Source organism: Phocoena sinus, chromosome 4 (genome assembly GCF_008692025.1).
Source record: "Phocoena sinus isolate mPhoSin1 chromosome 4, mPhoSin1.pri, whole genome shotgun sequence".
Taxonomy (NCBI): domain Eukaryota; kingdom Metazoa; phylum Chordata; class Mammalia; order Artiodactyla; family Phocoenidae; genus Phocoena; species Phocoena sinus.
In genome coordinates this window covers 139313388-139385476 of record NC_045766.1, presented here as the reverse complement: position 1 = coordinate 139385476, position 72089 = coordinate 139313388, and positions in this window count along the sequence as shown.

The following is a 72089-nucleotide window of genomic DNA, read 5'->3' as shown; positions in this document are numbered from 1 at the left end:
AAGCAGTGCTGAGGAAAATAAATGCCAATTCTCTACTCCTGTCATTTGTCTGTTCCTTCCAGAGTCTTAGTGAAGAGTGAATATTTCAAAATGAACACAGTAAGATACAGGCATTCTTCTTTCAGAACAACCATCTAAGGGGCAAAACATCATGAGTTGGTCACATAAGAACTCACTCGCTTTTGGTGTTTTCTGCTACCCACCGTTGTCCCTAAATGTATATTCTGGTACCTGCCTTTGTCCCCGGATGGATGCACAGCAGTATGCCTGGATGTGGTCCATGCCGTTTGCCCGGGGCACAGGGGACTGTGATGCGGTTCTCACTAGGAGGGAGGGAGCGTGGGAGGGGCGGAGCCATGGGACCGGTGAACTGTCATGACACCAGCTGTGTTCCCTCCCCCTGTTCTGATAACAGGAATAAGGACTCTGAGTACTCCCTGAGACTCTTGCAGGGGTATTTGTTAGAAATGCAAAGTCTGAAGCCGATTCCAGACCTCCTGGATCAGGTGCTCTGAGTGGGGCCCTGGGCATCTGCATTTTGAACTATCTCCTTAAGTGACTGTGTTGAGAACCACAGAGGTCATGTGTGGGATCCTTTCTGTGCTGAAGACTCCAAGTCTCTGTACGGTTTGTTGGCTCTGAGATGAGGGTAGAGGCAGATGACACCCTGTCTCACTGTTTGTGTTGGCCTCGGTCTACTTGACTTCTGCCTGGGATGCTGAGGCCCCGGTCCTGTTCCTCAACCACGCAGTGAGCAATAGTGCTGGCAGACACAGGGGTCGGGGAGCATGTACACGTGAAGTTAGATTCAGGGTGAGAGGTGCTGGGGTGTCGGGGGACCTCGGGGGAGAGGATGCATCTCACCAAGGCCTGTCATTTTCCGGCGCTGTTATACCCAGTTTGACGAGCTGGGAGGCTGAGAGTTTCGGAGTGAAGTGGAGACCCTATGAGTCAGGACCGCAAGGCCCAGATGAGCATCTGTGTGTTCCCTTCCTCAGTGGTGTGGCCTCGGGTGAGATCTGTGGGCTTCTGTCCCTTCCTCTATAAATGGAGGATAATAATGCCTGATTATTTCGCCCTGTGGGGTGACTTGAGGCTCCAGTGAAACAGGACAGGAATGTGAAAGTGTCTTGACAACAGTACAGTTTATCAGAAGCTCTTTTCTCCACTTCCTGACCTGGGTCCTCTTTCCCTCCAACTCATTCCCTTGCCCCTAATTAGGTCCTTTATTTCCATTAATGATGGATAATGCATTTGGAAAAGGTGGATGAGAATCTAAGTGTTTTTTTTCCTATCAAACTCTACCTGCAGGAAGAATTTCGTGGCCAGGGGCCTTGTGGGGATCTATGAAGACCACATCAGGCACCCCAAACCACCCCCCAAAACAGAACTCTCTGTGCTTATTCTTTTTTTTTTTAAAGAAGATGTTGGGGGTAGGAGTTTATTAATTAATTAATTAATTTTTGCTGTGTTGCATCTTCGTTTCTGTGCGAGGGCTTTCTCCAGTTGTGGCAAGCGGGGGCCACTCTTCATCGCGGTGCGCGGGCCTCTCACTATGGCGCCTTCTCTTGTTGCGGAGCACAGGCTCCAGACGCGCAGGCTCAGTAGTCGTGGCTAATGGGCCTAGTTGCTCCGCGGCATGTGGGATCCTCCCAGACCAGGGATGGAACCCGTGTCCCCTGCATTAGCAGGCAGATTCTCAACCACTGCGCCACCAGGGAAGCCCTCTGTGCTTATTCTTGCAGAGAAAATTAGCCAAGAGCATCACTACATTTCTTTCTAGTTTTGCATAGCTATGATTTAGGAGACCATTTTTAAGTCTCCCAGTCTGACTGCTTGCTTTGCAGACCTCAAGCTCCAGCACCAGACACAAAGGCAACAGCCTTTTGGAGACTGTTTCACCAGCTCCCACAACTATATCCAGTTAAATCTCTTATTGAATCTATCACTTCCTAAGTGCTTCTGTTTCTCTGATCAAACTGATATAAGCATGATCCTATTTGCAAGACTAGATGGGGACCCACTGAGCGTTTTATGTAACAGGCAGCTCCAGGTGTACACTCTTCAGATACCCCTCGGGTTGAAGTCATTCCATTCTCTGATGATTCCATCTGATTTGTGTAGACAAGGCAGCCCATTAAGGTTCCAGGTAATTTCCTTCTCTCAATTCTTTGTTGCTTGATCGAATTCTGGATTCTTTCCATATTTCCCTGTCTTCATAGATTTTGAAATGATACCTGAGCAGTGACCACTGTCTATCCCAGACACTGGCCCACAACTCTGGTTTCCTGATGTCACCAAGCCTTTGGAAGAGCAGGGCTTGGCTTTGTTTGCAGGTGACCCTTTCTCGGGGGAATCTCCGAGGTCCCACTTCTTCGAGCATCCACCTCCCTTTCCACGAGGCAGGTGAAGCCTCCATCCTGGAGCCTCTCTGAAGAAGCTGGTTAGGAGCTCGGCCCTGCCCCCGGTTGTTGGAGTTCCCCTCTCCCAGAATCTCTTTGTTGTGGCACCAGTGCCCTTCCAGGATGTTCCCCTGAGCCCACTTTAAGATCTTCTGTCTCTCCATCATGGCCCACACCTGGTCCATGGGAAACAGCCCGGAGTCCCGTGCGCCCATCGATGGGAGTGACCTCATGCTCCCTGCATCCCGTCCCCCTCTCCCTGCCCTGCTGCTGCCACAAACCCACAGCCCACAGCTTCTCATCTTTGGGTTCTTTGCACAGATGTCAGACATCAGTCCACCAGGCCTCCCAGAGTTCAGGGCACATGGAGCCCCAGCTCCAATGCATCCTACAGAAGTTTGAAAGGAAGAGAAAAGGCGCACTTCCATGTACCACCCCTACAGGGGTGTTTTGTACTTTTCTCCAGGGAAATGCTTGTCACAAAACCTGCATCTCCCAAGCCTGACCTCTTTATAGCCTTGATGTGGGTGAGTTCTCCAATTAGATCTTGACTATTTAAAATATTTACATTGAAGTCGATTTTGCCATTCACTTGTAACCCCTGGGTGCCTTGGGGAAAGCATCCCATGTAGTATCAGGTCCACAGCTTGGCAATACTTTGTAACGTCTCCCAGGGAGACTGTGCCCTGACCACAGTGTTAAGTGTGGGCTCTGGGCCCCGGGGAAGCTCCTCAGGGGACAAAACAGTATCGGGATCTTAATCTGATGACACAGCCAGTGGCTGCGATTTCAGGCTAGTCAAGCTGCCTTTCAATCATAAATTGTCTTCTTTCGTGTATCTGCCTGAGTAGGGTTGGAGGGGGTGAAGCAGCGCTACTCAGCCACCTGATGGTTATGCTTCTCCTTGCGACGAATTCGTATCATGCCATGCTTTCGTCTGACAAACCTCTGGAAAGACGTGGAAACTTACGGGCCGCAGCTCAGTCAGCGCTGCGCTCACAGCAAGATGCTCCTTTTTCTCTCCCGCCCCCGGCTGTGCAGCATCCGGCTTTGCACCCTTGTTGCATATCCTCCTCCATCTGTCTCTCTCGGGTTGCACTTCCTTCTCCTCTGCCTCAGGCAGTCCCTGTTCATCAACAGTTCTCTTGTCTCTGTCACTAGGTTATCAATGACTCAGTGACGTAAAGTCACTTTGTCAGACTCAGGGAGATTCTAGGGCTGTTCAGAGCTCAGGCTGGGGCTTATCAACACGTGTTGAGGAGAATCCAGGTGGATGTTTCCAGCGCCTCTGAGCATGAGGAATATTCCTGAAAGGGCAGAAACAGCAGAGAGCTTAGCTTTAACTGACCTTTAATTCGTAAGCGGGTGTCTTCTTCCCGCCTTCTTCACCAAGGGAAGTCGCCATCCTGGAGCCTCTCTGAGGAAGCTGGTTAGCAAGATGCCCAAAAGTTTCCCAAGGCTGGGGGTCTGGGATAGGTGGGAAGGCAGGCTGGGTTAGTGGAAACAACTATAAGTCTGTGTTGTTCCAGGCGGGTCCTAAGCACCTTCCATGAATTCCCGGTTCCACTTTCCCGAGAAATCTATGAGGTAGATACCCTCATTGGCAACCCACTGCATAGATGGCGGTCTGTCGATGTTAGGTATCGATATCTTTCTCAAGGTCACACAGCTCATAAGTGGTGGAGCTGACATTTGAACCAGGAAGTCCCACTCCTGAGTCCACCCTGCAGTTTGCCATATTGTATTTCAATGGCTTTGCCGGCTGGGAGGCAGCAGTGCAAACCCTGGCTCTGCTACTGACTAGCTCTGTGATTTGGGACCAACGACTTGATATATATGAGTCTCAGTTTCTAAACTGAACAGGAGTACGAGACTCCATTGGCTGTGCAGGTGAAAAGAGAGAAAAGGACCGGCTGGTATAAGAGGGCCCTCTCTATCCTCTCCGCTCCGCCCTGCCTGCCGCACACACAGATGATGTCTAGTTTATCCTGGTAAAGGATAAAGTAATAGATGCACCAGGATGGCGATGGGGGCGAGGGTCTAGGTTGTGGGTGCATCAGCATGATGTAGGGCTGAAGCTTCCAGAAAAGGAAACTCATCTGAAGAGACTCATCGTGCGTGTAGTTAAAAGTGGGGAGTCCAGGGGTGAACAAATGCCTGTCTTTGACAGGTGTGCCCGGGGGGCAGCGGTGGGGGGGGTTCCCCGTGGCCTTTCACACCCACGACATCGTGTTCATCTTTCAATCATGTGCTCTCCTTTTCACTGACTTCTGTACAATTTCCCCTTAAAAGTGGCATTTTATTGATTTTTCTTTTCTAAAAAGTAATTTATGTTCCTGGGGGGAAATTTTAGAAAGCAGAGGGAAACAAAGGTAAAAGCCCTAAGTCACATGCATGTTAACCTTTCATTCACCAGGACTGTTGTCCCCACCTCTCATCCTTACCCTGCTCGAATGAATTCCTTCTCTGCACTTAAGCCATTGATCCTTTTAAAATGCAACAAGGTCCTACTGTAGAGCACAGGGGACTATATTCAATACCCCGTGACAAACTATAATGGAAAAGAATATGAAAAAGAATGTATATAGATGTATAACTGAGTCACTTTGCTGTACAGCAGTAATTATCACAACATTGTAAATCAACCTTACTTCAATAAAATTAAAAAATAATAAAATGCAAATCTGATCCCATCACTCTCCCACTAAAAGCCATCCATCGTGCCCCTTCTCCCACAGGATGAAGTTCAAAGTCATGACCCTGCCTCCCGGCCTTGACAACCTCCCCTTGGACCCACGTGTCTCTGAACTTATTTCTCTGACCTTTGTGCCCTTCTCGATGTGCCTGGAAAACCACCCTCTCCCTTGCGCACCACCGCAGGGCAAGCCTCGTCATCCTCCAGGTCTCAGTGTGAACGCCACTTCCGTGATCCCCATTGGATGATGTTGGGGGCCTCAACTCCCCTAGCCCTCTTCCCTCAGTGTAATACAATTCATGCCCATTCTGCATTCTGCCCACCACTTCACTGCGGGGAATGTGTCTGGTCTGATTTTAAGAGAGGTCGCTGGCCGCTCTTACAGCAAGATGGACTCAGAGCCTCTCCTCTCTTTGACCTCTAAGTGTTGAAATGCACAGGACCACATCTGAGGCCTCTTTTTTTCCCCATCAACACTCTTTTCCCAGGTAATACAATCCCTTTTCATAGCTTTAATGCCATTGGAGGGACCAACCACCATGGTTTGCTTGGGACTGAGGGGTTTCACTGAACGTGGGACTTTGAGTGCTGAAAACCAGGGAAGTCCCAGGCAAACTGGGATGAGCTGGTCACTCTAAGTCCCACCCAATGCTGGAAACTCCACAGATTTATACCTGCAGCCCTAGTCTCTCCCCTGAGCTCCAGACATGAGACTCTAATACCTAATTCCATTCTGATGTGTTGTCAGAATCTCTAAGCTGACGTGGCCTAGACAAGGCTCACTGTGGTCTAGACTCTGCCCCACTTCCCATCATGCCTCATCCCACCCTCACCCTAACTCTCTAGTCTCCACCCATCCTCAAACATGCCAAAGCCTTCCCACCCCAGGACATTTGCACCTGACGTCTCTCCTACTGGGATCACCCCTCCCCTCCTCTCCTCTGCTACCCGCTGCTCTTCCCTCCTGTTACTCCCTAATAGTTACTCCCTCAGAGAGCCCTTTCCAGATCTAAAGCAGCCCCCTTCCCTACTATTTTCTCCATCATATCACCTGCCTTATATCTCTCATGACACCACAACCAGAAATTATCTTATTCATAGCATTGCTCACTTGTTTACTGCCATTCTCTCTCCCTCCTCCTTTCTGCCCTCACTCAGATGTAAGCCCACGAAGGTAGGGATTTTGTCCTGTTCTTCTATAACAGTGCCCGGCACACAGTAGGCTCAAAAATTTTGATGAATGAAAGAATCAATCAATATATTGGAATAAGAATGTGCTGGAGAGGCAGAGTGGAACAATTTTCCTAAAAAGAGTACATTATTCACAGACAAAATGTTATCACTTTGCTACCATTTTATTTAATTATGTGTCCTCCCTCTCCATGTCTTGATAGGACAGTTGATGGTGGAGCAGAGCGTTTCCTACCTGAGTACTGATGCACAGAGCAAATTGGGAGAGAATTTGTCATTAGCCCTGGAAGATATCATTTAACATTTTACTTGATGACTTGGGCTAGAGATTCATTGATTTTTTTTGAAGACAATTTTTTAGAGCACTTTTGGGTTCATAGCAAAATTGAGGGGAAAGTTCCCGTACGCCCCCTGCACCCACATGTCATGGCCTCCCCCACTGTCAACATGCCCCACCAGAGGGGGACATCTGTCATAACCGATAAACCTGCAGTGACACGCCATCATCACCCCAATCCATAGTTTACATTAGGGTTCACTCTTGGTGTTTCACATCCCATGGACATGGATCCATCATGAGGGTGTCATGCAGAGTGTTTTCACTGCCCTCAGACCCCTTGAGCTCTGCCTAGTCACCACTCCCTCACCCGTAGCAACAATGATCTTTTTACTGTCTCCATAGTTTTGCCTTTGGAGAATGTCATATAGTTGGAATCACAGTCTATAGCAATTTCAGACTGGCTTCTTTCACTTAGTAATATGCATTTAAGGTTCTCCCATGTATTCTCATGGCTTGATAACTCATTCTTTTTAGCGATGACTAATATTCCATGGTCTGCACGTACCACAGTTTATTTATCCACTCACCTGCTAAGTATTCCATTCTCACCAGCAATGATTGAGAGTTCCTGTTGTTCCACATCATTGTCAGCACTTGGTGTTGTCAGTGTTCCAGATTTTGGCCATTGTAATGGGTGTTGTAGGTTCGTTAATTTTTAAAATAAGAAAAACGTAAAATACAAAGAGCAAAATATTTTTTATAATGTTTCCAGACACGGATATCATTGTTAAAGTTCAACAATGATTCTTCAGGATTTTGGTTTTGCTGCTAATAGAGGCAAACCTCATTGTATCGTGCCTCGTTTTATTGTGCTTTGCAGACAGTTGTGTTTTTTACAGATTGAAGGTTTGTGGCAGCATTTGTCTGTTGTCACCATTTTTCCAACAGCATTTGCTCACTTTGTGTCTCTGTGTCACATTTTGGTGGTTCTTGGAATATTTCAAACTTTTTCATTATTATGATATCTGTTACACGATCTTTGATCAATGATATTTGATGTTCCCATTGTAATTGTTTTGGGGCCACATGAACTTTGCCTGTATAAGATGGCAAACAATCAGTAAATGTTATATGTGTTCTGATTGCTTCACTGACAGGCTGTTCCCCATCTCTCTCCCTTTTCCTTGGCCCTCCTATTTCCTGAGACACAACAATACTGAAACTAAGCCAATTAATCACCCTACAATGGCCCCTAAGTGTTCAAGAGAAAGGAAGAGTCAATGGATGCGGCAACTTCATTGTGTCTTCCTGTTCGTAATTGGCTCAGCTACCCCTACCTTCTCAGCCACCGCCCTGATCGGTCAGCAGCCACTAGCATCGAGGTGCTCTTGGGCCTCCACCAGCAAAAAGATTATAACTCCTGAAGGCTCAGATGATGGGTAGCATCTTCTAGCCATAAAGTAGTTTTAAATTAAGGTATGTACATTGCTTTTTTAGACATAACACATTGCACACTTAATAGGCTGCAGGATAGTGTAAGCATGACTTTTCTATGCACTGGGAAAGCAGATATGCTTTATTGCAGTGGTCTGGAACCAAACCCACAATATCTCCGAGGTACACCTGTAGATGTATTCTGATTTTTACAAGACTGATGTAATTGTGCGTGTTTGGTTTGGTAGTTGCTTTAATTTTTACTTGATAATATGCCATGATCATGTTTATACACCACTTTTGATGGCTGCATGAGATCCCATTATATACACAAGTCTTACTTTGTTTAACCAATTCCCTATTATTGGAAAATTAGATTGTTTCCAAAGTTTTACTGTTATAAACAAGGTGGAGACAAGCATGCCAGTGAATACATCTCTGCCTAGATGTTTTGTTATTCCCTCTTAATAAACTCCTTGAAGTGAAATTAGAGGGCTGCAAAAGTTTTAAAATTTTGATATTTGTAACCAAATAGCTCTATGGAAAGGTTTTATATATATATGTATATATATATATATATATATATATATATATATATATAAAGGTTATATTTTAATATATATGTAATCTATATATATATAACCTCTATATAAAGGTTATATTTCCTAGCATAGGAGAATATGTTCAAACTTCACCAATATTAAGTTAGTGAGTTTCTTTTTTTAATCTTTGCCAATTTGAATTATACTTTCCCGTTGTTTAATTTTCACTCTGTTGAGGATGGGGAACATGGCTTTTGGTATTACCTTTTGGAAGACAGAGCAGGAGGTTTTTCTCTACACTCTCCTAGGTGTCAAGAGGTAGGAAGCATCCTGGGGGCTGGTGATGTGGAGACAAGGGGTGGGTGGGATAGGGTGGGGTCTGAGGGACAGCCAGTGTTGAAGGTGGTCACCTAAGAAAAGTCAGGGCTGATGCTCCTCAATTTCCAGTTGGTGGGAGAGAGATGTGCGCGGAGTTCCCCGGAGTCTGAGAGAAACGTTTCTCTCATCCTGATTTTTAGCATCGTCCCTCCCTCACACCTAGCACAGCACCTGGCACAGGATACTCTGCTCTTGTGGCTAAGGCTTTGGGGGAGGACAGTTCTTCTGAATCTTTGAGGACTTACCATGGGTGCATGGCTCTCAAGGTCCACCCCTGGGGTCAGATTCGATGGCGATCCACAGGGACCAGTTCAACCAGAGCTTTGCAGAAAGGGTCTGGATGTTTACTGGCAGCATCGCCAGCTTCAGAAGGTGGACCTCCTGCTGCCGCTTTCCACAGGGGATGAGCCAGGTGGGCTGAGGCTGACAGTGGTGGGGGAGGCCACCTGCAGGAGGGCAAACGGCTGTGCTCCCATTAGGGTGTGGGCACGGGGAAAGGGCTCTCTCCACCTGCAGGTAGGAGTGAACACAGATCTCCTCTGTCCTTATTCGATTCTTGTCACCGAGTGGCTTGTCGGAGATGCGGCAGTTAAACCTAAAAGCAGAGCTCTGTGAATGTGCTGACTGCCATTCTGCAAGGTCCCAGGGTTCTCCGAGGCTCCTGTGCGGCCCTCTGTAGGACACCCCATGCTGTTCAAAGCGCCTTTGAAAGAGGACCAGAATCTACAAGGGTCTAGTTTTTTTTTTTAAAAAGGGAAAGAAAGAACAATTTTCTAGACATTTTTCTTTGGCATTTTCACAAGACTCCGATGTTTTGTCTAATTTGAATGGTTCGTTGTTCTTTTTGGTTTGAAATTATGGGAGGTGCATGAAAATGCAACTTGTCGGACTCTCTCAAAACCGGACTTTCCAAATGTTTAATGCTTAACTTGGCCAGGTGGTTTGCACACCCAGAATCTATTTCCAGAACTGTGGAGAGATTCATCCCTTCTTCCCTATTTGTCTGGGTGTGGACACCTGGCGGGAGGTGGTGGATCACGTTCACCCCCAGAGCAAACCTTCTAAGTGAGCCGGTCACAAGCACCTGCCCAGAGGAGCGTTTGAGTCACTTTTTTTTTATTGTTCATCCTCACTGATTCCTGGAAACACACGTGATGGATATTGGGTGCTGCAAACAGAAGCAGGTGGGCAAACAGCTTTTCTAGAAAGGTGTTTTTATTCAGGTGCGCTGAATGAGTCTCTTGGCAGGCTATAGTACATTCGATCTGGAGACGTCAAAAGTTTGCTTTACTTAGATGTTCTTGTACCAGCAGAGTGTTGAACTAGATGTGTTTCTTGAACCAGGCAGAGCACAGAAGGAGCTTCCTTTCATGCTCATTGACAACGGTTCAGTGCGCACAAATTCTAATCTTCCTAGATTTTAGACACCTCATCTCCTCATAAGGAAGTGGGGAAATGAGGAGGGGGGGGCAGCCCACTCCACAGTCACTTTTCTATATGATTAATACTTTCATTCAATTATTTATTCACCAAACATTTATTTAACACCATCTGTGCACAGGGCCCGGGCTTATTGTTAAGGAGAAGAAGAGGAACAGGGAAAAATCAAATGGAAGTGCAGAGGCAACAGGTTGGGCTCTTTTGAAGGTCAGGAAGGCTTCCAGAGGAGGTGACTTAAAAAAATTTTATTTTATTGAAGTAAAGTTGATTTACAATGTTGTGTTAGTTTCAGGTGTACAGCAAAGTGATTCCATTATACATCTATACGTGTATTCTTTTTTAGATTCTTTTCCATTATAGGTTATTACAGGATATTGAATATAGTTCCCTGTGCTCTACAGTAGGACTTTGTTGTTTATTTTATATATAGTAGTGCGTTTTTGTTAATCCCAAACTCCTAATATATCCCTCCCCGTCACCTTCCCCCCCCTGGTAACCATAAGTTTGTTTTCTATGTCTGTGAGTCTGTTTCTGTTTTGTAAATAAGTTCATTTGTATCATTTTTTTTTAGATTCCACACATAAGTGATATCATGATATTTGTCTTTCTCTGACTTACTTCACTTAGCATGACCATCTCTAGGTCCATCTGTGTTGCTGCAAAAGGAAGTGACTTTTGAATAGGGTCTTGAAGAGGCGTTGAGGTATAGCAGTATCTCATGTAGGGCCAAGGGATGCTTATTGCAAAAGTATCACACTCAGCTTTTTTAAAAGGTCATTCCTGACTGAGAATCTTTTCAACATGTGCGGTTGATGTTCTCCTTAGCGGAGAAAAGAGGATGACACAAGAAAACACACGGCACACACTTCCCACACCCTATTTAGATCCAGGAAACATTAAAAGGACATGTTGATTCTAACACTATTGTGAGTATCCACTTTTTACTTTCATCCATCGCCAGTTGTTATTCTCTTTTCCTTTAAAGATAAAGCAGGTGACATTGCTAATTAATATATTTTTTTGGTAGGATATGTACTTTTATTTTTTTCCTCTTGAAATGTTTTTTCACTTTGAATTTTTAAAGGATGAACATTGAGCCGTGATGGTAACAGAAGTAATCTGTTACTGGCATCCAAAGACCTTGATGAGCTAGCCAAGTAATGTATCTTGATAAAGTTCATGAAATTAATATGTATAGTTGCACTTTAAGCAGGGATTTTAAAACATTCTAGAGATGTCATGTTCCCTCTGGTGGTGAAGTGTGGAGAGAAATAGTGGGGGTCAGGCAATTCCAGGTCTAAATGGGAAGCCTCTGGGGGTTTTGAGCAGAGGAGAGACTTGCTTCTATTTACATTTTGGGAAGCATGGGGAGGCAGAGACCTGTACAGAGGCTCCTCCAGTGGTGCAGGAAGGGCTCAGATTCAGGATGTTTCTTAAAGGTGAGGATAACAGGATTCTCTGATGAACTGGGTCTGGAGCATGAGAGGAAGAGAAGAATCAGGGACAAGGTCTAGGTTTCTGTACCGGGCAACTGGGAAAAGGTGCCATTTATGGCCATGAAGAGGATCCAGGGGTCATAGGACACGTGTGGGAGGAGTTGATCGGTAGCACGGTTTGGGCTGGTAGGTGGGAAACGTAGCTCTTAGACTGGGCTTCCTGGAAGCACAGCCTGAGCTGGGGATTCTTCTGCAAGTGATTTATAGAGGAGGAGCTCTCCACAGAAAGTGATGCAGGATACAGCAGGAGAATCAGCTGGGCAAAGCCATTGTGGCAGTCTTGTCTCGTCTCAGCCTGATCCCACAGGGGACTCTGGGGCGTGAATGGCACTGCGGAGTTGTCCCTCCTGGAGGTACAGAGCCTGGGCTTCTGTATCCCTGTAACAGCCAGTCATTGGCTAGGGTGCCCGTTCATCCCTTCTAGGGTATAATCCCCCCAACATTTCTGGGTGAGGGATTTTTCATCATCCCGAGCATCTTTTATCAGCCAAGGCAACACTCCAGAAAGGGTGCAGCTGTGTGCTATTAGCAGCCAACAGCCCCCGGGGTAGGGACACATGGGCCTGGTGAAGGTCTAGGACATCACCTAGCAGACCACCAAGTAGAAGTGTGGAAGGGGCAGCTGGAGCTCAGAAAGGAACTTGGGGTGGGGATATAAAGTTAGGGGATCGGCGGTGTATGTTGTGCCAATTAAAGCCATGAAACCAGCTGAGATCAAGTCAGGAGGTAATATGGATAAAGGTGAGCAGAGCCTCAAGAACTGGCACCTTGAGCACCTCGACTTTCAGGGCTTAGAAGAGGAGGCAGAGGAGGAAGAGGCCGGTGAGGTAGGAGGACAGCCTGGGCAGTAAGCTTCCCAGAATACACTGGAAACAGGGTGACCAAGTAAGAGGAGGACCAGGAAAGGAGCACATGTTTGGGCAAAACGGAGGTTCCTGGTGACCTCGATGAGAACAATCAGATGGGCAATGGGAAGCAAAGCCAGGTCAGAGTGGGCTCCACAGAGAAGGCTTCTGAAATGGCGGAGAAGATTGTGTGACCTGGAGATTGTTTGCTCTCGCTGGGATGAACCGTGCAAGGGGGGAGGGGTGAATGGCAGTGACGATGGGATGGAGCAGAGGGGCAAGGGCTAGCTCATCAAGGTCTTTGGATGCCAGGCCAAAAAACTGGGATTTTAAGCAATGGGAAGAAAAACACTGGGGATTTTAAGGAGAGAACGAATGTGGTGAGATTTGTATCTTGTTCTGGAAATATTTTATGCCTTTGTATGTAGGTTTGCACGCCTACACTGTACACGCTTTGTTAAACTATGGGAAATCATCACAAAGGTGTGTCTCTGTAGCTGTGGTTCCATTGTATTTTCCTGCAGTTTAAAAGAGATTTCACCTTTTAAAGTCTCCAGCCAGTCTGCATGCTCACTTTCAATTTGCTTCAACTTTTTTTTTTTTTGAGCTAACGATGCTAGAAAATGATGCATCAATGAGAAAAATTGGAAAATTATTAAAAATTTATCCTAAGAGTTTTAAAATTTTCATCAGCATTTTCTTCCTGACGCACCCAAGGAAATTTTTCTTTGCAAAATAGGCTAAGCATTGTTGTCAGATAGCCCTGAGAGTTTGACATGTACAATTTTACCCAGAGTTAAGCCAGCTAAGTTCAAAACAAGAACCATAGTTTCCTGGAAACATCTGGCTCTCTAACCACCGTCTGGCATGATCTTGGTTACTCTTAACTGTTATTTTGTGCCATTTTATCAACCTTTATTTATTTTACATTATTCATTCATCTTGAAAAGGAGTCCTTAATGCTTATCAGAACACCCATCTTTCTAGTCTCCTTCCTTTTAAAAACAGTACAGCTAACTCTTACTTTTGTTCTAAGAAAGAAAAAAATATTTAATACTTAAGCTCTCAGGCCACGCGGACTTGTTAGAGAAGAGATTTCTTCTGTATACACGTATTGCCTGAGGGAGCATTAGAGTTTTTTTGTTAACCAAATCTTATTGACTTTCTGACTGCTGGTGGGAATATAAATTTGTGCAACAGCTTAGGAAAGTTACTTGGTGGAACCTACTAAATCTGACAATCCACAAACCCTATAACCTAGCAGTTCCATTCCTAGGTGTGTGCCACACAGGAATACATACACATGTTCACAAAAAGACAAGTACATGAATATTCATAGTGGTAGTAGTCATAATAGCTCCAAACAGGAACCTATCCAAATGCTCTTCAGTTGTAGAATGGATACATTGGTTGTGGTATATTCACACAGCGGAATACTACACAGCAATAAGGATGAGTAAAATACAACCATATGCAGCAATATTATTGAATCTCTTAAACATGATATTGAGCAAAGTCTATACTATAAGAGTCCATTTATATAAGGTTCAAAAACAGGCAAAATTAATCTATGGAGTTAGAAGTCAGGTTAATGGTTACCTCTGGGGAGAGTTAGTGGCTGGAAGGGCCACCAGGGGGAGGTTCTTAGATGATGGTCATGTTCAGCTTCTTGATCTGAGTGCTGGCTCCTCAGGTGCGTTAACTCTATGAAAATCCTTCAAATGTACGTTTTTGATTTGTTCACTTTTCTGTACTTATGTTATACAGTAATTAAAGGTCAAAAAACAATTCAGAAAGCTAACAAGGAAATTTAAAAAATAGAACTAATTCTAAACATCTTAATAAAAGTAAATGAGATAAATTTAGCTATAAAAGGAAAACCGTTAAAAAAAAACTGGAGGGCTTCCCTGGTGGCGCTGTGGTTGAGAGTCCGCCTGCCGATGCAGGGGACATGGGTTCATGCCCCGGTCCAGGAGGATCCCACGTGCTGCGGAGCGGCTGGGCCCGTGAGCCATGGCTGCTGGGCCTGCGCGTCCAGAGCCTGTGCTCCGCAACGGGAGAGGCCACAACAGTGAGAGGCCAGCGTACTGGAAAAAAAAAAAAAACAAAAAAAACTGGAACAGATAATTGTGCCTGTATGTTAGACAAAGCTGGACTTTCTTACTGGCTTCATACCAATGCAAAGGGTATTAGACTTCACAACCCCAGCTGTATTTCTCATCCCTGATTTAGGCCCAAAGCATAGGGCACCTGGACCCCCCTTTTCCTTTTCGAGGATGCTTCTTTAAGAGATGTATCAGAGAAATGGTTCACATCAGTTATCACCTTTCAACACTGATCAGCTTGTCTCCTGCAAGATGTCTTCCCAGACTTGTCAGTCTTCACCGGTTGCCATCTGTTTCTTGACTCTCAGCACACCAGGTCCACTACTCACACTGGGTCGCTAATCAAGGCCTGTCTCCTTGCATCCTTGCTCTGTACCTGCCCATTCCACTTGGCTTCGGGGGCTCTGTCCGTGCAGCTCCTGCATAAGAGGACAAACTCCTGGAGGACCAGAGTCATTGCTCCTTCATCTGTGTGCCCATTGGTCCCACAACCAAGTTCTTGATGGATGCTTGGTAAATGGTTTTGGTAGGATTCCCTGGTGGGTGGTTGAATGATATTCCCTGGGTGGTGGTGTTGTGGATGACACTGTTGAACACACCCTAGCTCTTAGAAGCATCTTTCTAAAACAGAATCTATGCAACCGGAATGCACGTTACTCTGATGAGTTCTATGCATAAACATGGTAGTTTACTTTTGGGGTCGGTTTCCTAGTATTTTCGAAAATTGTGTCATTTGATTACCTGGGAGAACTTCCCACCCTGGAGAACTGTGATTGCTGCTCGAACACTCTCAGCTTCCCCTTGATTGCAGTCGGAGGGACTGGATTTGAGCAGGGATTTATGTCCTTGACTACCTTACCTACAGGGGAGGAGAAACATGTCAGATCCTTTTTCTTTTTAACCATCAAACTCTCAATTACTCATGACAAGAGTGACATGTTCTCAACTTCCACCCAAATTAGACCATCTCATGTTTTCTCCTTTCTTATTTTGAGCTTCATTTTCCTCCTAGAATCCAGTTTTTCAGAACATTAGCTTTTATAAACCCACAATAAGCTACACACTCAGCATATTAACCCCATTGTTATTGAGCTCTCTGAAGACTGAACAAGATTGAATCATTTTCTGATTTAGAAAAGATTTTCTTTCTTTTTTTCCCATAGTGCTACATAATTTGACAGGCTTCCTCATGAATGTCAGAGGGTGCAGAGTTCACATTTGGCATGATTATGCTTCATCCAGAAGAAAGAACTTTCCAGATGGTTTGGAAGGCTGAGGGGCAATATTTGGGAGATTAGGAAAACTTCCCAGCATATAATTGATTGGAAATGCCTGTCCAGTCCTTTTTTTTTTTTTTTAAACAATATCCTTTTTTACTTTCACCTTTGTTCCCTTCTGTTTTATTTGAAGCTTCTCTTCATGGGGTCTAAACCCCAGTCTTTTGGAAGCAATTTTTAGTGCTGGGGGGCAGTATTTCTAAGACTGTATATTAGATAGAACCATAAAATTGCCAGTTTTTTGGTAGGTCAAAATTCATCACATATCAGCAATTTCATTTGGCTTAATCTAAACATTGGTTCTTGTTCTTGTATTCATCCATAAGTCAAGTAGCTGTTCAACACTTATCACGCGTGTGTCTGACACAGTGCTAGGTTGTGAAGATACAACAGGGAATAAGACAGAGGCCTTGCCTTCCAAGACCCTGATGGGGAGCAGCTGTACGAACAGGTAATAACAGCAGAGAAGTCATGGTGGGGCACTTAAGCCAGTGTTGGGGCCACCCTTAGGGAAAGCAGTGACCCTGCAGAAGGAGTAGAAGTTGGCCAACTGAAGGAGGAGCAGGAATTGTAAGAATAACACTTCTGTTCTGGAATGTTCCAAGGCCTGGGGTGGTTTATGGGGAACAGAACATACTTGGCTGTGGTGGAAATAGTGTAAAGGGGGCGTTGGGGAGTTCTGAGGCTATGAAGATGGGTGGTGGTGTGTAAACCTTGATACGGCTTTGGAAATGATTCCAGGGTAACAGCGAGGAGAGTTTTAAACTGAAGCATAGTTTATGTCACTCTGTATCCATGTTGAGGGCTAGAAGGAGGAGCAAGAGTTGTGCCGGGGAGGACCACTGGGATAAAGGCCAGGGTGTGCTTTTCCTTTGTTCTGTTGATTGTTTGTTTGTTCTTGGGGGAGTCACTTTATTTAATTTTGGTGTGGAGCAGAAAAAAGACGGAGAAAATCTGATCATGTTCATGAGACAGCTCAGGAAGGGAGTTGTTCCAGGGCAGGTGTGGGTGAAAAAGGCAGAAGAAATGGCCTCAGAGCTTCAAGCGACCCAGCCCACTGCCTATGTAGTGGGCCAGCCAGGGCTGGCAGAAGGGAGGACCTCAGATAGCACAGCTTCTTCGAGTAGCTGTGAGGGGCAGCTGTGGGACAGCTTGTCCAGCCACCAGCCATGGCAAGGATGGCAAGCCATTGCCTTGAGCTTGGAAGCCACACAAAAATACCAAGACACAGCCAGCGCCCCAAGGCAGAATCCTTCTTAACTATGTAAAGGAGCCATAAAAGTACACAAAAATGCAAATGGAAAAGAATTACATGTAGGTGTAGCAGAATACCTTTTCCTGAAAAATTGTCCCAGTCTTTTGGAGGGAGGAAGAACAGGACATAGGCAGAGAGACCTGCTTAAGCACTTAACCTGAGTGTTGCTTTCGTTTATAATTTAATATTAAAATTTGAGTCTCTAAAGCACATAAATTTATCTGATCCTGTACAGTGCTTTGGCTACCTCCCCAAGCCCCTTGTTATTTTTCCAAGCTGGTCTAAATTTTCCAGGTTGTTGGAAGTGCTGGTTATCCTGTGGCCTTCAAGAGCATCTTACATTAAAGCCAGTCACACTGAGTTCTGGTTTTTCCATCAACTAAACCTTTTCGCCAAATTGCCCACGGCTGAAACTATTTTCTGATAGATAAATATTTTCAAAGTTCCACTGTCAAACCCAGTTTAGAAATGTCAAGTCTGTAATGACTGTACCCACTGGTGTCTCTTCCTTCTTACGGCACTTTTTTTTCCAGAGCAACAAATCTGGGGGACAAACGTAGAGATCCACATAGTAAAATGATATTAGCGAAGAAAGAAACAATGGCTTCTTTGTGATAATTTATGGTTATTCAGAGGAGAAGTATATTCATACCCTTATTTTTAGAATCATACCCACTTTTGTGCTCAAACCCAGTTCTTGTGGCCATGACTGTTATGACTTATTACGAACAACACAGAGCAGTAAGAGACATTGTTCAAATTCTGCAGAGGAGAGATGTGTAGTCTAGAAAGTTTGAGGACATCACTTCCAAAAATTGAAAGATATTCATCCTGTTTGGCAAAGTTTAAAGAAGGGATAAGGACAGACTTTCTATCAGAAACTGTAAGCCAGATTATTTCAGGTCTGGCATAAAGCTGAGAACAAATGAAAAGCAACGTGTTCTCTTTGTGGGATGTATCACATGATATTTTCCTGTTTCTTTATAGGTTTATTCACCTGACCCCTGCCCCAGGATGATAGCTCCTTGGGGAGCAGCTGCTTGCTCACCACTGTAATCCCAGGTCCTGGTGAATGGAAATTTTGGTGAACAGGTGTTAAATAAGTGAGCAAACACATGAATGAATGAAGAGTGAAAGTGGTCCAGGAAAGTGCTTTTTTCACATAACTGTTCAGGAATGAGCTTTTGTGTCCCCCTTAATGCCTCCCCTCCACCCATTTACGTGTTAAAGCTCCAATTCCCAGTGTGGCTGTATTTGGCATTGGGGCCTTGAAGAAAGTAATTAAGGTTAAATGAGGTCAAAGTGTGGGCTCTGATGCAATAAGATTAGTGTCCTTATAAGACGAGATGCCAGAGAGCTCTGTCCCTGTCTCTCTGTGAGGAGAGGCCATATAAGGACATAGTGAGAAGGTGGCCATCTGCAAGGCAGGAAGAGAGCCCTCACCAGGAACCCAACCCCACCAGAATCTTGATCTAAGACTTTGGCGTCTGCAGAACTGTGAGAAAATACATTTCCATTGTTTAAGCCTCCCTGTCTATGGTGTGTTGCAGGCAGAGCAGACCGTATATCTCCTGGAATTCAGTTGGAATGTGGACTCTAGAATCAGCTCTCTTTGGCCTCTAACAGCTGGCTGGTTAGCAGTCCCTGGTGAGAACTCTTCAGTTCATTTTATCCATAAACCATGAGAAACTTCTCTCTTAATAGCAAAGCTGATGCTCCAGGCAGAGGGCTCTGGTCTCAGGGCTGGAGTAACAGGGGTCACACCCTTCCCTTAGATGAGATCAAACTTAGGACCAGGGCACTTGGCGGAAAACTGCCAAGTAACTCAGGAAAACTAAAGTTTCCTTTTAGTTCTTGGAATCAGAACAATACCATTTCACACAGCCCTCTTAGGGGGTAGCACCCCAAGTTCACATCCTGAGCAGTTTAACGTCCTGGGAACAGCAACGTTGAATGTTATTCATCTTTTAAAAATTAATCTAAGGGGGTCAGAGGCGAGGATGGGGCTGCATCGTGAAGATGATGGGAACAATGATTACAGTCTCAGAATGGAAATATCTTATCCCCTGGTGAACTCATACTTGTTTTACCAGTCCGTACACTTTCCTTTTTAGCAAGTCCCTCTTGGTCTCCTTCTCTGATGGAAAGGCTCTGTGACCCGTGCTGACCTTCCAGGACCATTCTCGTTTGTGGGGTGCTGTTGGCGGAGATGGCCCTGGCTGCCTGGAGGCCAGGAGGTGTTGGATTCTCACAGGTCATGTCATTTTCCTGCTACCCCTTGGTTTTACTCCTGTCTCTGTGGTCTGGCTCCTCATGGTGGCCTCACACCATGGAGCTCTGCAGAAACTCAGTGCTTCAAAGGCGGCTCTGAGCTCAGCTTATGCCCCACCTTGGGAAAGGGGCAGAGCAGGGACAGGCAGCCCTAGGTGTCTGCCTGATGCTGTGCCCACTGGGTGTGGGGAGAAGAAAGCAGCATTTCATGGCCAGGTCCGGAGGACCTGGGCTGCTCTTGAACCCGTGACCTTGTGAAAAAAGTTGCTATTCAGTTACAAAGTCATCCAGGGAACTCCAGCGAGCAAACAGATGACGTGGGAAGCTGTCAGCAAGCAATCCCAAGGTTTGCCTAGGACTCGTGGCCTGGAGAGGCCCTGATGGAGCTGAGCACACCTAACCTGGACAGTTGCCAAACTTGGTTCCTATGCAAAGAGAGCTGTCATCCCACATCACGGCATCCGCTGCAATCTGCTGGCTTGGGCATCCCAAATGAGATCTTCAGCCCACAGCCCTTCCCCTCAAAGATCTTACAGTCTGAGATGGAGCTGAAGCGATGACCTGTCTTAGGTCTGAGTCGACACGTCAGGTCTGAGCAGAGTAAGGCAGTGTCTCATCCTCGCCACTGGGCTTTGTACTTGGGGAAAATATCCCATGGATATGGCTTCATTTTTCAAATATGGGCAGCGTGTGAGTCTGATGAAAACATAATTAGCACCATGATTTAAGATGAACGGGACAAGGCAAATTTTAACATCCAAACCAAAGTTTCTAATGCTATTTGAAAATTCCTTGTTATGGGACACATCACAAGTACAATCTGTAACTTATCTCCCGTAACAAGGGTTTCGTGACGCCTTACGCTTCCTCTGAAAGGCAGTCGCCCTCTCGTGTGTATTTACCAGAGGTGCACTTGCTGATTAATTAGCTGCTAGAATGAAAAATAACATCACCAGTCTCTGCGTTTATAGCCTGCAAATCCGAGCCTCTATTCTGCACCTAAGAGATTTCCATAACTGTTCTCCTTCACACAGAGGATTGGGTTTGCCTTCAGCACGGAGTAGAGGGGAACCTGTAGTTCAGGAAATGGGTTTTACAATAAAGAGATATCATCACGCTGTGGGTTTTCAATCCCCAGTCCGGCAACGTTCAGGGAAGGTTCACTAGGTACTACCCAGAGATCTGCTAAGCTGGCAAATCAGTAAGATAATATCGAGCCTAAAACAGCTAAAAGGGGATGCCCAGGGCTGCTGCTGGAAAAGGGCAGGTGGTGGAGGGAGGGTACGGAGGCTGTTTCACAGGAAGTGTCATGGTATTTGTGTTTTGGCTCCATAGCAGAGCTGTTCTCAGCTCCTCTCAAAGTGAAAAATGACCCTGCCTACAACCAGAGGTTTCAACTCTCACCACCACCCCTTGGCCAGAGCAAGGAAAAATCCTGATCCTAAAGGACAGTCTGGTCAAGGGAAGCCAAGACTTGGAAGACGATGGTGGAGGCTCCCCCTGAGCTGTCATCTCTCAAAATGCATTTGAAGCAACACCTTTCCAGAAATCAGTTGAAAAGGATGCAAGGCTGTGTTGGGACAAGCAGGTTAGTATGGACCAAAAGGCATAAATCAGGACCTGAAAGGAAGAAACAGACATAAGGTGAAGATGACTGTGTTTCACCAGGAGCAAAAAAGGATGGGGTCAGCCCATGAAGACCCCCCAGCCAAGTCTGACTACCATGGTTTTGAATGGCCTGTGAGCTCAGAAGGGCTTGATATTGTTAAATGATTGGAAGAGAACCAGATGAGGAATCTGACATGTGCAGAGCGTATACGAGTCAAATGTTAGTGTTTATTTTAAAAAGTTTTTTTTTTCTTTTCATTTTTTTTATTTTGGGAGATTTGAGATAATTTTTTTTTAACATCTTTGTTGGGGTATAATTGCTTTACAATGGTGTGTTAGTTTCTGCTCTATAACAAAGTGAATCAGTTATACATGTACATATGTTCCCATATCTCTTCCCTCTTGTGTCTCCCTCCCTCCCACCCTCCCTATCCCACCACTCCAGACGGTCACAAAGCACCGAGCTGATCTCCCTGTGCTATGAGGCTGCTTCCCACTAGCTATCTACCTTACATTTTGCTGTGTATATATGTCCATGCCTCTCTCTCGCTGAAACCAAGTCCCGCTCCTTCTTTTGCACACAGCTGCCCTCATGGGACAGCAGCAGAGTGGAGGAACTGGGAGGAGAGAGAATGACTCCCGACGCCTGGAGTGTCTGCTGCCTGATCTCCTTGAAATAACTTTCAAGGAGAAGTTTGCTGACTCCTCATCCGGAGCATCACCAAAGAGACCGGGAACAATCCCAGCCCACTGTATGGCTTTTACAGGATGTCATGTATGTTAAATCAGAAACAGTCCTCAGAGTATGGTCGGTGATCTTCCTGGAGTCTAGTGTTAGAGCATCTGAGGTGTTGTCAGAAGTGTAAGGGGGAAGAACAAATCTGACTCCACATTGGATCCGCTTCTTCTACTTTAACCTCTGTATTCTATAGCTCTTGCTCGGAGTCAAGAATGTTGCCTAGAGCCTGAAATATACAGGACAGCCCATTCCCAAGGCTCTGACCTTTAAAGGTGTAAAATTTTCCCATTCCTATAGAGATAAAATGTTGCAGAGCAGGGAGAATAACATTTGTCTTGTTGGAGGTTTACAGGGGCATCCCGACCTGACCTGCATGGACAGCTGCAAGAACGAAGGACTATGACACCAAGAAGTCTGCAACAAGCAGCCACACCCCTCCCTCACCTTGCCTTTAAAAATGCTTTGCTGGGGCTTCCCTGGTGGCGCAGTGGTTGAGAGTCCGCCTGCCGATGCAGGGGACGCGGGTTCGTGCCCCGGTCTGGGAGGATCCCACATGCCGCGGAGCGGCTGGGCCCGTGAGCCATGGCCGCTGAGCCTGCGCGTCCGGAGCCTGTCCTCCGCAACGGGAGAGGCCACAGCGGTGAGAGGCCCGCGTAACGCATTAAAAAAAAAAAAAAAAATGCTTTGCTGGGGCTTCCCTGGTGGCGCAGCGGTTGAGAGTCCGCCTGCCGATGCAGGGGGCGCAGGTTCGAGCCCCGGTCCGGGAAGATCCCACATGCCGCGGAGCGGCTGGGCCCGTGAGCCATGGCCGCTGAGCCTGCGCGTCCAGAGCCTGTGCTCCACAACGGGAGAGGCCACAACAGTGAGAGGCCCACGTACCACAAAAAAAAAAAAAAAAAAAAAACGGGCAGAAGACCTAAATAGACATTTCTCCAAAGAAGACATACAGATGGCCAAGAAGCACATGAAAAGCTGCTCAGCATCACTAATTATCAGAGAAATGCAAATCAAGACTACCATGAGGTATCACCTCACACCAGTTAGAATGGGCATCATCAGAAAATCTACAAACAACAAATGCTGGAGAGGGTGTGGAGACAAGGGAACCCTCTTGCACTGTTGGTGGGAATGTAAATTGATAGAGCCACTGAGGAGAACGGTATGGAGGTTCCTTAAAAAAATAAGAAAAGAATTACCATATGATCCAGCAATCCCACTACTGGGCATATACCCAGAGAAAACCATAATTCAAAAGACACATGCACCCCAATGTTCATTGCAGCAGCACTATTTACAATAGCCAGGTCATGGAAGCAATCTAAATGCTCATTGACAGAAGAATGGATAAAGAAGTTGTGGTACATATATACAATGGAATATTACTCAGCCATAAAAAAGAACAAAATTGAGTCATTTGTTGAGACGTGGATGAATCTAGAGACTGTCATACAGAGTGAAGTAAGTCAGAAAGAGAAAAACAAATATTGTATATTAACGCACATATGTAGAACCTAAAAAATTGGTACAGATGAACCAGTTTACAGGGCAGAAGTTGAGACACAGATGTAGAGAACAAATGTATGGACACCAAGGGGGGAAAACTGCGGTGGAGTGGGGATGGTGGTGTGCTGAATTGGGTAATTGGGATTGACATGTATACACTGATGTGTATAAAATTGATGACTAATAAGAACCTGCAGTATAAACAAACACACAAAAAACAACTAATACTAAACTTTCTTTGGGTTATTTGTATGGAAATATGTTAATATAAATGTTTCAGAGATTACATGAAATTTCTAAAAATCTTATATGTTCTGGTATAATGTTATAAGTCATAATTCTAGTTATTACTTTAAAATGTATATCACAGAAGTAACTAAATTTCCTTGTCAATTGCATTATTATGAACTTTCATCAAATCTTTAACCATGGTCATTTTTAAGTCTTTTGTCATTTACAGACAGTTCTGGGTGTACTCTGGTGCTTTCGCAAAAATGTTCCTATAAAAGGGTTTCATCTTCAAGGAATTCATGGAAAAGACTCTGACAAGTACAGGTTTCTGGTAACTGACTATAGTGCTGAACTGAATGAATAAGCATTTTCAGAACTCTAAGGGAAGACTGATGAACTCATAAAAGTGCCAACAAAAGATCAAGATGAAAAAAAATTAATTACATGGGACTGAGTGAACTGATGAGGATGATTATAATTTTTGTGACTTTCTGTTTGAATAAAAACAAAAAAATCCCACAAGGACTCAGAGGCAAAAAATATACAAATCAATTTTCACTGCAAAGTAAAGGAGCTGTTACAGTGGAGGATTCCTGGACTGAATGTCAATATTATGACACAGTGTGAGGGTGTTTCGTGTTCCGTAATTGCAATCTTTGTTGCTTTTGTTGTGGTCATCCATTTACAATGCTTGGTGTTAGTTTATTTATCTCTTGTAAAAATAAAATACAGTGTGTGTGTGTGTGAAAAAAAAAAGCTTTGCTGAAACCCTTCAGGGAGTTCGGGGTTTAGGGGGGCATGAGCCAGCCATTCCCCTTGCATGACCTTTCTCTGCTCCAAATTCCAATGTTTCAGTATTGTTTGGCCTCGCTGTGCATCGGGCACGTGAACCTGCATCCGGTTTAACAGGAGGAGACCTGGTCTCTGAATTATGGTGTCTGCAGTGGGCAGGATGGGTTAGCAGCACCCCTTCCAGAATTCACGTTGGTTTTCCTCGCTCTACATCTACTTGGGGGATAAATGTTGAAGCAGAGAACCTAGAGGGGTTAGATAGATATTTAATGACTAAGAAACCCTGGTATGTGTTGAAATTACAATGTAACAGAGACATTTAGCTCTTACTTGGACTTTCTATCTGTAGTGGGCTGAATTGTGGTCCCTCCCTCTCCCTACCCCGAATTCATATGTTGAAATCCTGACCCCAGTACCTGAGAATCTGACTTTATTAGGAGATAGGGCTTTACAGAGGTAATTAAGTTAAAATGAGGTCATTCGGGTGGATCCTGATCCAATAGGACTGGTGTCCTTCTAAGAAGAGAGATTAGGACACAGACACATGCAGAAGTGAGATGGTATGAAGACACGGAGAGAAGATGGCATCTACAAGCCGACGCCTTGATCTTGGACTTCTGACCTTCTGAGCTGTGAGAAAATAAGTTTCTGTTGTTTTAAAACCCCCTGTCTCTGGTACTTTGCTATGGCAGCCCTAGCAAACGAATACACCACCTCATTCAATGTTAGAGTGAAATTCTCCTTTTAATATGTAAACGTTTCTTCATAAATCATTTCACATTTCTTGTCTAATTATTCACAGATTTTGTATAAATGATGATACATATCTGAAGTGAGGGAAATAGCACTGATAAAGGGCAGAGAGATTTTCAAAAGTCATCCTGGCTGAAGGCTGGAATATTTTGAGTAATTTGCTATGGACACTGTGAAAGTTGGGCAGCTGTTTTGCTTTAAACATTAGTTTCTTCCATAAGGAGTGGAAAATTACTCTGAGAAGTGATGCTAAAAAGTTGATTCTCATTCTTTGTGCCAAGTTTTCCAGAAGAAGTTAACAAAAAGATTGTCTTTATCTGGAGGGACTTTCTGAACTTCTGCCTCCTCAGCGTCTCAATTCTGCCCATTTTTGTCTCCACTCCCACCTCATCCTATTGGGTACTTGTTAAGCAAATAATATACACGCCCAGGGTTGGATTTATTATTTTTATGCAGATTGTTAAAAATAGTGCAACTGTGGGCAGAGGAATGACCACAGGAAGTGATTCACTTCCTCTGGTCGGTTTCTCTGACACCTACCAAGACCAGAGAAATACAAATAATGGAAGGATTCATGTTGGAAAGTCGTGGCATCATCTCTTGATTCTTCTCTCTGCCAGAGACTAGCCCAATCTAGGATGTGCTTCTACTTGCCACCCAGGCTGTATGTCTTTGAAGTCTGGGATCACGCTTAACGTCTACCCCGGGGACCTGATTCTTCACTCTGGCATGTATCTGGCACAGTTGATAAAACTGGACCTTAACTGCAGCAGAGACACTTTCCCTTCTGCGTTTGGGGAGATGATGGAGGCTCACGTTGGTGGTGTGGGTTCCCATCGGTGGTCCTTGGTGTGCTTCAATCCAGTTTCAGCAAACCTTTCACAATGGTTCACACCATTTTACCTGGTCTTGATCCTAGACTCCATTTGCTTCTCTTAGACAATGGTATGACCAGACGAGTATAATTCCGACAATCTTGAGCCTTGCCTGGTATCTACAGATTGTGTTTTCTCCAACATGATCTCATTAGTGTGCATCAATTCTGGAAGGTCATTGGTGCCCTTCACTCGATTTACTATCTGGGCAAGGGAACAGGGTTCAAAGACCCCACAGGTTGACAGTGAACCTTCCTTGTGGACCACTCAGCCTGGGAAATGGGGAAATATGATTTTACCCAGCATGTTAAACATAGGTGAGCTACAGTTGGGGAGACTACTGCAGGGTGGGTCTGGGCTCCTGGAAGCCTTCAATTCTCCTTTCTTATTCTTATTCTCAGTAACGGGTGTCACACATTATTGTTCTATTAAATCTTTAAGCCTTGAGTAAAGAATAGTTTTTTGAAAGACGTAAATATAGATTTTTAAAAATCACCCAATGAAGATTATGGAATAAGGTGGATTAAAAATAAAGAAAGAATAGTTACCAAAAAATCCATCAAGGGCCATTAGGAGAAAAAAAAATTCAAGTCATTTGAGATGTTTGAAAAATAATTTTTAAAAGTTAAAAAATTAAAAGCATTATTTTTAATCTAATATACAAAAACCAGTGTTTTCATTCCACATTCTCATTAGTAAAGAGCTTAGGGGGGTTTCCCTGGTGGCACAGTGGTTGAGAGTCTGCCTGCTAATGCAGGGGACACAGGTTCGAGCCCTGGTCCAGGAAGATCCCACATGCCGCGGAGCAACTGGGCCCGTGAGCCACAACTACTGAGCCTGCGTGTCTGAAGCCTGTGCTCTGCAACAAGACAGGCCGCGATAGTCAGAGGCCCGCGTACCGTGATGAAGAGTGGCCCCCGCTTGCCGCAACTAGAGAAAGCCCTCGTACAGAAACGAAGACCCAACAGAGCAACAATAAATATAAATAAATTAATAAACTCCTACCCCCAACATCTAAAAAAAAAAAAGTTTGGGAAAGGAAGATAAAAGGGAAAACAGAAAGAGATATGGGTGGGTGGGAGAGATACAGATTGGAGGAAAGTGGAATGAAGAGGAATGTACAGACAGGCTGGATGGCTGTTCAAAAAAACGGCAGCAGGGGGCTTCCCTGGTGGCGCACTGGTTGAGAGTCTGCCTGCCGATGCAGGGGGCGCAGGCTCGAGCCCCGGTCCAGGAAGATCCCACATGCCGCGGAGCGGCTGGGCCCGTGAGCCATGGCCGCTGAGCCTGCGCGTCCGGAGCCTGTGCTCCGCAACGGGAGAGGCCACAACAGTGAGAGGCCCACGTACCGCAAAAAACAAAACAAAACAAAACAAAAACAGGGCAGCAAGACCCACAGATGAAGTCAGAGAGCATAGTATGAGGGACAGGGTGGAGCTACAAGTCCAGGGACATTCTGAAGAGCTTGTAGATTATTCTTACTGCAGGCTGGTCCCTGGCCCTGCGGGCCTTCCCTTGCCCCATCCTATATGTACGACTGCCATTTGAAAAGCAGACTGGCTAGTCACCCAACATTTGGAAGTTTTCAATGGCTCTTCCACAAGCAAGCCAAAGTGGCATTTGAAATGGATGGTTTCAGACAGCTTGGGAAGGATGCCCTCCAGTGGGTCAGAGCAATAACCCCCAAGGTTTGGAGTAAGAGGGACAGAAGGACAGAGAGCCCTTCAGTGTGCAGGTCCTCCAAGACAGCCCACCAGAGGTTCCTTAAGCTGGGGTGTACGACCCCCCAGACATCATATCTCCACCTGTAAGGGCTCAGGTACTGAGTGTTTTCCTGGGAGAGGGCGCTTGTCCTCCTGCGGGATCACTGAGTTAGACTGCACCCAGGGAGAGCGGGGCTGCCCAACAATGAGATAAAACCCCTTCCAGCAGGAAGAGAAAGCAGGAAATCATGAAGGTAGATGCACTGCAATCCCCATGGTCATTTCCAACTCTGTAACAACCTCTGGTTCTGTGATTGAACAAAAAAGACTGGAGCTCTTGATAGGTGTCATTAAAAAATTTTTTTTAATTATAAAATTCAAACATGTAAAAAATAAATCAGCAGTTCCAAAGTGTATAAAGAGCAGAGGAGACTACCATCTTTAATACCATTCCTGGGTGATAATCATTGTTCAACACTTGGGATATATCCATTCATTCTTCCACACTGAAAATATGCAGAGTTGGGCTTCCCTGGTGGTGCAGTGGTTGACAATCTGCCTGCCAATGTAAGGGACACAGGTTCAATCCCTGGTCCGGGAAGATCTCACATGCCGTGGAACAACTAAGCCCGTGAGCCACAACTACTGAGCCTGCACTCTAGAGCCCATGAGCCACAACTACTGAAGCCCGTGTGCCTAGAGCCTGTGATCTGCAACAAGAGAAACCACTGCAATGAAAAGCCTGTGCACCGCAACGAAGAGTAGCCTCTGCTCGCTACACCTAGAGAAAAGCCCGCATACAACAACGAAGACCCAACGCACCAAAAATAAATAAATTTATTAAATATATATATATATATATGCAGAGTTAAACATATGAAACATACCACACATAAACACGGATAACGTCTTTTGTATGCAACTCACTAATTTTATTTGCCATCTCATGGCAAATAGTGGATACACTGCCATGTCAGTACATAACATCTATTTCATTCTTTTTTTTTTTTAATTTGGGCTTATGTGTACTGGAATCAAAACAGTACAAGAGAAAAAACATGATTGGTCCTAAGACTTCAGCACTGTTAAGATTTACTGAGGCACTGTTGAAGGTCCAGAGAGAGAACTGCAGGGTTATCTCTGGCTAAACCCACCAGCTTCTCCCTGGTCAGGTGGAGCTTTTCAGTAAATGCCCAAAAGCAGCTGTCATGGGAGCTATTTCTCAGGGATGCCAGGGGGCATGTTCTCCCAGGCGGGATGTCAGCTCAGCCGAGTTGCCCTTCTGTACCTCCCGTGCTGTGATGCTCTTTCCTCTCCCCGACCCCAGCCTGAGTGATCCAATCTCTGACGCTCTTGGATGTGAAAAATCTGCTTGTGGGAAAGGCCTGAAATGCCAGCTCACTCTCTCTGTGTCTGCCTGTAAGTGACAACTGTGGAAACCCAAGTTCTGGCCCTTGGAAATCACACCTTGGGATGGAACACGGGGTGTCAATTTCCACCATCATCACAAAGGCTGCTGTTGGGGAGCTCTTAGTACAGTCAAGCATTTTACTTATCACCTCTGATTTTCAGAAACCCTAGGAGGGAGGTATCACTACCTCCATTTTATAGAAAAGGAGAATAAAGCCCAGAGAGCTTAAGGAGCTTGTCCCACGTTGCACAGCTTCATGGTAGAAGCAGAATTCCTTTTGGGGTCTCCCTGTGCCCTTCACACTGCACCCTGCCAACCTGGGGAAGGAGGCATTGGCTTCTGTAGTCACGCCGTGTGGCCCTAAGGCAGCTGCCTGGCCAGAGTCAAGCCTGCCAGTGTCGCTTAGAAAGTGGAGCCCCCAGCTGCAGTAGGAGGCTGAAGGCCTTGGGTTCTCCTGGAGACTTCAGGGGGCCATGACCTCCAAAACCATCCTGGACGGCAACCTCCATATCACTGACCCACCTTCCTAGCCCGCTGGACCTCTGGTCTCATAACAGAAACATTTCAGCATTGGTGTCTTAAACACTTGGGATCTAAGTTTGGCATCTAAGCCAGGGTTTTGGTAAAATGAATATGTCACTCCTGGGTGTCAAAATCTTCTGATAACCTGGCTTGTTTATTGCAGGTCTTACTACAGGTGTCTTTCATTGTAAACGATTTCAAACTTTCTTTGAAGGTCAAGGGTGTTCCAAAAAAATTGTAGAGGGTTGTAGGAAAATTGGATAGAATTCAGAAAAGAACAAAAGTAATGACGCTGAGGATGGAAAACAGGCCTCTTAGGACAGGGGATTAAGGTAATTATTCGTTTCCTGGAGGGAAGTTGAGGGTGGCTATCATTCTTAGGATCTTGGCTGGATTCTGACCACTGACCAGCGATTCCTAACTCCACAGACAAATAGGAATTTGTCCCCGAAGGGGGCATTCTGGCCAGATGTGGTTACTGCTCACTGGTCCAGGCTCTCCCAGAGCCCTTTGGTATCTGCTTCTCGTTTGGTTCTTGGAATTGCCTTGTGAGGGAGGGCAAGGATGCTTATGGCTTTGCCACTTACTCTCTTACCAGAAACTGGCTGAATCTCACGAAATTTCTGTGCCTCTGATTCGTCACCAGCAACATGAAGATATTAATTGTATCTATCTGATGATTAACTGAATTCACCTAGGCAGATGTTCAGAAGAGTGGTGGTCACGTTGCAAAGACAATGTAAGAGCTATTACTGTTGCTGAAATCAGAAGCAGAGGACCAGGGGAGTTCAGAGGCTTGCCCACGGCTTGGACTAGACTTAATTTTTTAAATTAATCAATTTGCTATTTATTAATGGACCATGAGTTATGTCAGCAAAAATGAAGTGTGCACAGTTGGATGAATTTTGATCAGTGCAGCACTCGTGTGGTTATCACCCCCCGGTGTGTTTCCAGTGGTTACACAGTGCGTGGTCAATGGCAGAGGTTGCCCCAGTTTACTCAACAAACCTTACTGCAGGGCACACAGAATCTAATGTTAGAAGGGGCTCGTCATCTTTGGTGTTTTGCCGCTGCCACCACCAGCATCACCCCTGGGTCCTGGTGGGGTAGCAGAGTCAGCCCTGAATCAGAGTCAGGGAAGTGTTTCTAGACGTTTCCTCCTTCTGATCCAGACTCACCGACTCTGCCAGCGCCGCTGTGGCAACATCCCCTTCGGTGCCCCACTGGCCCTGCTCACCGAAGTCCCCAGGGAGCCTTCCACGAGGTGACCCAGAGCACCTGGCACCTTGAACACTGTCCACGAGGCTCCACCCTTCCTGGGTCCCTGCTGTTCTCCAAACCTGCCACGTGTGACCCCTCCTCAAATATCTCTCTTCCATCCTCCCTCCCTTCCCTCAGCTCTGTGCGACAGTCGCTTTATCCAAGGGCTTCCCTCATCTCTGTCCCTCCACGGCCTCTCTGACCCCTCACCTGCCTGGTCTTACTTCAACGTTCATCACCTGGCACCTGTTTCTCACTTGGTGGTCTATCTCCCCCTCCACCCAACGTCAAATGCACACTCCACAAGAGCCAGAATTTGTTTTCTCCATTGCCGGTTACCAGCGGCGAAATGTGTGGGGTGTATGAATTAGGGATTTGGGATTAACATCCACACGACTATATATAAAATAGAGAACCAACAAGGACCTACTGTAGAGCACAGGGAACTCTAGTCAATATCTTGTATTAACCTATGATGGAAAAGAAGTTATGTATAACTGAATCACCTTGCTATACACCTGAAACATTGTATATCAACTATACTTCAATTGAAGAAAAAGAAAAAAGGCTGCCTGAGGCTGAAAGTGAGGGTGTCCTCTTGGGCCTGCGGGGGGAGGCTGTGGGCGTGTGACTCTCTGCCCCTCCTCCTCTGCTGCGGGGCAGCGGGGTGTCAGAGTGGGGCTATTGCTCGAGGGATTTTTATTTATTTATTTATTTTTGGCTGAGTTGGGTCTTTGTTGCTGCGCGCGGGCTTACTCTAGTTGCGGCGAGCGGGGCTACTCTTGGTTGCGGTGAGCGGGCTTCTCATTGTAGTGGCTTCTCTTGTTGCGGAGCACAGGCTCTAGAGCACAGGCTCAGTAGTTGTGGCGCACGGGCTTTGTTGCTCCGTGGCATGCGGGATCTTCCTGGACCAGGACTTGAACCCGTGTCCCCTGCATTGGCAGGCGGATTCTTAACCACTGCACCACCAGGGAAGACCTGCTCGAGGGATTTTTAGAAGAGTTCTCCCTAAGGCTCTGGTTAGTAGCCTGGTGTTGATGAACTTGGATGATGAAACAAAATGATCCGCATTTTCACCACGGCCTCATTGATATTTAGCATTTTCTTGACTTATACATGAGCTAAGCTCTCCCCGTGGTCATTGGCAGGACTTGTGATTTTGTCACTGATCCCATTCACACATTTTCAGGGCACATTATAGCTGTTGCAGGTATCTTGGTATCTGTTTTTTGCTCATATTATAACTATCAGGGACACCACTAGATCATTTTATTTAACAAGTTAATAAAGAAGCATGTCGACCACAAATTAATTTTTGTACTATTTTGGTATCTGATGTCAATGTCATTGATTTGCTTTGAGATCCTATGTGTTCTATTTTATGAATTTAGAAACATTTCCTGAGGAGCAGTCCACAGGTGTCGCCAGAGAGCCGAGGGGATCCACGACACACAGAGGAAGAGGTTCTTGTCTATGTGGTTGAGGGTCCCATTGAGATAGAAGATGGAACCTTGGCTGTCGGGAGGAAAAGGTCTCCTTCAGACCAGAAGCCTCGGCCCCTCGCATTCAACCTTGCTGGCGGTAAGGCCTGGGACTTGGGCCGAGGGTGACCTTGGCCTTGGCATGAAGGAGCTAAACCTTTCCCTTATCCAGGCCTTTCTGTCAGCTCTCCCATCCCTTTCCTCCAATTCTCTTTCCATTCCAGCCCCAACTCTTCCCACTAAGCACCAAGAAGGCCCCTTGTATCCTCCCAGGATTTGCTACTGTCATAGAGGGAGACACATGACCTGGCCCTTCCCTGGTTGTCAGGGTGAGGACACCTGCGTGGAAGTGTTTACAAAGCCAGCTGCCACTCCTGGGCACCCAAGTCCCTAATCTAGACAGAACCTTACTATTTTGGACAAACACTAAATTCATAAAGACAGATGATCAAATTTTCCTATCAGGTTCAAACAGAACACTAAACTGTAGTGACGAATGAGTCTCTTAAGTCCAAAGCAAAGATTTGCAGAAAGGATGTTGGTAGGAAGGAAAACGTAGAAAGAGTAAAACACAGTTATCCATGTCGGCATATCACGTATCCTGTTATTCTCATGAAATACTTTCTTCTGTTTAGTTTCCTTAGTGGAGGCTGGAGAATGTAAAGAAGACAATAGGAATTACTTTATTTTGGTCTCAATCATGAAGGCCACTGTGTGAACTTGGGCAAGTCACCGAAACGTATTTCATTTCTCATTTTATGAACCAGTCATTTTTCTCTCTGTGTATCTCTCTTTTTCTCTGTGTCTCTGTCTGTCTCTCTGTCTCTGTCTCTCTGTGCCTCTGTCTGTCTCTCTTTAACACACACACACACACACACACACACACACACACACACAGAGTAGTTAAGGTCTAAGTCCCACTCCCCTTTTCATTCTCTGCATGAAGAGACTCCATGGCATCGAAGCCCGTACACAGCACCCTCTGCAGATTCAGCTCCTGGCTACAGCCCCATCTCCTTCCTCAGGTCCCAAGAATATTATGTGACCAAGTGTTAATATCTGAAAAATGCTTTGAAGTCTTGGGAAGAGACACTATATTAAAGGATTCTTAAAAAAATCATTATCCTGCCTAAAATGTAGAACCATGCCCAGCAAGAAGGCTGCGATTGTGTGAGCAGGCCAAGCTAATGATTTAGAAGTTATCATTGTAAAAACAAATCAACTCAGACCATAAATTAGGTCCTAAAATAAGCCTTCGGACCTCTGAGTCTTCATCTTACTCTTGAGCAAGTCTTTAGAATAGAAATGTGTCTCATTTCATCACACATATAACCTACTTTCACATCGAAATATTCTTCACAGAATGTGACCACTTGCCAAATTTAGAACACGATAAACCTTTTTTTTTGTCGGGAGAGGGCTGAGAGGGATCTTGACTTTCCTGAAAAAAAAAAAATTCACATTGCAAAATGCAGGGACGAATATATCCCACTTCCAGAATATATATGGCTGGTTCAGTAGCCACAATCCAAAAGCGCCATCTGAGCATCTATTTTTCCAAGCAGTTGAGAGAAATGATGTGTACATTTTTCATGTGTAATTAGGCAGTGTAAGGCGATCCCCGCTGCCGACGGGCTGCCGCTGCCCTCGTCGGGTGAATGGCTTCCAGATTTCACCCCCATCTCTTCTGTCTAGACTCTACGTTGCTACTTTTTTTCCTCCTCGCTTAAAACAGACTCCAACATAAAATGCCAAAAACAGAAGTTTTGTCCGTCTTCCTCATAAAGATGTGGGACAGAGCTCGCTCTGCCAGACAAGCAGGGGCCCCAGACTTTCATAAGACACGTGTCATCTGAAGCTGGCATTAAAGATTGTCCAGGCGTTTCAGCGGGTCATGCAAACCTTTTTTTTTTTTTTTTAAATATGGTTTTCATTAAGAAAGAGAGTATTTCTAGAGAGGTGTGGTGCAGTTTAGAGCTGGGGAGCAAAGGGTAGGAAGAGAGGCGGGGAACAACAATGCCGTTATTGATGCCGCTGCTGAAATGTACATTGTCTTATAAAAGGGCTTTGGGGGAGTGAAAAAATCATCTCATTCTATTACCAGGGGCCTATCTTGTTGAGTGTGCTGATAATTCAGGTTAAAATCTAGTCACTTAATGGAAGAAAATGGAGAAGTTCTTATGACACTAATGCCACTTATTAATTGTAAGAATTTTTATGTATCCTCTTCTGGCGGGGGGAGTAAAAAAGTCATTTTTTAAAACTTAGACTTAAAAAAACCCATATTATTACTGAATTTATTTAATAAGATGAGATGCTTATTAAAAAGATGAGACAGGTAGTTGAAGGTCCGTGTGATTTGACCAACAAGGGCTGGGGTAGATTCACATTTTGGTTGTTTAAAGCTGCCTTATTTAATCTCATCCCAAACTTCTGCAGTTTCTATGGAGATGAAGTTCATATTCTTCTGTTTACCAAGCTGCTACCATATGCGATCAACAAACAAAGATAATAATACAGAAAATCATTTTTAAAGAAAAGGATGAATAAAATAGTGCTGTTTATTGGGTATCAAAAATAAAATAATACTTTCTCAGAAAGCTGAAGACGGGTTTCAGTTTTCACTGAAAGCAAAACAGAAGTAGTGAATGTGCAGTATGAAAATAAGCTTCAAATCAGTAAATGATAAGAAAATTCAAACACTTCTGTATGTTTTCTTTTTCTGTCTCCCCTCTCTAGTCTATTTTAAAATACACCCCACAGAGTAGTACCCATGGGGCTGTTAACTAGAGGTTTAAAACCTGAGAACCTAGTTGTAGTTTGTGTTATAAACTCTTTAGGGATTACTGCTAGCCTTTTACTAAAAATATGCAAAATCATCCTTATATTATAGAACTTGGGTAGAATTTTCAAATCTTCAGAATCAGTGAATTTGCCGACTTTTTTTAAAATTTGCTTTATACGTTGGTACTATGTAGGCTGTAGAAAATCAACTGTATCTTAATTGTTTCAAAGGCGATTCAGCAGCCACTAAGCTGAAACGAATGATCCAACAACACTTTAAAAATTCCTGCATTCACCAGTGTTCCAGAGAACTTGAGAACTAGAAAAGGGGGAGAATTGACTCGATTTTGAAAACTCCTCAACCTCAGCAAAAAGACCAAAGTCCTTACAGCTGAGAAATGAAGAGCCAGCTGTGTGAGGCAGAAAGAGACAAACGGTAAGAGAAGAAGGGGGTTTCTGACACCTTGAGTAAGAGATTTTTGTGGGCCAAGGAGGTCCGGGAACACCCCACAACGTAATTTCACTTTTGAATTTAGAACCAATTTTCTTAATAGTGCTAGACCCCAGCACTAAATGTTTCTTTAAAAACATTATAAACCCTTTAGGAGACACTGCTGGCCTTTTACGCAAGACGATGCAAATTCATGCTTAGATTATAGAACACAGGTTGAATTCCCAAATCTTGAATCAATAAACACAACAAAAATCCAAATATGTGCCATATACATTGTGTCGAATGCATTTTATTCCTTTACTCCTAATTTAAATGTGTATGCTTGGATTTTATCTGATGAGGATAATAATATGTCTATAAAGCAGGGTTGAACTTTAATTTATGGAATTTGTATTCCAAGATTTATCTGCTTTGACCCCTGCTCACTCACACAGTGATTTTATTTATAATGTTTGTATCAATAGTTGTCATCTGGGGCTTCCCTGGTTGCGCAGTGGTTGAGAGTCCTCCTGCCGATGCAGGGGACATGGGTTCGTGCCCTGGAGCGGCTGGGCCCGTGAGCCATGGCCGCTGAGCCTGCGCGTCCGGAGCCTGTGCTCCGCAACAGGAGAGGCCACAACGGTGAGAGGCCCGGATACCGCCAAAAAAAAAAAAAAAATAGTTGTCATCTGCCTGGCTGTGATTTTGCTTGGACGTCTAAATACAGCTTCCTAGAGGGATATAGTTTACATCTACTTAAAATTAAATAGCTCTGCTGAAGGAATGAGATCTTATCTAATCTGTTATTGCCTCTGAGTTCACCAGAGTGACTCCTGAACTGAGTCCATTTCTCTCTCTCATTACACTTAGCACAGTCCTCTGCAAGGATGAGTTTGCATACCTCTCTCCCCCATCACACCATGAATTCCTGGGGGGCAGAAGGCATGTCATCTTTTCATCCTTAGTGCCTGGCATGATGCATACCCTCACTAGGTGCTTAAATGGATGTGTGCTTCTCCAGTTGGTGCCTGATCCACTTTCAGCGGAGTGAAGAAAGCACAAAGGCAATAAATCTCAGTTTGAACCGCTTACAGGAAGCGCACCTAGGTTCCTGAGGTCAGAAAAGATTTCGCCTGCAGCTAAACTCTGCAATAATATCCTGCCTTCCTTCTAGAGCCCTTATTTTACATATCCTTTTTGTAGATTCTTGTGTAGGCGACTTAATTTCCTTATAAGGAAGTGAGCTCGGGAAAACTGGGAGCATTTAGTTCTACATCTTTGTACTGCGCATTGCACCAGGCATGGGAAAACGTGTGTTGTGGGCACAGGGGCCATAATCTCTTGAATTTCTCTTTTACGTCTGCCCAGCACGTCGCAAGTGCATGGGAAGCAAGTCATCTTGTTGGGTGTTTCTTTATGCGGCGCTGTGCTCACGGCCAAGAGAAAGGCAATTTTTGATTAAGCTTTATTTTTCTCTGGAAAATATCTAAATGCTCTACTCTGTCTTTACGTGTCAAATGACCACCACAGATTGTCCTGGAAGTGAGAGGACATTTTGGCCAAACAGAGGCTGAGAAACATGGCTTCTGGCTGTAACTCAGACTCTGATGTATTCATTTAAAATGAGGAGAAACGAAACCCCAGGAAAGTCTGATGATGCATTTAACTGTAATAGAATTTAGAGATCTCTCCACGGCAAAACCCGAGACCCAATTTGCCAAACGGACGGGTGTGGAGCCCTCCACAGTGCCAGTCATAGAAACACTTCTGCCAAGACAGGAACAACAGCCTACGGTGCAAAGCATGCCATCTGCATGGGCTCAAATTCTGCATGCTGGTGCATAATTTTTTTTTTTTCTGTTCACATCAGAGAACACAGGGTTGGAGTTGTTTTCAGAAGACTTAAGTAGCACTCATTTAAATTATTCAAAAGTTGTATTTGGCTGAATGTTGAGTTTCATTCCTTCTTAAACTGGGATCATTTCCAAGGATTGTTAAAAAAAAAAAAGTCCCAGTGACTTTAGTGGTGAAAGAATGTAACTAATTTGGTGATAGCCCCCATAGAAACAGACAGCTAGCTCAACAGACGTGGTCTGGTCTGAGGCGATGTGGCCCACGGTGGGACCTGGGGGCTGGCGGGGCTCTGCTGGAGCTCATGAAAGGGGCTCAGTCCCAGGAGTGGCCGCACAGGCGGTGGGAAATGGCAGGGCTGGGGAGAGGCAGAGCTGCCACAGCTTATACCCGCTCGCGGGGGGAGATCATAAAAAGTATGTAAGTTTCATCTTAATTGCCAAGAGTAAATGGACAACTGAGGCTGCCTATTCGTTAGCAATTTGGCTCTCCTGTGCCGGCCTAGAAACAATACGCACAGGGAAAACGACTCTTTAGAACTGAACGCCTTGGACAGAAGGTTCACGTTTTCTTTTCTTTGGAACTGGGCTGTGAGGCCCTGGGTTCTGGGGTTGTCTTTCCATGATGATGATTTGGAATCATCTGCTGAACCCCATCATCAATGAACAGAACTCTGGACCTGATTGATTAATGGAATGAACACAAATTGGCCTGCCTCAACTTAGACACATTTGGAAGAGAGTGTGTATTTCCACAGAAGTATATATTCTTCCTATCTATCTGTCTCTCTATCTATCTATCATCATCTATCCATCCATCAATCATCTCTTTTCTATCAATCATCTATCTATTAAATATCTATCTATCAGCTATCAATCATTTATCTTTGTATCTTTTTATCTATCATTTATATCAATCTATCAGTCATCTGTCTTTCTATCTTTTTATCTGTCATTTATATCTATCTATCATCTTTCTTTTTATCATCCATTATTTCCATCTATTTATTATATCTATCTATCATCTATTTATTGTCTTTCATATCTATCTACCTATAATATCTATCAATCATCTATCTGTCTATCTAACATATCTATCTACCATCTATCATATCTATCTACCATCTGTCATATCTATCTATCATCTATTATATCTATCATCTATCATATCTATCTATCATGTCTATCTACCATCTGTCTATCATATCTATCATCTATCTATTGTCTATCTATCTATCTATCATCATCTATCTATCTCTCAAACAACTCACACAAACTACATTATGCTTTGTTCTTAGCTCGTGTATTTTAATCCAAGCCAAAGCAGATCCAATTTAATTCCTTTCAAACCCATTTAAAAAACATTTATTCAATATCGGCCATGTGCCAGGCTCTGAGAATACTAAGATAAATAGGACAAAACCAAGCAGTGAGCAGCCTGCCTGTTTGGCAGGAGACAGAGGCAGATGTCATCAGTGCCCTGTGCTGAGTTCCGTAGTGGACAAGTGTGTGAACCACGGTGGACAGGGTGCAGCCTGGCCTGTGGAAGGGGCGGAGTGAGAAACAGCCACGACTGCCGACTGCCCTGTGCGATGCTCTCTGCCACCATGTTCTCTCTGACGTGCACAGAGAGACGAGCACCTATGTTCTCAGCGCCCAGTGGGTCTGTGTTGCACTGGGAGCTGCGCTCTGTGCCAGGCGGGGCTCTTTTTCTCATGAGTCATGCGGCCCGGGTCACCCGTGGGCGATGCAGGTGACACCGCGTGTACTTTACCCTGACCTCCCAGGACTTCTTTCTATGAGGGGACAGGGGTGTGCTGTTTGCCTTGGCGGTGATGGTTGGAAGGGTGAGGTTCTCTGGGATAGCAGGGAGCTTTGGGCATTTTTAGACAGTGGCAGAGATGCCACCTTCTTTGTCACCAGCATCCTCACCAGTCAGGTTGTGAGAGGGTGAGGCCCCAAATCTCTCAAGGTCCAATTCTCCACAGACGTGGCCTTCTGGCTCATTCGGGGTTCTAGAGCCTTGTGTTGTCTGTACCGCAAGGGCCACCCCTGGATCAGGTCCACAGGTCTGCTCTGTACTGACACTGGCAGGATGAGGCTCAGGGCACACGTGGACAACAAACGGCCCCTTGGTGATGTTTTGTATGGTTCCCATCAAACAGAGACTTGAGACAGGGCTTTGGGTTCAAGAAGTTTATCTGGAAAGTGATCCCAGCAAGCAAGAGTGAGGGAGTGGGGAAGAGGGATAGGGGAGGGCAAACCAATGAAAAGAACGTGTTCTGGGCGTGGTTTCTGCACCAATGGGCAGTTAGGGCCCAATCCATGGAAACCATCCGAGGAGCCGTGTAGAACATGCTTCAGAGTTGTGTCTCTGAGCTGGGACATTGGCCCACCACGTGCCACCCCTCATGGTTGAGGGCTGGGATCTGTGCCTCCCCGGCACTCCTGGGCTGCCTTGCAAGCTCTGGGCACCCCAGAGAAGGCTTCTCCAAGCAGCCAGAGAGGCTCAGACAGAAACTGTGGACGCAGGAGGAAATGGTCCGCCACACTACGGGTGAGCTCGAGGGGCCAGTGGGGCCAGGGCAGGGCGTAGACTGCTTTGACCATCTTTACGTACCAGGAGGTGAGTTAAGTCACAACCGTGTGAGATTTAGGATGTGACGCTAAAGGTCTGTGAATCAACAGACATTTGTAAGATGGACTACCTTTCCAACGCTGTGCTTGATGCTACGAAAATGAAAATGGTAGGCTGTGCACAGTTAAAAAAGAGTGGGAGAGGAGGCTGGGTATATTGAAAGATTCATGCAAGGAAGTGATGGGTATCAAATCACAAAGAAAACCTGGACCCAGATTGTGGGTCAATATCTATGTAAAACAAATATCTATGTCAAGGAATCACAAATCTTAATTCATGCTATGATTTACACATTCAGAAAAAGGGGATTTCTTCAGTGACTCTGAGCTCCCTCCTCTGTCCCACCTGCTGGTTAGCGGGAAAAATATTTGCTTTATGAGTGGGTCTGGTTAAGCACCTCTAGCCTGACCCAATAAATTAAACAGTTTCTCTCGACAGGGCTAGGTCTCCCTGGTCTTCCCAAAGACTGGTACTCATCCAGTCTTTCACAGACTGGTACCCATCCAGGGACCACACTTGGAGTAGCACCGTCTTCTGGAAGAGATGGGCTCTCAGACATAAACCCTGAGGTTTCAGGGGAAGGTCCCTTATCCTCCTGGTTGTCACTCACCCTGCTGGCAGCCTTGTGACCAGAGCCTATGGCTGGTGGGGCCCATTGTTCAGACCCCTTCTGGGCACCTCCGAGGCTTAGCCGAAACCTCCACCTGGCCTGTGAGCCCAGAGGTTAACTTCCAATGGTGACAGTGATCTTACCTAACCATGTGGGCTCCGGGGATCACAACTCAGAATCTACGCCACACAGGGGGACATGTGAGTCCCCCTCTGTCACCCTGGGCTCTGGGGCGTGGGAGCTTCCAGGTCCCTCATTAGGGATTGGGTGTCAGAACCCCCTTTTCCCCACTGTTGACCTCACATCCCTGCATCTCTGCACAGAAGCAGAATGAGGCAATAGGGACCCAGACTTTCTTATTCATGACTCCTCCCTTTATCTCTCACCCATCCGTGGGCCTCAGAAAGGGGTGGGCTTTCCCCTATATTATGTTCTCCTCTCCTGAATCCAAATGCCCAGCTAAATCTTGATGGCAAAGAGAACTCTAATCTCCGCCACCGTGGGAGGACTCCCTGAGCGGGGTGCTCCAGGCCTGTGCAGTGCTGATAAGGGCCGAGGGTCTTCGAGAAAGGAGCTTTTGTCCTGTCCCTTAATCCTACTTGCATGTCAGAATCTTCTACCTTTAGTTTCTTCTACAACAAATCTTAATTCCCCCTTCCCCCTCCATGCAGGTAGGTAGACATGGAGGTGAAGAGATTGCCCTCTGCAAGGCTTGTCCATGATTTCCAAATTCTCACCTGGTGCACTAGAAATGCATCTGGAATCTACCCAACGGGCAAGACGTGCTCCTGAAGGCTTCTGAAGCCAGCTGTGGTGTGATGAGGTGAAGGCCCTTTGGCCAGATGGTACTTGGCATAGTGCCGGGGAGTGGGTGGGCAGTTAGGAGACAGCCTCCATGGCCAGCGGCTATAAAAGCTCAAGTGAGAGGCCTGGACCCTGGGAATAGACAAAGCAGCTGTCCATGGGAACTGTGGTGACTCAGTATGGCCGATGGTGACCATTTAGCTATAGGCCAAGTGAAGGGCAGGTTCAAAGGTCAATTCTTATTGAGTATTCTTATTGAGTTCCACAGCGTGAATGATACAGTTACAAGAAATTAGTGCTGTCCCAAGGCTGGGAAGGCTTGCTGGAGGGCGGGAATTAAATTAGGCTCAGGGCTGGCCAAGACAGGTCCAGAAGGAGACTTTGAATAAGGAAGGGTGATGAACTGGCCACACAGTGAAAACTCCCAAGATCTGGGTCTGAGTCTTGACTCACTTTGGAGCCCTTTGAACTGGAGTGCCTCAGGCCTTGTTACTACTGCATAAGTGACTGAAAGGCACCTGCATGATAAACATGCCTGTTGAATGGTAGCGCAATGAAGAAAGGAAGAACATTCCAGGAAACGGGGGCAAAATGAGGAAGAAATCCTAAGGTTCTAGGATTTTGGAACTGAGTGAAGATTCACACTAAACACAGAAGGAGGGCAGTCTGGCCAGACAACTGTTTTGCGGGACAGAGCTCATCTCTGAAGCGCATTTTCTGAATTATCTCATTAGATAGAGATTCTGGACTTCCTTCCTTATTCAATGAATGACTGTCATTTCAACAGCGTGATCATTGACTCTGGAGGTCCATGCCTATGACCTGGGGAGTTTCAAACATCTGTATTTGTGCCATAGACCTCCCTGTCCCCCAAGATTCTGATTCACATGGTCTGAGATGGGGTCAAGAGAATGGCATTATTTTTTAAGCTGCCCGGTGGTTTTGACGTAGAGGCACGGCTCTGATCACTGCTGTGTAGACCTCAGTTCTCCACCCACGCCTGGACTGAAATGTAAGGGAACCTCTGCCCAGAGGGTGCTGTTCTCCCTGCATGGGTGCACGGGAGAGAAGCAGGAGTGTGTGCTCAGGGCTTATTGAAGAGAGGTGTAATTTCTAATATGTGCCCTCAATTAATCAATCAGTCACAATGCAAAAAGCAGGGAGATAAAGATGAATAACCCAAATTCTCCCCTGGGAGTTCCTTTGTTTAGCCTATTTGAGGTCATCCACTCCAATAGCCGCAGTTAATAGATAAGAAAATTGAGATTTCAATCAAGAGGCCGTGACTTGCCCAAGGTCATAAGGCTGGTAAGTGTTGGATTCCTCTTCTCACTCATTCCTTGTCAACTGTCTGTGTATTTTATCTGAAATAGACTTTTCACCCATTTAAATTATATCAGGTCACACATAATCATAGAATAATAATTTTCTATTCTAGGATACAAAAGAAAATCATTAAGATATTGATTTTATTTGCACTGAGGCACTGTTATGCTAAGGCCTTTATCAATACAAAAAAAAATCACTGAGTTGTGTCACCTTTCTAAAAATGCAACTATTTTCGCACTCATGAGTAATCCCATTGATGAAAATGTACATGACGAAACTGTTCATTGATAGAATTAGTGTCACAGTATGTATGTGAAGCTCACAAGCAAATAAGTATAATAAGTATAAACATCAGAAGAGCTGCAGCAAATCTCCTGATGTGTCCTACGTAATTCCATTTTAAAAATGCAAATACAGTCTCCCGATCCATTTTGTATAACCTTTGTCACCAAAGCTCACTGACAGATGTACAATGTGTTTCATATCAACTCATCGTGTGCATTATGCAAGTTGATAGGAATTATGCACTATGCAATTTTATGGAGCAGTTTGTGGTCACCACGTGTTATTAAGAACTGCTGTGTATACTGCAGGCTTAAACTACATCTGACGGCGATTGAAGAAGTGCTTCAGAGGATAAGAGTGTTGCATGAAATTAGTTTGTCTAGGAGGGTAAGGAGCGCATAAAACTGACTTCTTAGCAGCTGATGATAAAAGATCCTGGTGATGGTGGGGATGCTTTTGTGGTGGGTTGAAGACTCTCCCAAGAGAATTTACACCTCTGCCCTCTCGTGTTCACTTACAATCAATGAAGAAAGTCAGAGAATGGGATGAGGATGGTGGTGGGGAGAGGGCCCCCAGGGAAGCTACATTTAGGACCCTAACTCCAGAATTCTAACGCTTATCCTCCTCCCTTTCCTGTCTTGGGTTGCCCCAGTAGGAGCCCCGTCCAACCACCTCCAGGATGAAAAGAAGGTCCTAATTGATTGAGTGGAGGCTGTGGCGGGGGGGAGGGGGCTGGGGGTGGGCTCTGGATGCCCCGAGAAACACTGAAGATGCTCAGGGCTTGAACAGTGGGAAATGGCCAGTGGCTGAAGCACACATACTGTCTCATTTCTCAAACCAGGGCTGTCCTTCTCGCCAGGTCTGAGCTCACCCAAGATGTGAAAAGTGTCAGTGTGGCGAACCTCACTCCAGTACCTCATTTAAAATGGAATCTGAGACTTCCTCCCTTGAGAGCCTTTACTGCAGGGGGATGTGCTCCCCTTTCCATATTTAACACGTGCACACGCAGAACTGCTAAGCCATAAAGTAAGCTCAAAGACACTCCCCGCGAGGACTACAAAGGCCAGACCTTACAAAATGATAACCAGGAGTTTATAACTCATAACTCCACGCACGTGATATTAAACGTGGAAGGCTTTTTGAACTGCAACCTTTACATCCCAATCCAATAGTTCTTTCAGCTTTGAAATATCCACAATCTGAATTTTATAGGGATTATTTTTTATTATAGGTAAAGCAATTAAATCTCCATATTGAAGGATGTAAACCTTTTAAGGCCCTTCTCAGAATATCAAAAGAAAAGGAGGCTTATATTTAACAGGTGTGACAACCCAACTCAGGACAAGAGCTTGACATTCTCCAGTAACAAATACTTAAATTAATCCAAAACATCTTTTGGATAAAAGGGATTTCAAAAAGAATTAAGTCAACCACAAAACTTTACATAGAAAGATTATCTCATGTATGAAATACTTAAAAATACTAATTCTCGTGGAACGTGTCAAGCGGTGTTTTTTATAAAATCCTTCCTTTTAAATGTATTACCTTATTTATTTATTTATTTCTTTATTTTGCGGTACGCGGGCCTCTCACTGTTGTGGCCTCTCCCGTTGCGGAGCACAGGCTCCGGACCCGCAGGCTCAGCGGCCATGGCTCACGGGCTTAGCCGCTCCACGGCATGTGGGATCTTCCCGGACCAGGGCATGAACCCGTGTCCCCTGCATCGGCAGGCGGACTCTCAACCACTGCGCCACCAGCGAAGCCCTTAAACTGTATTTTATGAATTTAGAATGACCGTATTTCCTGTCTTGCAGCACAGATAGATGGTGAATGTATCTCCATTACTTGTGTTCTGTTGGCCTCTCAAATTAACTCAATTGATTTAATTAGTTGAAATTGACTTCCCACTACTTGACCTTGATTATGGACCAGACTCAAAGGAATGCTGTGGTAGAAGGTGGGGATTTGACTAGACAATAGAAACAACTTCCTAACTGCAACTGCAAGATACAATCAGTTGGAGGAGATGGTGTCCTAATTTTGTGAAACTCTGGGATTCTGGGTTCTAAGATTTTTCAACGTTAATAACCTCAGCTTTGAGAGTGGGCTTAGTATGTGCTTTTGTCTTTTATGCAATTCTCTCTCTCCGTTCTCCTCTCCTCCCCCCCCACCCCTCCTCCTCTCTCTGTGTGGTATATTTGGGGGAATGGGAGAGAGTAGCAACGGCGAGCCGCAGATGACATTGTTTCAAATATTGTGGTTTTTCTGAACTCATTTTTTCTGTTCTCAACAGTGGTAACAGGCTGTTGAAATCATGTTCTACTATGAAAGTACAGTTCTTAATTCATAAAGCAAGCTCCTTTGCCAGTTAGCACACATTATATTATTTTCAGCATTGTTCTATATTATTAGAGTATTCGGTACAAGTGATGATGCTGAAGGAACTTTGCTAGGGTAATGTATTGCAAAGCAGAGTCATTGCCGTGGACTGCGGATCTCATTGGTCAGGTTGAGAATCTATTCACTTTAAAGCACTCCCCTAAATGACAAAGGCTCTCTGTGGTGAGTTTTGGACATGAGTGGCTAAGAGGAAGATTTCAAAATGCAGTGAGGTTTCTTGGATCTGGAATCTTTGGAGAACAGTTCTAAAGAATAGGAACCGAAATATGCAATTGATAGTTTAGGGGGGAGGCAGGTTGAATATGTTTTAAGATCGTGTGAATGGCAATACTGTGACTTCTGTGATACTAGCGAGCAATTCAAAGGAGTCAACCAATTCTGCCAATTTTGATTCTAGCACAGGTTGTGAAAACTGACATAACCCTATTACTAAATATGCACTTTTTAATATGCATTCTGCTTTTTTGTACCGCATCCTCAGAAAGAAAAGGATTGCATGCTTCTCAGAAACTTAATCTGTTTTCGATACTTATTTTTATTGGTATCTTCTCCTGGCCACCTATGGAGAGGTGGGCTTGCATCCCATCTACCCTGGTGTGCCTGTTTGTTCAAGAAATTTCCTAGGAACGCATTTGTAGTTTGTGAAGGTTGTCCACTTAAAAGAGAGGTACTTCCTTGGAGAGTGTGGAATGGTAGATTTTCCTATCAATGATTTCATTTTGGCATCTCTAGGGTTAAAGAACCTCTCGGAATCTATAGGTCCTGGAGAAGGCGGTTTCTAAACTCAGCTGCTTAGACCCATCCTATTTTTTCCTCAGCAAACAGGAAATGGAGGCCTGAAGGGCTTTTTTTTTTTTTTTTTTCTTTACACTGGAAATTGTGTGGAGAGGGGGCATACTAGTGATGCCCACTTACAACCCTGAGCCTGACCCAGACTTGGGGGTCTCTGTGTGTTTTTTCTTCCCTCTCTTTTTTTTTTTCTATTATTTTGGCAGACTTTTTGGAATGTCTGGGAGCTAAGGGCTTTGCTTCATGGAGCAGAATTCTGAAGCAAGAAAAAGAGAAAGTTATAGACTAAACCACAGAAATGTAAACACGTCTGCAGCTAAAATAACTCCACTTTCATTGAAAACACTCCTTCACAATCAGACTTCTGTGTGCTATGGTCAATAAAACTGCATGTTAATAGCGACCAATTAATAGATTATGTTGCCCGGCCTTAAACGTTGAGGGAGTTTTAATTATTATTTTTCAAATTAAAGAAGTGCTTATTCCCTCCCTTCCCTTGGGGTGGCAGGCGGTGGGGGGGGGGCTTAGTTTTCTTTCTGGCTGTTTGCTGAAATTCTTGGCTGTTAAAGTTTGGAGAGGGAGGGACACGAGTAGTTTTCACTTGGTCGGAAAGGGGAGAGTCTGCAAGAGGACGCTCTAGGATGGGTTCCTAGCGATCAGGCAGGGACGGTCCCCGCGGGACATGAGTGAAGAGAAGCAGCAGTCAGGTAAGCGCGATTTTGATGTCAGAAATCACTTATAAACTAAAACATCTGGAGGGGCTTCGCAGTGCCCCCGGGCCGATGAGCCAGACCTCGCGGCTCCCCCTTTTGGAGGCTGTATCTTGCAGACACTGTTCTCAGGAGGGCCGCCGTCACCGCGTCTGTCCATCAGACCAGGGTGTCCCCTGGACATCTTGGCATCCTCGCGACCGCATACCGCTGCTCCTCAGCCTCCTCCATCGGGTCCCAACGCTCTCGGGACGCGCGGGCAGTGACTCCAGGTCTTACTAAAGCCGGTGGCGCCTGGCACCGCGTCTCTTCATTAAGCTGAAGGCAACGTCGTCTTAATTCTGATCAGCATCCCAGGCAGTCGATGGTCATTTTAAACTTCTCCCGAAACAACCAGTTTTAACTTTTATTATTTGTAATGTGTGTAACGGCCGAGGTTGGGAAAAAAGTTACTTCTCACTAAGTTCTGAGGAGCAAGCACCTCCGCGGCGTCCCCCACCTCCCGGGCCCTCCCCTCCCCTCGCCTGTTCTCCGGTCCTCGCTCCTCTCCCCTCCTGGGTTTCTCTCCCGCGCCGCCGGGGCCTGGACTCTGGCTCACTCCGTCCCAGGCTCCGCTTCTCCTCCTCTTCCTCCTCCGAGCCGCCAGATGCTTCCTAAAGCCAAGCGGGGTCCAGACCTGCCCGCGCCGCCCGCGCTCCCCGGCCCGAGGGCGCGCTCACGGCCACGCGCGCCCGCATACCCACGCGCACTTGGACGCGCGCGCGCGCACCCCCGCGCCCCGGGCCACTCACGCCCCCGCGCCCCGCCCCGCCCCCGGCGTGCACTCCCGGATCTCGAGCAGCGCGTCGGGGCTGCAGCCCTGCTCGGCGATTGGCGGGAGCCAGAGCCTCCCGGAGGCCGGCGCCCACACCATGGGCTGAGCCCGTCGGCGCCCAGGGACTCAGTGCCGCCCGGTTCGGCGCCCACGGCCAGGCACGCGCGCGGGCACACGCGGGCGCGGACACGCGCGGACACCCACGTGCGGGACACGCCCTCCCCCGACGGCGGCGCTGGCCTCTCGGTAAGTCCCGTGGCCCGCGCTCTCTGCCCGGCTCCTTCGCTGGAGGCGGCGGCGGGGACGGTGGCAGCGGGCTGACCCGGCTCTTCCGACGGCGCCGGGACAGGTGGGAAGTGGGACGCCGGGAGGCACGGCTCATCGTTGCCTGGGTCCTCGGAAGGCGCGCGCGCCCGGGACGGAGGGAGAGGAGTGGAGACCCCCGCAATAGGCGAGGGCCGGGAAAGCTGACCGCGGGGGCCTCGTCTGGGACACCGAGAAAGAGGTTATTTGTTGTTGTCTGGAATGGAAATAAGGCTTGAATTAAAGCCCACGCTTGGCTGAAAGTCGAGAGCGAGGTGTGGGCTTGGCTGTCACTGCCGGGTCGGTCCTTCTGTGCGTGGAGTCGCCCTTCGACGGCGCTCTCACCGCGCGTTCCTAAACCTGGGCTTAGTCTCTTCTCTGCACTTCTGTCTCTGTCTTTTCACCTTCTGACATCTCAGCTTGCAGCTGTTATGTTTATATGCTTCCCGTTTACCACTTTAATTGGGAAACTTGGCATGTTTAAAAATTATATATATATATATATATATATATATATATATATATGTGTGTATATCAGCTAGCCTTCTTGGTTTCTACCTGAAATCCAACATCTATGTATCGCTGTTATATATTGTATAGAGGCTTTACAAAAGGTACTGCATAGAATTATTTTTAACACTTTAAAGCAGTTAGATGCTATTACCAGTAGCAGACTAAACTGCCCAATAAAATGGATAAACAATTTTAATGCCGATGTGAACTTAATACATAGAGTTGTTTATTTATTCGTTGGGATAATTTCGTTATCTTTCCAAAGAACATATTCATATGTGCCACGGATTTCCCACTGTGCATGTTTCTGGAGCTTCTGTAGTTCAGAAAACTTTCAATGCGATTTAAAAAATTTTTTAGTCTTCCCCTGGTGACATACATAGGGCATAGAGTTTATTTACCATTGAGATTATTTTTGAGTATTTTCAATTCTCTCCAAACAGCTTAGAGCCCTTGACCTGGCCTCAGCTACCCCGTCACCTTATCACCAGGAGAACTGTCACATTCCTGGGGTTAACCCTTGCTTCGCTGGCAGCAGCTTGCACTGGCTTCGTCAGTGGGAAGACCGGGCAATAGAAGTTACATAAAAATCCAACCAGATAAATTAACTCACTATGTGTCAAATTATGAATGAGCTAATTATACCATTGAAGTTACAATTCTAGTGGAAACCGGATGAGCTGTGCAAATTTGTGGCTACAATGCAAAGTTTTCTGATTCTGAAGAAAGGCATTATGAGTCCTACACATATCACAAATACAGTTTGCAGTCTGGTAACCCCAGCTTCGATTTGACTCAGTGACTTTTGGAAATTACACTAAGCCAGCAAATAGGTATTATATCTTTTTGAGTTATTTAAGAATATATAATTCCAGGTACACTTAAAATTTTGGTTTCTTCTCTTTTCTAACACTTTGTAATTCCTTCATTTCATTTTTGAATAGTTGGGGTAGCATTGTGATATATTATTTTCCATGTATCTGTTCTCTCATGATGAGTTCTTGGTGATTTACTCTGATGTGCCTTCTTTAGGTAAATTTTTGAGAATTCTTGTTTACCATTGGATTATGTAATGGGACTGCATGTACACGTGTTTATAACCATTGCCTCCTCCACTTCTTGTTCTTTTTTTTTTTAAAAGCAACTTCATTTTTATTTTTAATTTATTTAAAATTTATTTATTTTTTGGCTGTGCTGGGTCTTCATTGCTGTGTGCGGGCTACTCATTGCGGTGGCTTCTCGTTGTGGAGCACGGGCTCTAGGCATGTGGGCTTCAGTAGTTGCAGTGCATGGGCTCAGCAGTTGTGGCTCACGGGCTCTAGAGCTCAGGCTCAGTAGTTGTGGTGCACGGGCTCAGTTGCTGTGCAGCATGTGGGATCTTCCCGGACCAGGGCTCAAACCCATGTCCTCCGCATTGGCAGGCAGATTCTTAACCACTGCGCCACCAGGGAAGTCCCCTGTTTTGTTTTGGTATTAAAGAAAATTCTTGAGTTTCTCATCTCAGAAAATCAGCTATTTTATTTGTGGTAAGGCATGAGATCCCAGTGGAGTGCCGGATATATAAGTAAGAAGTAAAGCCTCTTTGAAAGATGTCAACCTTGATTTTTAACTTATGTACTATTCTAAAATTTTATATATTGTGCATATATGGAATATATATTTTGTAAGTAGGTAATAGGAAATTTTCAACTTTTTTTTCTAAAATTAATATTAGCTCTGGTCTTTCCTTGTTACCTGTCCTTAAACAACAACAACAAAAATAATAAAAGGGGAATTTAGCTCTTCACAAGACAGAGGAGCTAATGTTCCTGAGATCTTTTGCTATTCCCCAGTGAAAAACCAGAGCAGGTCAGCATCAGTCATATGATATGGAGGGTGGGGAGACAGTGTCGTGTTGAATAAATGTCGGTGCCACTCACTCTTTCATGGAACTTCATTCAGGAGGTGTCGACAGAAAGACACCCCCTTCTAGTGAGACTGCTGGAGCCTGGGAAGCAAGAAGTGGTCCAGGTAACTTAGGTCAGAAGGAAGTCATTATAAGCAGAATCCCGGCTCTGTGATGCTGCAAGTCAGTGCTCCGTTTAAGCTGGGGGTCGATCTCTCTAAATGCAGGTCTCTTTGTCACCTCCTGGCTCGATCACCCTTTGCTTCCTGGACGAGCTTTTCCAGTGAGGAGGAGAATGCCAAAGGGGTTCCATTTTCTTTCTCCAAAGTGTAAGGATACTTGGCCATTCCCAGGGTATATCGTCCTTCAAAACACAGCCTTTGTTTATGATCTGCACCTTGAATTTGGAACTCTTCAAACCTTTTGAGTTGCATTTGTAAGAAAAACAAGCTGACGCAACAGAGGGATTCAAATATTTTGGACACAATTTCAGAAAATTTTGATACGTGGTGGTAGCAGTGTGAGTTTTGGGGGGGGACTTTGAAAGTCCCTGCTGTAGTTGGTGACACTCACACAGGAGGTCTCCTAGCTGCCCCTGTATTGTTGATGTCACGATGGCATCTTCCTTGGTGCTTGTTTGCACCTTCACTTGGCTTAGGAACAGGTAATTATCTGTACATTGTGCGTTGTCAGTATACACCCTCTCACATTGATAGATTCAAAGCAGTTATTCTGTAGAGTAAAAAAACAGAAGTCTCCGATGGCTGGGCTCTCATTCGCACCAGTTTTTCAAAATAGCCGGGGGAAATGTTGCCCTTTTAACTTTTTTACCTTTTATTTTACACATTTTAGTATTTAGAAGAGAGAGGATTCGGTGCTCTATGTTTGTAACATTGCAGATCTAGTGAAGGTAGTGAAGTGATCTAAAGGCAAGTGATCTAAAATTACTTTGCTAAATTTAAGCATAAGTAAGATGTAGACACCACCAAGTAATTAAAGGGTGCATCTAAAAATGGAGCACTGGGTCTGAGTTTTAAAGTAACTTTTAAGTTCTTCTATTTTGACAGTGGCCTGTCATAATCTGGAAGACCCTGATTGCGTATGAGAAGCAGTAATTTAACAATGAAAGTAAGGGGTTCAGTTACCTTGACTCAGCGCCTGGTCAGAAGCAGGAGCAAAGAAAGTTTAGTTCTGAGACTTTCTCCCGTTTCAGAATGGCTGTGGCTGAAGCCTACAGTATCCTTAAAGTGTGTACAATAGGCCTTTTGAATTAATCACTTTTGAAAATCACAGCCCTAGAGAATTAGACGGGAGATCTGATCTAGAACAAACTGTTAGCATGTCTCAGGGATTTGAAAACCTAGATCTGTAGTTAAAACATACCACCTAATTTTGAACTGTTTTAGTGGGAATGAGATTTTCACACGTTAGTGTCTCATATCGGATTCCTTTTAGTGCTACTATGATTTTAATAATTATTCCCCCAGGAAAACCTACTCTGGGGGAGAAAAACATGCCTGCAGTGGATAGGAAGAAAAACATATATTGTAAAAAATAATAAATAAATGAAAAATAAAACCTAAAGAATGGTTAAAAAAAAAAGAAAAAGAAAAAAGAAAAGCAGGCACATCTACGGTGATTTTTCAAAAACAGGAAACCCTTACTTTCACTTGATTAAGGGTTTGGCTGAGGTTTCCAAACCTTCATTTAAAAGTGAAGAAGAGTGTTTGCCCCTTAGTTTGAGCACAGGGGAATGAAGGGGCTCAGCTTTGAGCGGTAATGTCCTCGTTTGGTCATATTTCCACTGAGTGATTCTCTGTTTTTGGTGGGGAGATTCGTTTCCTCCGTGAGGGAATGGAAATGTGGGTTATGGATCCTTGGAGCCCTACGAAAGTAGTTAAGTTGCAAAGTAACAGAGAGATGCGTGTGCATGTTTTTCGGTGCTCTAGGCAGGGGGGTTTGTGTCACCACCTTGAGGAAGGATTAGTTTGTGAAAAGTCATAAGCAGCATCGCGGAAATGGATTAACTGGTGTCATGCACCTTTCTGTCTGAGCTAAGCTGGGCGTCAGGCTCTGTGCTCTTCTGAACAACAGGAGAAACCCAAGATCTTACTATGTGTGTTAACGACCCGTTGCCTTAATATAATCAATTGATTGGAACAGGCAATGGAAAAGCAGTGTTCCCTCCTCTCTGTGCTACTGGTGTTTGGAATTCTGCTTGTGCTGGAGAGAATGAAGAGCTCAGGCTTTTGAGTAGAGATTGAAAGAAGCTGTTTTGAGGAGGCTGGCGGGAGGGAGGTGATCACGGTGGCACCTTGGGACCCCAGGAGTGAACAAAGACGATTTCAGGATTCTTCCATGGGACGTACAAAGAACCAAGCCGAATATAAATAATAGCTGAAGTGTGTGCTAGTAAAATGAAATGTTTGGAAACACAAACCATGCACACTTGCCATCTCAACATAAAACTTGAAATTAAATATATCAGAAAATCGAGATTTCTTTTTATTGGGAAACAAGACGCCAATTGGCGTCTTAGGGACATTTTAAGAAGATCGCATTTTAAGAAGAATGGAATCTCATTAAAATCATATCCAATCTCCCAAAGCTGATGTGGGCCTGCTGCCGGGTTTACAGATCTGGGTCTATAATTGCTCAAAATTTAAACGTGCCTTGTGCAAGGCTGGCGCTTTCTGGAGTGCAAGTTACAGTAGCAAGATGACAGAATAAGCGAAAGTGGAGGAAAAAATTTGCCTCTTCAGTAGTGAAAAGTACTTTCTAGTCTGTTTGACCCTGGCAGGAACATTTACTTCTCTACAGAGTTTTAAAATAGAAATAATGACAATGAAGTTCAAATCCAGGGAATACTGAGAGTCTTTTCTGGAGAAGGGGTGTTAGGTCAGCATATTACCAGGATTTAAGTTCTGAAACCCCACCCAAAACCATGCCATTAAAGCAGAGAAAGAGATTGTTGCTTGTTGCTTGCAGGGTCAAAGGGAGAGGGTTTTACAGCTGAAGTAGTGTCAGGTCCGAAGTGGCTTATAATCCTGTCTCATGAGAAAATTTGATGGATTTTTGCAGTTTTCTAAGGCTTGTAAATATAGATGATTAAACAGAACATCCCACAAGACCAGTTTCTCCTACGTACTTTATTCCCAAATTGTAAAACTGGAGGTAAGTCCAGAATAATCGTCCCAAAAGTATGTAGAACCCTCAGTAAACTCCTGGGAGGCAGAAAAGGGGTTATATCTGTTTTAATTTTAAGATCGCATTTGTAACTATGTTTTGCTCGCATATAAGTTTTTCTTTGCAAACGTTAAGCGTTAAATCATGTTGAATTTTCTTTATTAAACTGAAGCAACCTGGAAACACATTTCTCAATCAAAATTTATTGATCACCTATTAAATGAGAGCACTGTCCTGAAAGAGAGATGGGAATGTGGATCACATAGGGACTGTTAAGACACTGGACATATCTAGAGATTAGAAAAGCAACTGCACATGTAATGGAAAAGCCAGAACATTTCAGAGCCTGCCTGTCTGCCTGTTTGATCCCAGCCATTAGTGGCCTGCCTCAAGTATTCTTTGCTCAACTAGTTGTATTGACAACATGTCAAGGAAACTATAGCCCCTTCCACTCCAAATAGCTAATAGCATTCACTCTGAACACAACGTCCTTGGGATAAACATCCACAGGTGGAAATTCATGCAGGAGAACGCAGGGAGTGCCAAGCAGGGAGAGACCTGTCTGAGGTCAGATTTGACCCAGACTTGGAAGGTTCAGGACTCCAGCAGAGGAGGGGCATTCTGAGTCACAGAGAGGCAAGCGCCAGGAAGAGACTAGAAGGGTAAGCTGACCTTTCAGTGCAAGGCACTGTGGGGAAGCCTCGGGTCAGGCCTTCAGGAGTTGAAATCTAGAAAGGGAGCGAGTGTACATGCTCTGAATCTATAAGGGGGGTGAAAGCACAGGTCATGGGATCTAGAAAGGGGATGAGCACACAGGCCATGGGATCTAGAAAGGGGGTGAATGCACAGGCCATGGGATCTAGAAAGGGGATGAACACACAGGCCATGGGCTCTAGAAAGGGGATGAATGCACAGGCCATGGGATCTAGAAAGGGGATGAATGCACAGGCCATGGGATCTAGAAAGGGGGTGAACACACAGGCCATGGGTTCTAGAAAGGGGATGAACACACAGGCCATGGGATCTAGAAGGGGGATGAACACACAGGCCATGGGTTCTAGAAAGGGAGTGAATGCACAGGCCATGGGTTCTAGAAAGGGAGTGATTGCACAGGCCATGGGTTGTAGAAAGGGGATGAACACACAGGCCATGGGATCTAGAAGGGGGATGAACACACAGGCCATGGGTTCTAGAAAGGGGGTGAATGCTCAGGCCAACAAAAATGGCACATTCATCAGTGCCACCTGCTTGAACCAGGCCGGTGTGACAGTGAGCCAGGGTCCTAGGCTGTGCAGTGATGGAGGGAGTGGTCCCTAGGGGGCTCTGATGTGCTGCATTCGGGGCCATGACAGAGACCATCCCCATGCCTGCTGTAGGTCAGCTGTTGGGCAAGCTTTTTATCTTATCAAGATTTGGGTCTTATCAAGACTTTGGGTCGACTCAGCATGAGGAGTAGTTGTCTGAGTTGGATGTCATTCATCCAGCTTGGAGGTGTGCGTGTGCCCCAGATCTGGCATGGGTGCAGGATCCTGTGGCCTGCTGGGTGGGCTGCCACGTTCTTAGCTCCTCTTCCTGTTCTTGCCCTTGTTTCCCTTTAGCCTCATCTCTATTTTTTAATTTGCATCTATTTCGGAATTTTTAAAAAACCTTGTTATATCACCTGTATCCTTGTGGATCACTTTAAATCCTTTTACGGAACAAGATAGATTGTAAGTAAAATAGTCCACCTCCTAAGAATCATACAATCAAAAAGGGATCTAGACCATGCCAGAGGTAGACCAAAAAATGCTTCCCGAAGGTTGGTGCGTTGGGCCTGCACCATGGCGTGTCCTGGCTCTAGATAGGCAAGGATGGGGGTGGGAGGGTAGCCGCAGGCAGCCGCGTGGCGGAGTCAGGCACTGCGGTGCTCGGAGTGTGGGAAGTGCCCCCTGGGAGCTGGGGGACACAGCACAGGAACTGCCCAACCCCTGGTGTTGGAAGGACCAAGCTAGACACCAAGTGTGAAGTTAAAAGGCAGGGAATAAAGTAATCTTGCAAAGGAGAAGCGAGATGTGATGTTTAGAGCATGGTCACTGACCTTGACTCCACCAGGCGGTGCAGACATGGGATCCCTGTTGCCCCAGGGCATCCTCACCACGGCTCTGTGAAGGTGGTGTTTTATTGACCCATTTTCCAGAGTAGCAAAGTAAGGCTTGGGAGAGCTGAGTGATGTGCCCACAGTTACACAGATAGTCAGAGCCAGAGCAGAGTCCGAACCCAGCTGGGGTTCGGCCCTGGATCCCCACTGCTACGGGGAGTTCTCTTGGTCAGCACAGAGGGTCCACTTACGGAAATGACAAGAAGGGGGCAGGGTGACATGGAGGCAGGGTGGGTGGAAGGTCAGAGCAGCGCTGGGCAGGGGATATAGAATGTGAGTCTCACGTGTACTTTTAGAAAGGAAAAAGAAACATGAAATTAATAATTAACTATTATTATCAAAAATTAAGAATCTATTTTACGTAATGTATGTCCAAAACATTATCACTTCAAGTGTCATCATAAAAATATTGATGAGCTCTCTTACATTCTTTTCTGTATTAAATCTTCAGAATCAAGTGTGTGGGTTACATGGAGCACATCTCAATTTGCACTGGCCACATTTCATGGGCTCAGTAGCCACATGTGGCTCTTGTCTTGGACAGTGCAGGTCGACCCTGTTCAGCACAGGTGTTCAGGTTTCATGTAATTAGGAGCTGTGAAGTCTACTGTATAACTTGATCACAGTAATAGAATTTATGTGACTTCGTGTCTCCCTTGGCAATATCACCCAATATATCACTCTGGAGCCAGAAATGATAGCAATAAAAACTTGAACGCAGGCTTCCCTGGTGGCGCAGTGGTTGAGAGTCCGCCTGCCGATGTAGGGGACGAGGGTTCGTGCCCCGGTCTGGCAAGATCCCACATGCCGCGGAGCGGCTGGGCCCGTGAGCAATGGCCACTGAGCCTGCGCGTCCGGAGCCTGCGCGTCCGGAGCCTGTGCTCCGCAACGGGAGAGGCCACAACAGTGAGAGGCCCGCGTACTGCAAAAAAAAAAAAAAAAAAAAAAGTGAATGCTAGCATGGTATGTTCTGTATCAAACCTGCAGTTTTCAGATTGCAGAGATCACGTATGTATGATTTCCTGTTGACTCACTTCATGCTTTTAAGAGGCAAAACCAAATATCTGCTTCCAGACTGAAACTTCATATGCCTGGTGACAAATAGTGCTGCTTTTGTTGGAATCGTGCTCTGACAGCTTCTCGTATAAACATCCTATTTGAGTATTCCCTGCTTAAGGGTAATCCCAGCAGGATGACACGTTACTTATTTTGCCCGTGGACAGTGTCTTGAGGATAATACAAGTTATCATTTTGAGGAATAGCGTTCTTGAGGTGCTAGAATCCCAGAGAAAGAAAGGGTAGCCGTCAGATGGATTGCTGCAGAATTAACCTCTCAGAGCACACGTTCGCACAATTTGGTGGTGGCAGATTGCATCTAATGCGGGCCTTTCCCTCTCCTGTAACGCCGAAGTTCATAGCCAAGTCAATCACGTGCTGCTTATTATTGCCGGTGCACTATGTGTAATGTGTCGTTGAATGACTTAGCCCTTTTACCGTATGCATGTTTTAGAGCTGATTTAATTTAATTTTTATGCAAGGTCAAACAAAACCTTCCCTATAAATTCTTACTCATTCACCTTCCCCTGAATAAGAAGTGTGTGTTCAGTTCAGGGCCCGGTCTGCAGCGAACTCCTTGTCTGCACGTTTTTCTAGATAGTTTGTGTTCGTTACCACCCGTGCAGGAGGGCATTTCACTCCATTGTTCTGGTTTATTTTTGCTGGTAGGCAATGCTTACTGTAAACAAAACAAAAGTGTGTTAAATAAGATATGTGTGCCTTTTCTCAAGTCGAATTTGCTGTGCAGAATCTAACACCTAATTCAGGGCAGTTATTGGCATCCCAACACAGATAGAAAGGACTTTGTGATTTATTAAAAAAACCCAGAGAACTCAGAACTAACAAATGTGGCTTTGTGTGCTGGTCTGTATGTTCCGCATATCTCATTGTCGGGATGCTTCATTTTAGGTCAGCAAGGAATAAACCAAAAAGCGAGAGCGTTTGTGTGGTGCATGTTTCTGCTGCTTTCAAACACAGGCAACACGTTAAATCTTGTATCTCAGTCCTGTTTCGTTCAACGCAGAGCATCGGTCGCCAGGTGAGATCATGTTAATGTAACTGCAGTTCTGTTCCAGGACCTACGGCGCGTCCACTCGATGCCATACGCCGCGTTCAATGCACCACTTTCCCACGGGAGTACAAATTTAATTTAAAGTCTAAATTATATTTGAGAAGTCTGAAGCACATTAAGCCTTCTTAAATAATTCACTCGGGGTTATGTTCAGTGAACATGCGTAAATATGAGAACGTGCGAGGCAAGTGGTCTAAACAGAGCGAATACGAGACCACACTGATGTGAGCCACATGTGCTTAAAATCTTGGAGGAAAAACCGTGTCGTCACTGGCACCCAGAGCCTTCGACTGGCAGCGTGGCTCGGCAGGGAAAGTTGAGGTCCAGTTGCTTCTGTGTGGGGTCCTTGCAAGTTGCCACATCCTCAGACAAGACCTTGGAGGCAAATTGCTGAACGGCTCTGACAGCTTGTGGCTGCAGCTGTGGGCTGGGGCACAGAGAAGGTGACAGGGACCCAGCGGGTCTGCCCATCCCCACATGGATTCCCCACCAGCTTCTCTGGTTGGGTGTTTGTGGGTGTGAAATGGCTAAAATGTGCTCTTGGAAACTGCTGTATTTAGGTAAACTTGGATTAAGAATGTCAACTGTGGAGTGTTTTCTTTCCCCCCTTCAGGATGAATAGCTTTCATATGCTGTAGGGATGTGTGGGCGGATTCAGTGACAGGACCAGTAACACCCAGTAGAGTCACCTTGTAAAGGCGTTGCTAAGCGTTTCCCTGTTCCTGTGGTCTCTAAACTCACTGATCCCCCTCTCTGCAGCCAGAGCCCCTGTCCCTCCTGCACGGGTCTTATTTCCTTAAGTGTCTGGATAGCACGGTTTTGATGGTGAGCGTCAGCGAAAGAAACAAGGCAGTGAGTCTAATGAAATCAGGCTGCAGATGTGAAGCGATTTTGGAATATCCTGCCCCTGGTTTCTGTCCTGTGTCTGGTTTTCATGGAAATTTGTGTCTGGGAATGAGGGGGAATCGGAGTGGATTTGCTGGAGGCAGGTGACTGCGTTCTTTGGCCCCGGCTGTCAGGACTCTGGTCCAGGCACTTCCGAAGAGGGGAGGGAGTCAGAGGCCTTAGGAGATTCAATGGGCACCATGCAATCTTTATCAGACAGGGAGGATTTTCGCAGACTTCCTGATATTTGAAAATTATTCATAAGTCTGCCCTAGTCTGGGAGTTTTAGCACCCAAAACATACCCCACTTACTGTCCGTAAATTACACTTTGAGGTCATCACAGAGTTACTTCTGTATTCTGTGATGCTGGCTTACGTAACCTCTGAGATTATGAGTCAAAATGACTCCGTTTCTCTCTCCAGCGAGGGCACAGGCAGCGCAGGTCAGGAAAACATGTAGCATCGTGGACGGCCCTGTTGGAAATATAAGCTATCTCTCCAAAGGGCTGGAAATGAGTTCCAGCTTAACCCAGATGAAAGAAGATACAAAAAGTGGAAATGAGGATGAGAATCAGTTACATTGGCACTGGCAAAGGAAGCAAGATAAAACACCGTTTTTTAGTCTTCGCTCCAAGCACGTAAAAAAAAGAATTGCACATCATGTATTTGAGAAAGATAAACGCATGCTTCCTTTCTGGAGTAAGTAAGGTTCTTAATAGACTAAGGCAAGGCAAAGATTGTTTCCTGCGCTGGATATTTAATATGGAATGAGAAGATATTCTGAGAGATCTTTAGTTCGTAGACATTTTTAAAAAAAGGTCATTGTTTTCGAGTAAGTACAATCACCTGCTTCATTTGCATTAGCATATTAGCTCTTTATTTCTTTCCTTTTCTAGTTTTTGTTTTTTCTTTGGTTTTGTTTCTTGTGCTCAATGCCCATTGGCTTCTAAAACAAGAGGAGACATGTGTGTGAATTGTTGGTTAAAGAGTATCTCAGTGTAGCATAACTCTTCCAATTCCCAGTTTACAAAGAAATCATTATGGGCACATCGTAAACAGACTGGAGTAAATGCAAACAGGATTTCTTTATCACTGAAGCACCGGTGCTAAACATATCAAGAAGTCATAATATTTTGTGATGCAGTAACCCTTAGGCTTAAATTATTTTTCAACATTTTTTCATAACCAATCCCCTAAGGAGTCTTTTCAGACATTTTTTCCCCTAATCACCCTTCTCCCACCTGAAAATTTAACACCACAGTTACACAGCATATCGGTTTAGGAATCTTACATTATACATATACATGTATATCTACATTTAGGTGTATCTGTGCCTTATACATAAAAGAGTGAGACCTTTTTTCCTCCTCCAAGAACAGATTTTAGCCTCCTTGGGAATGCATGGCTTAACTTCGAGAGATGCTGATTGTTTAGAGAAGAGATGGCCGATGCCACTCCATGATCTTAGAAGGGATTGACAGAGGGGGGGGTAATCCAAAGGAACTCAGGACATTATGCTGGGGAATTACGTTCTCCTTTGTATCCAGAGTGCCCTGAAAACTGACAGTATTAAAGCAAGGGCAGTTTTTTAAAATTTTATTTTTTTATTGAAGTATAGTTGATTTACAGTGTTGGGTTAATTTCAAGCAAAGGAAGTTGATAGCTCCTTGTGTATTTCTCAAAGGGCTCCATTGACCATGTATTTCTGCCAACCACACACTCCGCACGAGAACAGGTGATGGGGTGCTTATCAGACTTAGGGTATACACGATCAGCAAGTCTTCAGAAATACCCAAGTTGCAAAAACAAGTCCCCACGAGGCCAGGGAACCCTTGCGTGTCAGTGACCAGAAAGGCCACCTTTACTTCCCCATCTGGGCAGGAGCACCCCTCCTCTGCTTCTGCAGACAGCGCTTCCCCATAGTCTCAGATGTAGAAATACAGGTTGTGTGGCCGATTGCATGCAGCTGGATCCCTTTGGTGCTGTTTCCCCTCCAGTAAAAATGGAAATATATTAAGCAATAAATAGCCCCCCCCAAACACACCAAGTTGAAACCAAAAATCAATCAGAAGAGAAAAACATTTGGGCCAATGTCAAGAGAAACAAAACCAAGCCAGCACAAATTTTTATGAAAATGATCACTGTATAGTATTTCCACGAACAGGCAGCTGACTCAGAGGTGGAGGGTGAGTGTTCTGAGCAGCCTGCCCCCGGCCGGAGCTGATGGGATACTTACTAGAAGGGACCCAGTGATACCAAAAATAGAAAAACTGGATGAGGGAAAAAACCAGATTCGTAGGAAGGGAGAGACGTGCGAGCTGTGAAACCAGGGCAGTTTGGTGAGAAGCTCACATTGTATTTGAGTTTCCCCTCCTCGCCAGCAGTCCTGCCAAATCCTCTGGTTCTCAAAGTCAGTAATAGTATCCAGAGTCCCTTTTCTTCTAGAATAATCAAATGATAAATAACATTACTGTGAGTGCAGAGCGCACAAAGGTTAAGTTTTTAAAAAATGCTTACCTCCAGCTCATGGTATAGGAGGAGTTATGATATTTTCTGGTAGTATGCTTCTTTCTGGAATGTCACCAAGAAATTTGCTTCTGTTGAGATAGACGATCCAGGCGGGTATCTGGGCCTAGAGCATCTCTGAGCCCGTGATGTGATGCAGAGCCTGGCGGCTCCTCTGCCCCTCCCCTGACGCTGTCTGTGCTGTGCATTTGGAAGGTAAAAGGTGCATTTTCATAGATTCTTTTTGTCTTTGTTGTCTCTGTTTCAAGAGGTGCTAACCTCCAAGCAAGTCACATTTAATTATGAAAGCTCTCTCTCCTAACCCTTCCCCCTCTTCTTCACACAAGGCTTCTTTTTCATTTCTTACAAATAGTTTGAGTCATTGGTGATCCACAGTCAGAATTTTGAAAACCAAACAGGAGAATTGACCCAGTGCTATGACGTGGTCACATGAAGAACAGATTTGGAAGTTGATGAGTGCTTGCCCTTAAAAATCGCTCAGAACGCCTCTTCAAACTATGACTGCTCTCACAGTACATGCCATAGTAAAATTACATTGTTATTTACTTTTTTTGGTAATAGGACCAGATTCGATGACGCACCACAGTGTATGTCTAAACACTTATTTATATTACAAGCTATGTATCTGATCTTCTGTAGCCATCGTTGACACTTATTTCACTCCACCTTTTCTGGAGAATTCCCTTTGAACTTACTAATTGAGACTTGACTATAAAGCAGTCTAATTTAGAAAACATTGAGGATCCTAACCAACCAGGGTCAGTGATAACATGAAGTCCACGTCTGTATCCAGAAAAGTAAATATCAAATACCATTTGGTTTTCTAGGCCATTTCAGCATTGTTTCACTGCTTGGCTCAATTGTCTTTAACATGATTTTTGCATGGCATTCCCCTGCCCCAAATCTTTTAATAAACATAAGCTATTACATATATATATATATATATATATATATATATATATATATATATATATACACACACACACACATATACACACACACATACATTCACACATATATATAATCTAGTACCTAGATTTCATGTGTACTATACATATAATCTATTGCATAGATTACAATATTGCAACAATCCTGTAACTATTGTGATAACCTCACCAGAGCCTAGACTTCAGGATAAGTTGTCTCTTAGACCACATTCAGAGAGGTCCGAGGAGGACCCCAGTCTTACTGAATTTCACTCTGTTGCTAATTACTCAGGTAGAAAAAGACCATGTTCTATGTGAACTCCTTCTGTGGGGCTCCTGTAGGTCAAGGCACCTGCTGTCCGTGTGCGGGAAGGCTCCACACCTAAACAGAAGCCTTCACAAGACTAGTGGAACCTGGGGAAAGTTCTTTTAACATTGGAGAGTTGAATCCCCTTTAAAAATATAAGATTTTTAAAAGCAAAGATGTCTTCCCATTATTTTATAGTATGTTGTAATAAATAGAAGCTTCTTTTAAAAGGGATTCTTCTACTGAGTAAAGATAACATCACGTTGGTTTGCAGACAGAATGCCACTCTAAAAAATGGAGCCCCATTTTCACTGGAGTCAGAAAGGCAGTCACCGTCCCTGCTTTTCCCTCTCCTCTTTATGCCTTGGCCTTGATTCAGGCTGTCAACTCCAAGTCCATCCACAGTGGATCCACGGGTGCCACCCAGAGAGGGGGTGAGTGTGGCTGGAAAGACCCTTCCAGGGAAGACATACAACTTCACTCACGTTTGTTGAGCTGATGGGACAGAAAGGGAGCAGGGTGACAGAAGGGACTGTTATGGTCACGCTAGTCCCTGGGGACCCCAGCCTTCGGCAGTGGCTGGTTTCTTTGGGTGCTGGGCTGTGAGTCACCCCCTGCAGAGGAGGGTTTGTTGCCTGCCCTACATCACCAGTCAGCATTCCAGTCAAGGCCTTTGTGCTTCTCTTCTCATATTGACTTGAAATCTCTCAGAACACATGGGATTTACATAAACACAAAATGTCATGATTCTCTACATTGACCAAAAATGGAACTGGGAAAATTTTCAGATGATCCTGCCAGCACTGAAATGGAACAATCTTGGTTGAGTCGAATCTACCTTTGACCTTTTGAGCGTTGTTCTCGTGGGTTGGGATATTTCAGGAGCAGGCTGATCAAATGGATCCTTTTGTTCCGCAGAACACCTGAGTTTCCGTGTGTGGTCTGAAGGCCTGTTCTACCGTAAGAAAGCATTTTGCCTCTTATATAAAGAACCAGGGACTACCGTGCTCTTGGCTCTGGGGTGTGTCAAGGTTCGAAGGAAGAGCTGTGTCCTGGCTGTGTCCCCCTGCAGACTTGCAGGTCCGTGGGCTGTAGGTGAGGTTCATGGAGTGCATGCAGGCTCACTAGGTATGTCCAGAAAGATGTTTTTGTTCCTCCCTTGGGATTTAGCCCTGAGACTACCAATTAAACCATTCAATAAATCCTCCATTATAGGTAGTAAAACCTAACTTTAGATTTCCTGCTTGCTCCAGTATCCTGCTTGATTGCTACTAGTTGGCAAAAGTCTGCTCCCTGGGCCTGGGGAGCAGACGCTTCACACTGCGCCACATGTTCAAGCCTTTTTCTCACATATTTGGCGTTTGGTCTTAATCCCTGACTGCTTTTATCTTGAGTTTCAAAAACTTCTTAAGATAGCGATTTGCAGAACTCTGCAGCTTACTTGGTTCTTTTCAGTGGACAACTTTGATGCAAAGACTGAGGGAAGGGGGCATTGAGAAGGCACTGGGTGTCAGGGTGGGTAAAGTGAAGGGTGAAGGCCTTTGCAACTTTTGCTCAGAATATGAAGATCTGTCCCCTGCAGGTGTTTCATGCTCTGTGATCTGTAACTCAGCCCCTTCCGCATGCTCAAAGCTTCTTGGGAAGACACACGCATGTTCTGAATGCCTACTGGGACCAGTTCATCCCTCCTACCTCTCCCAACAGCCTCCACCAATGATCCTGAATGTTACCAAGTCCAAGCTTGTACTGCTTGCTGCACGACAGGCCAATAAATCGAGAGATGAGTTATTGGGGCAAGGAATAGCGATTTTATTTGAAATACCAGCTGACCGAGAAGATGGCAGACTCGTGTCCCAAAGAACCATCTTACCCGAGTTAGAATTCAGGCTGCTTTTATACTAAAAAGGGAGGGGATCACAGTTGTTTGCTGCAACCTTTTTGGTGCCAGATCCTATATTCTTGAAACTGTCCATGCGGGTCAGGTCATGATGTTCCTGTAAACATCCAAGACAAATGTTATTCTCTGTTCTGCAACTTTTTATCTCTATATGAATGGAAAAGTGTGACACCTTTAAAGGTCAGAGCCTTGAGAATGAGCTATCCTCTATATTTCAGGCACTAGGCAACATTCTTAACTTGTAGCAAAAGCGATAGAATACAAAGGTTAAAGTAAAAGAAACAGATCCAATATGGAGTCAGATTTGTTCTTCCCTATTACACGAATGGTTTAGCAGGGCTAGAATTTGGGGGATTTGGAGGTGGGCTGTGTCTTCCTCATTGTCTCTCTCAGAGTCACAAATCCACTCTCTGGTTTCCTGATATTATTACAGTAAAAACAGCTCCCCTCTCATCCCTTGAATTTAGAAGGTCAGTGGGTGTAAGGAAGTTAACAAGGATATTCTGGGTTTGAGGCAGCCAAACTTTATTACCTACAAAGGAGAGATGAAACTCATGGAAAGTTGTCCTCTCACCCTGGAGACTTGGCAGGGAGCAGTGTGCCCCAAAAGATTCAGGTGAGAGTTTGGGTGTGTGTATAGATTTATTGGTTGACCAGGAGTGGGACATGAAGTGAAATCTATGTGAACAGTGTTAAAATGTTTAAAACTTACAAATGACATGTCTAAGCATTTTTGAACTTTGGAAGGCGATGTCTGTAATAGGTGGTCTCTATAATACTTTCTTCATTGTGGAAATATTAGAACATACAGATAGACAAAAGTATTTAAATTAAATCTTTCCACACTCAGACCTTACGGCTACTGACAATGTTGCATTTAATTCCAGAATGGTGGCAATTCTTTTGTATACACTTTTTTCCAAAAGTGGATCATATCACATATACTTTTATAACCTGTGTTTTTACTTAACATTGTAACTATCTGTCCATGTCAATAAATATGCTTAATGAAATATCTTTTTTCTGCCACATTATTTTAACACTGTCTAGGATTCCATTGTATGGCCCTATCATGATGGACTTCACCTATCCTCTCTGTTGAGTATTTAGGCTGTTTCCAGTTTTCTATATTATAAACCAAGAGCTCTCCATCTTGGCTGCTGAATACAGATGCCCTGGCCCCATCACAGTCCAATTAAATCAGGCTGTCTTGGGGGCGAGGCCCAGGCATCAGTATTCTGACATTCTCTGAGGGTCTAAGGTCACTGTTGCAAACCAGTGGTCTAGTTTACCAAAAACTAGGATACATTCTTGGAAGTGGAATTTTGGGGTCAAGGGTCTGTGTCTTTAATCTTTTTTTTCTTTTTTTTTTTTTGCGGTACGTGGGTCTGTCACTACTGTGGCCTCTCCCGTTGTGGAGCACAGGCTCTGGACGCGCAGGCTCAGCGGCCATGGCTCACGGGCCCAGCCACTTTGCGGCACGTGGGATCTTCCCGGACCGGGGCACGAACCCGTGTCCCCTGCATCGGCAGGCGGACTCTCAACCACTGCGCCACCAGGGAAGCCCTGTCTTTAATCTTTTGATGCGTCCTGCCAAATTACCATTCAGAAGTATTTTTTGTTTTAAACTAATTTTCATCTTAAGTTTTAAGGCTTTTCAAAGGTGAAGGATGAAAAAATGTGTGTATGGATTTGGGGAAGAGGTTTGTATAACACCAGATAACTACACTGAGCGGTTTGGCTTTTGCTAGTTTTTGGTATAGTAACACGACCTAAATAAACAAACAAGTGTTACTAAAATAATGAAGAGGGGTGTGTTTGGTGCCTCTTTCTCCCCATGGAGCTTTGGTCAGACCACCAGGCAGATGCCACAGCCCTGACGATGAGCGTGTGACAGTCCTGTAGGAGGTGCTTTATACCTCTAGGCCCCGATGAATCCTGAGACATCTGCTCCACAGCTGCCTCTTCTTTAGTTTATTCACTCGGACGGTCCCGTACATATTTTATCACTTTTCTAATGTAGTTGTTATTGTTCTCAAAATAATACATATCTATCTATCATCTATCTAAGTTTAAAAGTCCAATAGTATTTCCAAGCTTATAGCAGTTTTCTGCCGAATGCCTCCCAAAGGTAACTCCTATCGTCTTAGCTGTTCTTCTGTCATTTACCTCCATGTTTGTAAATCATGGGCTTGTGCTGCTCCTTTATGAGTTTTCAGGTTGGGCACTATTGATTTTCTATTAAGGAAGAGCAGAATTTGCTCATCCCCCACCCCATCCCCCTCCCTGTTCCTCCAACCTTCCAAGTAGTTAAGCAATGATGTCAGTTCCATTAATGTTCACTTCTAAGTGATTGTAACTATGTAACTATTATTAAAGGTGAACCATATGGTGTGCTGCATTTGCCTTTTGTCTTTAATACCTGGGATTTGAGTGTTGCCTTAGTTTTTCTATGTACTTATCAGTAAGAGGCCAGTCAACTCCCCAGCAGAACTGGCATCTCCTGCCAGAGTGGCAGGATACATTCAGTAATCTCTCAGGTTTTTGGAGGGAAGGGAGAGGATGACCTTGGGAGCCCTGTGTCCTTAGGTTCTAGGTGAATTGGCTGCTTCCAAGAACTGGGGGTCTCTTGTGTGGGACTCCCTGTGCCCCCATTATCCCATCCCTCTCATTCTTGGGGTGGCCATCAGCTTGGCCATTTGGTCAGGCATTCAGTTCTCTTTAAAAAACATTTTCCTCATGATTTGGAAAGCGATGCTTCATGGACCCCTGGTTCCTGTTTCTTTTTTTTATTGAAGTGTAGTTGATGTACAATATATGTTACAGGTATAATAGTGATTCACAATTTTTACAGGTTATATGGTTCCTGTTTCTTCTCTCTGAATGCTTTCAGGCTTTTCTCCTTGTTCCTGGTGTTCTGAAATTTCACACTGTTGTGCCTCAGTCAGAGTTTGCTTCCTTTTATTGTGTTAGGTGCTCAGGGGGCCCTTTCTCTCTAGAAGTTCATGCCTTTCATTTATAGGAAGTTTTCCTGTATTATTTCTTTGATAATTTTCCTTCCATTTTTTCAGGTGCTCTGTTCTTAGAACTCATCAATTAGGAGTTGAATGTCTTCTCTGATTTGTTATTTCAGCATCTTTTTTTAAAAAAAATGGAGGCAGCATCTTTACTTATCTCTAGTATCTAAATGATAGCTTTTATAAGTTAAAATATTTTTCTCTGCTTCATGTCATCGTTTTGCTTTATGTTTTTCTTTGTTTCTGTTTGGTGGGTTTTGGTCACTGTGTCTCATGTTGGAGGTTTTCTCCCATCTGGTGGTGCTTGGATGCTTGTTCTGATAAAGAATGAGCCCAGGTGGGGTTGTTGGCTGTCGTGTGTGCCATGATGGGGGTGGGTCCTGACCATGGCATTAGGGAACATGTGGCTGTTTCAGAGCTTTTCCTTTGGGGCTGGTCAGTATCTCCAGCGAAGGGTGCTGCAACCTTCTACCCTGGGGAGGGCAGTGGAACAAGGCTGGGGGTTGTGAGAGCCTGGCTGCATTGTGCTGAAGGTCAAGTAGAGGGAAGGTCCTTGGAAGGGGGGGTGTCTCACCATTCATTTAATTCTCCTTCCAGTCCAGTGCCTCACCCCCACACTCTGCAGGGCTTGGAATCCTCACCATCTCTGGAGTTGGACCTCCAGTTTCCTGCCAGGATATACCCAGGAGAGGAGGGCATTTGAATTGCTCCTTACGCCAACTTCCTTAAACTCGCGTTTTTGCCCCTCCTCTCCCTCTCCATCATGTGCTGGGCCCTCAGACATCAGGACCTCTCTGGGGTTCTGTGGTGTGAATCGTATTTCCCTTTACTGGCTTCCCCCTCTGCTGGCACAGAGGTCCCCTCCATCAGCTGCCACTTAACCATTTGCTTCTCATCTTCCAAACTGGGTGGGTATCTCCCTTAGGCTGATGGCTCCTCTTTCTTTCCTCTGTCTGCCTGGGTTTCTACTTTTTGTGATATTATTCTGAAGGTAAGCTTATGGGTCCAACATGCCATTTTTATTTTTATTTTTTATTTATTTACATCTTTATTGGAGTATAATTGCTTCACAATGGTGTGTTAGTTTCTGCTTTATAACAAAGTGAATCAGTTATACACATACATATGTTCCCATATCTCTTCCCTCTTGCATCTCCCTCCCTCCCACGCTCCCTATCCCACCCCTCCAGGCAGTCACAAAGCACTGAGCTGATCTCCCTGTGCTATGCGGCTGCTTCCCACTAGCTATCTATTTTACATTTGGTAGTGTATATATGTCCATGCCACTCTCTCACTTCGTCCCAGCTTACCCTTCCCCCTTCCCATATCCTCAAGTCCATTCTCTAGTAGGTCTGTGTCTTTATTCCTGTCTTACCCATAGGTTGTTCATGACATTTTTTTTCTTAGATTCCATATATATGTGTTAGCATATGGTATTTGTCTTTCTCTTTCTGACTTACTTCACTCTGTATGACAGACTCTAGGTCCATCCACCTCACTACAAATAACTCAATTTCATTTCTTTTTATGGCTGAGTAATATTCCATTGTATTTATGTGCCACATCTTCTTTATCCATTCATCAGATGATGGACACTTAGGTTGCTTCCATGTCCTGGCTATTGTAAATAGAGCTGCAATGAACATTTTGGTACATGACTCTTTTTGAATTATGGTTTTCTCAGGGTACATGCCCAGCAGTGGGATTGCTGGGTCGTATGGTAGTTCTATTTGTAGTTTTTTAAGGAACCTCCGTACTGTTTTCCATAGTGGCTGTGCCAATTCATATTCCCACCAGCAGTGCAAGAGTGTTCCCTTTTCTCTACACGCTCTCCAGCATTTATCAACATGCCATTTTTAAACGGGATGTGCTATGTTTTAGGGATGAAGTAAGTTGCAAACATTCAGATAAGGACTGTGTTTCATCATGGACTGCAACAGCTATGAGTGGGAAGGGCTAGATCCATGCAGAATGATAACATGATCCTAATAAAGCCAACATTTATAGAGTGCTGATTGTGACACATGTTACCTGTATTAACTCACTTAATCCTCACAACCCAATGGGGGAAGACCCATTCCCTCCAACTCACAGAAGAGGACCCTGGGACTTGGAATCTCTGAGTAACGTGCCCAGGGTCCCATGGGGAGAAGTGGCTAAGCTGGATATTGGACTCAGGCTGGCTCATCCAGAGGCTGAGACCTGGACCACAACACTGTCCTTAAGCAGGGAAGGGGAGTGTTTCCAGCAACCTCTCAAAACCCACCTCCTGGTATTGGGGAAAACCTCAGATTCCACACTAGTTTTTCTCTTTGAAGAGTCCCATGAGCCACAGTTCCTCCCCTGGATCACACCCCATCCCCAACATTTATTTCCAAAGTCACATGCGCCATGTCCCATCCCTTAGCATTTAGACCTTTGTTTTCTGTGGATATGTCCAGGTAGTATGGGTATGGATATAATGAGAACTCTCCTGGTCTTGAATCCATTCAGTTAACATTTTTGCAGTGCTGAATGTTTTGCTTTTATAATTGTACAGACTCCAGAGGCAAATTCCTAATGGGAAAATGGAAACACCTGTTGGAGCACTTACATGTGTGTATACACACACGCACACAAAACCTGTGAAAATACACAATGTAAAGCAGACAGATAACACCACCGATTAAAAAAGGACATGCAGAATAAACAACTGAGCACAAAACAAGCCAATAAGTTAATAGAGTGGAATTATGTAAATTTTTATCATTATTAATAATTTTAATAATTAAAGTCATTAATAATATTAACATAATGGTAGCTGCTGCTTCTTGGGTCCCTGTATATACTAGCTCATTGTCACAACAACCTTGCAAGATGGACATTTTAATCCTCCTTTTATTTATTTATTTTCTTAACATCTTTATTGGGGTATAATTGCTTTACAATGGTGTGTTAGTTCCTGCTTTATGACAAAGTGAATCAGCCATACATATGCATATATTCCCATATCTCCTCCCTCTTGCGTCTCCCTCCCACCCTCCCTATCCCATCCCTCTAGGTGGTCACAGAGCACGGAGCTGATCTCCCTGTGCTATGCGACTGCTTCCCACGAGCTATGGATTTTACATTTGGTAGTGTGTATATGTCCATGCCATGCTCTCACTTCGTCCCAGCTTACCCTTCCCCCTCCTCGTGTCCTCAAGTCCATTCTCTACATCTGTGTCTTTATTCCTGTCCTGCCCTTAGGTTCTTCAGAACCATTTTTTCTTTTTTTTTTACATTCCACATATATGTGTTAGCATACGGTATTTGTTTTTCTCTTTCTGGCTTACTTCACTCCGTATGACAGTCTTTAGGTCCATCCACAGCACTGCAAATAACTCAATTTCGTTTCTTTGTGTGGCTGAGTAATATTCCATTGTATATATGTGCCACATCTTTATCCATTCATCTGTCGAAGGACACTTGGGTTACTTCCATGTCCTGGCTATTGTAAATAGAACTGCAATGAACATTGTGGTACATAACTCTTTTTGAATTATGGTTTTCTCGGGCTATATGCCCAGTAGTGGGATTCCTGGGTCATATGGTAGTTCTATTTTCAGTTTTTTTAAGGAACCTCCATATTATTCTCCATAGTGGCTGTATCAATTTACATTCCCACCAACAGTGCAAGAGGGTTCCCCTTTCTCCACACCCTCTCCAACATTAATTGTTTGTAGATTTTCTGATGATGGCCATTCTGACCACTGTGAGGTGATACCTCATTGTAGTTTTGATTTGCATTTCTCTAATAATTTGTGATGCTGAGCATCCTTTCATGTGTTTGTTGGCCATCTGTATATCTTCTTTGGAGAAATGTCCATTTAGGTCTTCAGCGCATTTTTGGATTGGGTTGTTTGCTTTTTGATATTGAGCTGCATGAGTTGCTTGTATATTTTTGAGATTAATCCTTTGTCCGTTGCCTCCTTTGCAAATATTTTCTCCTATTCTGAGGGTTGTCTTTTCGTCTTATTTACAGTTTCCTTTGCTGTGCAAAAGCTTTTAAGTTTCATTAGGTCTCATTTGTTTATTTGTTTTTATTTCCATTTCTCTAAGAGGTGGGTCAAAAAGGATCTTGCTGTGATTTATGTCATAGAGTGTTCTGCCTGTGTTTTCCTCTAAGTACTGTATAGTGTCTGGACTTACATTTAGGTCTTTAATCCATTTTCAGTTTATTTTTCTGTATGCTGTTGGGGAGTGTTCTAATTTCATTCTTTTACATGCAGCTGTCCACTTTTCCCAGCACCACCTATTGAAGAGGCTATCTTTTCTCCATTGTATATTCTTGCCTCCTTTATCATGGGACCATATGTGCGTGGGTTTACCTCTGAACTTTCTATCCTGTTCCATTGGTCTATATTTCTGTTTTTGTGCCAGTACCATACTGTCTTGATTACTGAAGGTTTGTAACATAGTCCAA